The sequence below is a fragment of the Triticum dicoccoides genome, chromosome 6A (assembly GCF_002162155.2).
Source record: "Triticum dicoccoides isolate Atlit2015 ecotype Zavitan chromosome 6A, WEW_v2.0, whole genome shotgun sequence".
NCBI classification, from domain to species: domain Eukaryota; kingdom Viridiplantae; phylum Streptophyta; class Magnoliopsida; order Poales; family Poaceae; genus Triticum; species Triticum dicoccoides.
In genome coordinates, this window is record NC_041390.1 from 85,967,454 (window position 1) to 86,039,542 (window position 72,089).

Sequence of the window (72,089 nt, forward strand, 5' to 3'; positions counted from 1 at the left end):
CACCGTGTTCGCCACCTCCGCGTGAGGCATGTCCTTGGAGCACATCCGACTCGGGTCCCGGTGACCGCTCATCTAGCAGATCAGGTGAGGTCGGCCTTGGAGTGGGAGTACTCGGCGCGCCACGAAGGCGGCCAGCAAGTCGGCCCCGGTCAGGCCCTCCGACTGCGTCAGCACTCGGAGTCGCGTGACGGCAGCGGCACCAACGGGAGATAGCGTCCTGGCTCGGTGTGACTGAAGGAAATATGCCCTAGAGGCAATAATAAAGTTATTATTTATTTCCTTGTATCATGATAAATGTTTATTATTCATGCTAGAATTGTATTAACCGGAAACATAATACATGTGTGAATACATAGACAAACAGAGTGTCACTAGTATGCCTCTACTTGACTAGCTCGTTAATCAAAGATGGTTATGTTTCCTAACCATGAACAAGGAGTTGTTATTTGATTAACGAGATCACATCATTAGGTGAATGATCTGATTGACATGACCCATTCCATTAGCTTAGCACCCGATCATTTAGTATGTTGCTATTGCTTTCTTCATGACTTATACATGTTCCTATGACTATGAGATTATGCAACTCCCGTTTGCCGGAGGAACACTTTGTGTGCTACCAAACGTCACAACGTAAATGGGTGATTATAAAGGTGCTCTACAGGTGTCTCCAAAGGTACATGTTGGGTTGGCGTATTTCGAGATTAGGATTTGTCACTCCGATTGTCGGAGAGGTATCTCTGGGCCCTCTCGGTAATGCACATCACATAAGCCTTGCAAGCATTGCAACTAATGAGTTAGTTGCGAGATGATGTATTACGAAACGAGTAAAGAGACTTGCCGGTAACGAGATTGAACTAGGTATTGAGATACCGACGATCGAATCTCGGGCAAGTAACATACCGATGACAAAGGGAACAACGTATGTTGTTATGCGGTCTGACCGATAAAGATCTTCGTAGAATATGTAGGAGACAATATGAGCATCCAGGTTCCGCTATTGGTTATTGGTTGGAGACGTGTCTCGGTCATGTCTACATTGTTCTCGAACCCGTAGGGTCCGCACGCTTAAGGTTTCGATGACAGTTATATTATGAGTTTATGAGTTTTGATGTACCGAAGTTAGTTCGGAGTCCCGGATGTGATCACGGACATGACGAGGAGTCTCAAAATGGTCGAGACATAAAGATTGATATATTGGACGGCTATATTCGGACACCGGAAGTGTTCCGGGTGATTTCGGAGAAAACCAGAGAGCCGGAGGGTTACCGGAACCCCCCAGGAGAAGTAATGGGCCATATGGGCCTTAGTGGAGAGAGAGAGGGGCAGCTAGAGGTGGGCTGCGCGCCTCCTCCCCCCTGGTCCGAATTGGACTAGGAGAGGGGGGCGGCGCCCCCCCTTTCCCTCTCCCTCCCCACTTCTTTCCCCCTCCTAGTAGGAGTCCTACTCCTACTAGGAGGAGGACTCGGGGCCGGCCGGCCTCCTCCCCTTGCTCCTTTATATACGGGGGCAGGGGGGCACCCCTAGACACACAAGTTGATCCACGTGATGATATTCTTAGCCGTGTGCGGTGCCCCCTTCCACCATAGTCCTCGATAATATTGTAGCGGTGCTTAGGCGAAGCCCTGCGACGGTAGTACATCAAGATCGTCACCACGCCGTCGTGCTGACGGAACTCTTCCCCGACACTTTGCTGGATCGAAGTCCGGGGATCGTCATCGAGCTGAACATGTGCGAGAACTCGGAGGTGCCGTAGTTTTGGCGCTTGATCGGTCGGGCCGTGGAGACGTACGACTACATCAACCAAACGCTTCCGTTGTCGATCTACAAGGGTACGTAGATCACACTCTCCCCTCTCGTTGCTATGCATCACCATGATCTTGCGTGTGCATAGGAATTTTTTTGAAATTACTACGTTCCCTAACAGTGGCATCCGAGCCTAGGTTTTATATGTTGATGTTATATGCACGAGTAGAACACAAGTGAGTTGTGGGCGATATAAGTCATACTGCTTACCAGCATGTCATACTTTGGTTGGGTGGTATTGTTGGACGAAGCGGCCCGAACCGACATTACGCGTACGCTTACGCGAGACCGGTTCTCCCGACGTGCTTTGCACATAGGTGGCTTGCGGGTGACAGTTTCTCCAACTTTAGTAGAACCGAGTGTGGCTACGCCCGGTCCTTGCGAAGGTTAAAACAGCACCAACTTGACAAACTATCGTTGTGGTTTTGATGCGTAGGTAAGATTGGTTCTTGCTTAAGCCCGTAGCAGCCACGTAAAACTTGCAACAACAAAGTAGAGGACGTCTAACTTGTTTTTGCAGGGCATGTTGTGATGTGATATGGTCAAGACATGATGCTAAATTTTATTGTATGAGATGATCATGTTTTGTAACCGAGTTATTGGCAACTGGCATGAGCCATATGGTTGTCGCTTTATTGTATGCAATGCAATCGCGCTGTAATGCTTTACTTTATCACTAAGCGGTAGCGATAGTCGTGGAAGCATAAGATTGGCGTGATGACAACGATGCTACGATGGAGATCAAGGTGTCGCGCCGGTGACGATGGTGATCACGATGGTGCTTTGATGGAGATCACAAGCACAAGATGATGATGGCCATATCATATCACTTATATTGATTGCATGTGATGTTTATCTTTTATGCATCTTATCTTGCTTTGATTGACGGTAGCATTATAAGATGATCTATCACTAATTATCAAGAAGTGTTCTCCCTGGGTATGCACCGTTGCGAAAGTTCTTCGTGCTGAGACACCACGTGATGATCGGGTGTGATAGGATCTACGTTCAAATACAACGGGTGCAAAACAGTTGCACACGCGGAATACTCAGGTTATACTTGACGAGCCAAGCATATACAGATATGGCCTCGGAACACGGAGACCGAAAGGTCGAGCGTGAATCATATAGTAGATATGATCAATATAGTGATGTTCACCAATGAAACTACTCCATCTCACGTGATGATCGGACATGGTTTAGTTGATTTGGATCACGTAATCACTTAGAGGATTAGAGGGATGTCTATCTAAGTGGGAGTTCTTTAAGTAAATTAATTGAACCTAAATTTATCATGAAACTTAGTACCTGATAGTATCTTGCTTGTTTATGCTTGATTGTAGATAGATGGCTCATGTTGTTGTTCCGTTGAATTTTAGTGTGTTCCTTGAGAAAGCAAAGTTGAAAGATGATGGTAGCAATTACACGGACTGGATCCGTAACTTGAGAATTATCCTCATTGTTGTGCAGAAGAATTACGTCCTGGAAGCACCGTTGGGTGCCAGGCCTGCTGCTGGAACAACACCAGATGTTATGAACGTCTGGCAGAGCAAAGCTGATGACTACTCGATAGTTCAGTGTGCCATGCTTTACGGCTTAGAATCGGGACTTCAATGACGTTTTGAACGTCATGGAGCATATGAGATGTTCCAGGAGTTGAAGTTAATATTTCAAGCAAATGCCCGGATTGAGAGATATGAAGTCTCCAATAAGTTCTATAGCTGCAAGATGGAGGAGAATAGTTCTGTCAGTGAGCATATACTCAAAATGTCTGGGTATAATAATCACTTGATTCAATTGGGAGTTAATCTTCCAGATGATTGCGTCATTGACAGAATTCTCCAATCACTGCCACCAAGCTACAAGAGCTTCATGATGAACTATAATATGCAAGGGATGAATAAGACTATTCCCGACCTCTTCGCAATGCTAAAAGCTGCGGAGGTAGAAATCAAGAAGGAGCATCAAGTGTTGATGGTCAACAAGACCACTAGTTTCAAGAAAAAGGGCAACGGGAAGAAGAAGGGGAACTTCAAAAAGAACGGCAAGCAAGTTGCTACTCAAGAGAAGAAACCCAAACCTGGACCTAAGCCTGAAACTGAGTGCTTCTACTACAAGCAGACTAGTCACTGGAAGCGGAACTGCCCCAAGTATTTGGCGGATAAGAAGGATGGCAAGGTGAACAAAGGTATATGTGATATACATGTTATTGATGTGTACCTTACTAATGCTCGCAGTAGCACCTGGGTATTTGATATTGGTTCTGTTGCTAATATTTGCAACTCGAAATAGGGATTACGGATTAAGCGAAGATTGGCTAAGGATGAGGTGACGATGCACGTGGGAAACGGTTCCAAAGTCGATGTGATCACAGTCGGCACGCTACCTCTACATCTACCTTCGGGATTAATATTAGACCTAAATAATTGTTATTTGGTGCCAGCGTTAAGCATGAACATTATATCTGGATCTTGTTTGATGCGAGACGGTTATTCATTTAAATCTGAGAATAATGGTTGTTCTATTTATATGAGTAATATCTTTTATGGTCATGCACCCTTAAAGAGTGGTCTATTTTTATTAAATCTCGATAGTAGTGACACACATATTCATAGTGTTGAAGCCAAAAGATGCAGAGTTGATAATGATAGTGCAACTTATTTGTGGCACTGCCGTTTAGGTCATATCGGAGTAAAGCGCATGAAGAAACTCCATACTGATGGACTTTTGGAACCACTTGATTATGAATCACTTGGTACTTGCGAACCGTGCCTCATGGGCAAGATGACTAAGACACCGTTCTCCGGTACTATGGGGAGAGCAACAGATTTATTGGAAATCACACATACAGATGTATGTGGTCCGATGAATATTGAGGCTCGTGGCGGATATCGTTATTTTCTCACCTTCACAGATGACTTAAGCAGATATGGGTATATCTACTTAATGAAACATAAGTCTGAAACGTTTGAAAAGTTCAAAGAATTTCAGAGTGAAGTTGAAAATCATCGTAACAAGAAAATAAAGTTTCTACGATCTGATCGTGGAGGAGCATATTTGAGTTACGAGTTTGGTGTACATTTGAAAAATTGTGGAATAGTTTCGCAACTCACGCCACCCGGAACACCACAGCGTAATGGTGTGTCCGAACGTCGTAATCGTACTTTAATAGATATGGTGCGATCTATGATGTCTCTTACTGATTTACCGCTATCGTTTTGGGGATACGCTCTAGAGATGGCCGCATTCATGTTAAATAGGGCACCATCAAAATCCATTGAGACGACGCCTTATGAACTGTGGTTTGGCAAGAAACCAAAGTTGTCGTTTCTGAAAGTTTGGGGCTGCGATGCTTATGTGAAAAAGCTTCAACCTGATAAGCTCGAACCCAAATCGGAGAAATGTGTCTTCATAGGATATCCAAAGGAAACTATTGGATACACCTTCTATCACAGATCCGAAGGCAAGACTTTTGTTACTAAATTCGGAAACTTTCTGGAGAAGGAGTTTCTCTCGAAAGAAGTGAGTGGGAGGAAAGTAGAACTTGACGAGGTAACTGTACGTGCTCCCTTATTGGAAAGTAGTGCATCACAGAAAACTGTTTCAGTGACACCTACACCAGTTAGTGAGGAAGCTAATGATGATCATGAAACTTCAGAACAAGATACTACTGAACCTCGTAGATCAACCAGAGTGAGATCCGCGCCAGAGTGGTACGGTAATCCTGTTCTGGAAGTCATGCTACTAGATCATGATGAACCTACAAACTATGAAGAAGCGATGGTGAGCCCAGATTCCGCAAAATGGCTTGAAGCCATGAAATCTGAGATGGGATCCATGTATGAGAACAAAGTGTGGACTTTGGTTGACTTGCCCGATGATCGGCAAGCAATTGAGAATAAATGGATCTTCAAGAAGAAGACTGACACTGACAGTAATATTACTATCTACAAAGCTCGACTTGTCGCAAAAGGTTTTCGGCAAGTTCAAGGGATTGACTATGATGAGACCTTCTCACCGTAGCGATGCTTAAGTCTGTCCGAATCATGTTAGCAATTGCCGCATTTTATGATTATGAAATTTGGCAGATGGATGTCAAAACTGCATTCCTGAATGGATTTCTGGAAGAAGAGTTGTATATGATGCAACCAGAAGGTTTTGTCGATCCAAAGGGAGCTAACAAAGTGTGCAAGCTCCAGCGATCCATTTATGGACTGGTGCAAGCCTCTCGAAGTTGGAATAAATGCTTTGATAGTGTGATCAAAGCATTTGGTTTTATACAGACTTTTGGAGAAGCCTGTATTTACAAGAAAGTGAGTGGGAGCTCTATAGCATTTCTGATATTATATGTGGATGACATATTACTAATTGGAAATGATATAGAATTTCTGGATAGCATAAAGGGATACTTGAATAAGAGTTTTTCAATGAAAGACCTCGGTGAAGCTGCTTATATATTAGGCATTAAGATCTATAGAGATAGATCAAGACGCTTAATTGGACTTTCACAAACCACATACCTTGACAAAGTTTTGAAGAAGTTCAAAATGGATCAAGCAAAGAAAGGGTTCTTACCTGTGTTACAAGGTGTGAAGTTGAGTAAGACTCAATGCCCGAGCACTGCAGAATATAGAGAGAATATGAAAGATGTTCCCTATCCTTCAGCCATAGGCTCTATCATGTATGCAATGCTGTGTACCAGACCTGATGTGTGCCTTGCTATAAGTCTAGCAGGGAGGTACCAAAGTAATCCAGGAGTGGATCACTGGACAGCGGTCAAGAACATCCTGAAATACCTGAAAAGGACTAAGGATATGTTTCTCATATATGGAGGTGACAAAGAGCTCATCGTAAAAGGTTACTTTGATGCAAGCTTTGAAACTAATCCGGACGATTCTAAATCGCAAACCGGATACGTGTTTACATTAAACGGTGGAGCTGTTAGTTGGTGCAGTTCTAAACAAAGTGTTGTAGCGGGATCTACATGTGAAGCGGAGTACATAGCTGCTTCGGAAGCAGCAAATGAAGGAGTCTGGATGAAGGAGTTCATATCCGATCTAGGTGTCATACCTAGTGCATCGGGTCCAATGAAAATCTTTTGTGACAATACTGGTGCAATTGCCTTGGCAAAGGAATCCAGATTTCACAAGAGAACCAAGCACATCAAGAGACGCTTCAATTCCATCCGGGATCTAGTCCAGGCGGGAGACATAGAGATTTGCAAGATACATACGGATCTGAATGTTGCAGACCCGTTGACTAAGCCTCTTCCACGAGCAAAACATGATCAGCACCAAGGCTCCATGGGTGTTAGAATCATTACTGTGTAATCTAGATTATTGACTCTAGTGCAAGTGGGAGACTGAAGGAAATATGCCCTAGAGGCAATAATAAAGTTAGTATTTATTTCCTTATATCATGATAAATGTTTATTATTCATGCTAGAATTGTATTAACCGGAAATATAATACATGTGTGAATACATAGACAAACAGAGTGTCACTAGTATGCCTCTACTTGACTAGCTCGTTAATCAAAGATGGTTATGTTTCCTAACCATGAACAAGGAGTTGTTATTTGATTAACGAGATCACATCATTAGGTGAATGATCTGATTGACATGACCCATTCCATTAGCTTAGCACCCAATCGTTTAGTATGTTGCTATTGCTTTCTTCATGACTTATACATGTTCCTATGACTATGAGATTATGCAACTCCGTTTGCCGGAGGAACACTTTGTGTGCTACCAAACGTCACAACGTAAATGGGTGATTATAAAGGTGCTCTACAGGTGTCTCCAAAGGTACATGTTGGGTTGGCGTATTTTGAGATTAGGATTTGTCACTCCGATTGTCGGAGAGGTATCTCTGGGCCCTCTCGGTAATGCACATCACATAAGCCTTGCAAGCATTGCAACTAATGAGTTAGTTGCGAGATGATGTATTACGAAACGAGTAAAGAGACTTGCCGGTAACGAGATTGAACTAGGTATTGAGATACCGACGATCGAATCTCGGGCAAGTAACATACCGATGACAAAGGGAACAACGTATGTTGTTATGCGGTCTGACCGATAAAGATCTTCGTAGAATATGTAGGAGCCAATATGAGCATCCAGGTTCCGCTATTGGTTATTGACCGGAGACGTGTCTCGGTCATGTCTACATTGTTCTTGAACCCGTAGGGTCCGCACGCTTAAGGTTTCGATTACAGTTATATTATGAGTTTATGAGTTTTGATGTACCGAAGTTAGTTCGGAGTCCCGGATGTGATCACGGGCATGACGAGGAGTCTCGAAATGGTCGAGACATAAAGATTGATATATTGGACGGCTATATTCGGACACCGGAAATGTTCCGGGTGATTTCGGAGAAAACCTGAGAGCCGGAGGGTTACCGGAACCCCCCCGAGAGAAGTAATGGGCCATATGGGCCTTAGTGGAGAGAGAGAGGGGCAGCCAGAGGTGGGCTACGCACCTCCTCCCCCCTGGTCCGAATTGGACGAGGAGAGGGGGGCGGCGCCCCCCCTTTCCCTCTCCCTCCCCACTTCTTTCCCCCTCCTAGTAGGAGTCCTACTCCTACTAGGAGGAGGACTCCTCCTGGCGCGCCTATAGGGGCCGGCCGGCCTCCTCCCCTTGCTCCTTTATATACGGGGGCAGGGGGGCACCCCTAGACACACAAATTGATCCACGTGATCATATTCTTAGCCGTGTGCGGTGCCTCCTTCCACCATAGTCCTCGATAATATTGTAGCGGTGCTTAGGCGAAGCCCTGCGACGGTAGTACATCAAGATCGTCACCACGCCGTCGTGCTGACGGAACTCTTCCCCGACACTTTGCTGGATCGGAGTCCGGGGATCGTCATCGAGTTGAACGTGTGCTAGAACTCGGAGGTGCCGTAGTTTCGGCGCTTGATCGGTTGGGCCGTGGAGACGTACGACTACATCAACCAAACGCTTCCGCTGTCGATCTACAAGGGTACGTAGATCACACTCTCCCCTCTCGTTGCTATGCATCACCATGATCTTGCGTGTGCATAGGAATTTTTTTGAAATTACTACGTTCCCTAACAGTGACTAGCTGGGGAGCCTTCCAGCCGGCGCGCCGGCTTCGTAAGCCGGCAGGTTGACCCAGTCGCCTTCTGGGGCGACGTTCTTCATATAAAAATATGACCGCTGCCACATCTTCACCGACTTAATCAGTGCGATGGTGGGAAACGGATTGTCGGCCACTGATCTCCGCATCGCGATGAATGCACCGCACTGGGCCGGCACGCCGGCGACGTGTGTGCCGAGCTTGGATTGAAAGAACTCCCCCCAGAGCTCGATGGTGGGGAGAACGCCGAGGAAGCCTTTGCACAGGGTGGCGAAGGCAGCCAGCAGCACCACCGTGTTCGGAGTAAGATGGTGCGGCTGGAGCCCGTGGAACTCCAAGAAGGAGCGGACGAAGCCGCTCGCCGGCAGTCCCAGGCCGCGCATGAGGTGCGAGCGGAATATGACCCGCTCGCCCTCCTCCGGCACCGGCGATATCTCTCCCTCCGGCGCGAGGCGGACCCGCACTAAGTCCCTGCCAGGCAGCCGCCGTGTCTTGCGGAGGATCTCAATGTCGTCGTCGTCAACCTCGGAGCCATCCCACACTCCGAAGCGAACAGCAGGAGGCGCGGCGGCAGAGGAGGAGCTCATCGCTGCAGGCACAGCGTGGTTCGGAGCAGCAGCGGCAAGAAGAAGAAGAAGCAAGAAGGAGCGAAAGGAAGTGGGGAGAATGGGCGCGCGTGCTTTGCCGCCCCCCTCCCCCCGCTTACTTGTAGGCTCGTGGGCTGAGAAGTCGAGGGGGCAGACGTGGGTTTAACTGCGCCCGGGACCCCACGACCCCCACGATTTACCACGATTTACCACACGAAGTTACCACGTGCAATAACCGCGCAGGAACCCCAACCGTCCGCGCGGCCGCAACGGATCCGTTCGCATGCCGAGGCGCGGTAGTGGCGGGCCCCGCCTGTAGGCCTGTCCCGTCGCGCGCGTGGGCGATCAGACTAGCTCCGCCACGTGGCGCCTCGCGACGGGTCAACCACGGGCGGCAACCCGGAAGCTTATCAGGCACGCCGCCTGAACTCCGCCACAACGTTCAAACTTTTTTAGGGGCAAGTCGGCCGTGAGCAAGTCCGACTCCAACTAGTCGGCTTGACAGAAGACGGCTAGCGAAGCCCAGATCCGACCGCCGGAGAGAAGAAACTGTTGAGGCTCCATGACATGTTGCCCTCGGAGCCTCACCAGCTTCGGGGACTACTGTCGGAGTAATGGGCCACGGGTGGGCTAACCCAGGCCCAGAACCTTTCAAGACATTGAGGCAGACTGCGCCCCTCCAGACCCCAGGACGAAGAGCCGCCTTCTGAGAGTCGGCAGCGAGGCGGCCGGCTGCCCACTCGCGGCCGAGTCCCGGGGACGACTTCAGGACGAGCCGACTCTTGACTGGCGACTTCCACAGAAGTCGGCCTTAGGGAGTCGGCCCGCGACGCCAACAACCCCCATGCCCTCATAAAGAGGGACGAGATGGGGAGTGGCCACAGTAAGGTCCGCTCCCACCCCTTTTCCAAGGGCAGGCATGGCTACAGTACGCCGTACCCGCGGAGATCTCTGCACGGCGCGACACTGTTGCCATGTCGGCCCTGACATCAGCCCCAGGGGGCGGAGCCCTGTGCCCACGACGGCCTGCTGGTACGACCCAGGGATGATGGGCCCCACCAGTCGGCGGGCGTACGAAAGACGGCGAAAGCACCACCAGTCGGCCCGGATGGGAGTCGGCCACCAGAAGTCGGCCGGCCCCTCCCACGGGCCCCACGCGCCATTAATCAGACACGACAAGTAGTGGCCACAGTGATCGCCCGCCAGACGGCGGGGCTGTCGCCACGACCTCATGACCGAGCCTGCGTCATTAGAGGCACGACTACAGTAATCTGCAGCCGGCAAAGACCCGCCCGCGGCGGACGCGGCCTGTCGGCTCCACACCAAGCCAGTCGGCGGGGCCCACCAGTCAGCGGGCCCCAGGAGTCGGCGGAGAAGACGTCGGCCAGAGAGACTGACGGCTGGGCCCGCGCCCAGCCGGATTACCATTGTACCCCTGGGGGTACGCCTATGTAAATCCCCCAGGGCATCCATGCAAAGGGTTGGAATCCATTAGCACTAGACCAGATCATATAGGAAGGAGAGAGCTAGCCTTGCCTTCTCCTACCTCCAGGAAACAACTCAAGGAGCAACCGTGTAAACACTTTGCCATAGTGATCATGCGGAGACCCCGTAGAGCAGCAGTAGGGGTATTATCTCCCGGAGAGCCCTGAAGCTGGGTAAGATCCGCCGGCGTGCATGTCTTCGCCTTATCCCGTTTTCAGGCACCGGCTATGTTCTACTCGCCCCCACCATGATAAGCCATCCTTTGGCATATGTCGCACCCAACCCCCGACAAAGGGTTCAATGGCGACGACTGCAGCTCCCGAACGTTGGTCCTTAGAGGCACGTGCATGAAGACTTCCCGGCTATCATCGATAAGGTCAGGCCAGCTCCGGTATGGGAGCGGCGACAATGGCGCATCGGAGGCTCATTTTGGCAGAGGCAATGGTCGTTTGGTTGTCCATGGACCTCGATGCAATTTTTATTATATTTGGGGATGCTATGTACTTCCAGTGAATCTTTATAATAGATATGATATTTTCGCAAGAAAAAAAGAAATACAATATCCTTCCTCTAGATTGATAAAATAATGCACAACAAAAGATTTAGTCATGGATTACATGACTGATTTCCCTTAGTAATTATTAAGATGTTATATAGGAGGGCTGAGTTAGGTAACATGCCCGATTTCTGATGGCTATAAATCTGCATCCTTGATATCCGCATTTTAATTCATATGGCTATAAATAACATTTTATAATTTGCGGATGTTATTGTAAATACTGTACAAATAACATGCTTGATATCAACATCCCCACCTGATTGAAAATGTGCGCAAGTTACTTGTACAAGAGGGCTGAATAAGATGTTATAGTCGTCTATGATTCAAAACTCGGATTTGAAACTAAAATAAGATCAAAAAGAGCAAAATTATAGATAGCACTCTTCATAACACATTCGTATAGTTCATAATTAAAAGTAGATAGAACTTATTTAGAGCTAAACTAAAGCTAAAATTAGATAACGTAAGCTAAAACGAGCAATAGCCCTAGTCTTAGTCGTGGTTTATCACCGTCGGCATGTCGGATCCCACCGCTTGGGCGTCATGGGTGCCCTGCGACAGCACCGACGCGTCGCCGAAGTCGTCAATGATGCGGTTGGCCTTCGCTCACGCTCATCGATGATGACCAATAATATAGTCAGTTGGTGGTTATATAATATGAGAGACGTCTACAATCAACACTTGTGGCGAAAGAGTAGAAAATATCAACATGGGCTGTTGGATTAGAGATGGACGAGGCACAATCATTTGGAAATTATAAAACTTACATCTATGCCATCGATCTCCAATCCAACGGGTTGGATTATTTTTCGTCTTCTATTTTTCACCACAAGCTCTGTTTCTGTTTTGCAAAATAGTCGTCCGCCCGAGGCTCCTCTTCTTGGTCCCGAAGCCATCCACGCGGACCGCGGCTCCTTCGCTCGCCATGGCGTCCAGAGATCTCCGGCGGCTGCTCGACGGCGCAGCCCTCGTCGCCCGCGAGGCCGCCAAGCGCTCTTCCGGCCCCGACGTCCTAAGGTCCGCCCTCCTCGCCGCCACCGACCTCGCGGGCCTCACCAGGGGCACCCCTCGCCGCCCGCAGCCCGTTCCCCTTCCCCACGATTCCCACCCCGAGGGGGCAGACTCATCTCGCCCCTCGTCGTCCTCCGTCGTGTACTTCTCCCACGACGACGCGCCGCCGCTCGAACCCTCATTGGAGCAGCAACCCCCGCCGCGAGAATCCCTCGACCCCGCCCAGGTGCGGGAGATCACCGGCACCCATTCAACCGCCGCAGCCGCAGCTGTGGCTGAACCCGAAGCCGTGGCGGTAGCTAGACCCCGAGACGAGGCGGTTCGTCCTGAGCTCTCACCGTCATCCACGCCCACGCCCACGCCCTCGCCCTCGCCTGCGCCCTCACCCTCGCCTGCGCCTGCGCTGGTGGAGAAGAGGCGCCGGCCAAGGGAGCGGAATGTTCCCTCCACACCGTTCACCCGAGCCCTCGGGTCAGTATGTTACACTTTGCAACGACACTGACTGAAAGAAATGTTTGCTGTTGTTTACTTGAATATATGTATGTGTGAATAGAATGCAGACTAAATCTTCTTCTTTCTCGATGATGTGCCAATTTTTTTTAAGGTTTGCAGGTCTGGGTGCTGGGCTCGCATGGGGAGGTCTACAGGAATCAGCCCGGCGGGTAATTTATGGTACACCTGTTGGGGATGGCAAGCAGTCAGCACTCTCGCCGTTCTTGTCCGACCAGAACGCTGAGCGTGTTGCCCTTGCCCTGTGTCGGATGCGGGGAGCGGCGCTCAAGGTGGGGCAGCTGCTGAGCATACAGGACGAATCGCTTGTGCCCCTGCCGGTATTATTTAAAGCTGATGCTGCAATATTTTGGGTTAGGCCTATTGTTATGTGCTTGTGATGTGCCACTGAATTTGTGTGCTGATTTTTTGTAGGTGTTGGCAGCTCTTGATATCGTTCGTCAAGGTGCTGATGTTATGCCGAGGAAGCAGCTGAATTCTGTCCTTGATGCCGAGCTTGGTCAAGATTGGCCCTCTAGGCTGAGGAGTTTCGACTATGAACCTTTGGCTGCAGCGAGTATCGGACAGGTTGGTCTGCCTGAGGCAACTCTCTTAGACTTCAAATAATTGCATACATAATTGAAGTTTTGAGTTTTGACGGTCATCAACATTTCAACACCCTCTGAAGTTAATACACTGTTCGTTCCCTCTTTTTTATCAGGTCCATCGGGCGGTTTTGAAGGATGGTTCGGATGCTGTGATGAAAATACAATATCCTGGAGTTGCTGACAGTATAGAGAGTGATATTGAGAATGTTAGGCGACTCCTGACTTACACAAATCTCATTCCTAAAGGTCTTTTTCTTGATAGAGCTATAAAGGTAATTTGAAAATAAATTATAAAGAAACAGAGATCATTCACTATCTTTTATCTTTTCTTATTTTACATATGCATACTATTTAAACAGATATATTTGTATCTCCAAACCATGTCTCTCAAAATAGTATTTGTTCTCAAATGATTGTTGATCTGTGCTTTGGTCCTGAGGTTGCACGGATAATTAACCAGAGGATAAGGCCGGCGGTGTGGGGTAGCCATGGTCGATGTGGTAGGCAGCAGGAGATTGAGAAACTAGAGAATTGGATTGGGTCCAGAGAGCATATGGGAAGATAGATGTCACATGGTCGGTGATTTGTGGAAGGATTAAGGGAAGATGATTACTGTGGGCAGTAGGAGGATGTGGCCCTGGACCTCTACCGCTCTACAGCGCTATGCCAGCCATGATGGGGCTTCCGTGTAGCGAAGGCAGTGCTGGAGAAGGGAGAGGGATAGTTGAGATCTGTTTATTGCTTACCTGTAAAGAGCTAGAGGTAGTCATTATATAGCCCATGTACATGACTTGAGGCCTAAGTTCAGATCCTAACACACTTGGGAACAAACTCTAGAGAAGGATCCTACTCCCTCCATCCCATATTAACTGTCGCTCAAACGGATGTATCGAGCGTTTGAGCAACAGTAATATGGGACGGAGGGAGTACTAAATTAAAAGGATACAGATTAATTCTCTATTTATCTGCTGATGGCTGCACCAGGTGAAGCCCTCACCTGACAGAGGCTTATCTTATTGCCTGATCCAGAATGATACAATGGACATGCTTATGTAGCATCATGCAGGCCTCAATTAAACTAGGACTCTAACTTGCCAAGGACATGGATTGTACTTTCTCCTATGTCTGGGCCCCTCAAGCATTGGCTGCTCCTTGCTGAATCCAAGTTGATCTCTGCCTGTGCAGATAGTCAGATTCATTAAGCTGCCCCTGATCTTGTCTTGCTGGCCGGGCAGCTGCAACTCTTCCTTAACCTTATATTCCTGATCCCTTATGTGACTATCTTTGAACTACCTTGACATCACAACGATCGTACAGCAATATGTTACAATTGCTATGTGAAGTAGTGTACACAAGTGTATGCGAACACCATCTGGAGATGCTGTAGCCTATATGCGAAATGATCAACCCAGGCCATTCTTACTCAAATTTCAGCTATATCAAAACGAAATACGAAAACACTGAAGCCATGAAAAAAATTACTGCATTTATAGTCTTTCTCCGCACGTTTCATGATCTTATGAGTTCTGAACCGAAACAATGGTATTCTGAATTCCAAATAACTTTGGTTTCCAATATTGAGCTAAAATTGTTGCGAATTCATGGATGACAGAGCATAATTTCTTCCATTTTCATATTATAACAGGTTGCAAAGCTAGAGCTGGCAAGAGAATGTGATTATTTCTTAGAAGCAAGCAACCAGAAGCGTTACAAAGAGTTGCTCTCTGATAGTGAGGGCTATTACGTCCCTAAGGTGACTGATGAATTGTCGAGCAAAAAGGTGTTGACATCGGAGTTTGTTCCAGGTACTTTTGATTTTTCATTCTGCGTATTTTTGGTCTATGATGTTATAGTTTGTGATCTGTAATAATTTTTATAGTGATGACACTTTTCAATCCATGCCAATTTTGGTTTAATATGGTCACATAAATTGATAAAGGATTCCTATTCAATGAGAACTGTCGTTATATGCAAACGCTAAGCATTATATACTATTGCCAGACCAAGAATTTGAAGTAACCCCAAATACCGACATCTGAAAGCTTTTTTTAATATCATTTGATTCAGAGCATGAGCCACATCTATATGGCATTTCATACCGATAAATTGAAGTAACCATATGGCATTTTATATCTATATGGCGTTCCATATTTGTTCAATAGATAGTTCAATATTGGAAGACTCTTGACATCATTCCAGTAATAGGAATACTACCACTTCATTATTTGTCCTTGGGAAATTTGAGCAATTTATGCTTGAATAATTACTATGTCGGCTAAGTGTCCAGTCGGTTTAACATTCAAGTGAAAATTTTGCTCTTTCTTATTGCTCCTGAGCTAAAATTTTCTTGGAGAACTGAGCTGAGTATTGAATAACCAATGTGGTTGCAAGTTATTGTGGATATGGATCCATACATTTCTTAAATAGCGGCAAGCATATAAACTGGAGTCCTGACAAACCAGATATGCTATGTTCTTAGTGTCCAATACTGCTACTGAAAGATATAACCCCACACTCAGCATAAAATCGGACTGCTAATGGAGTCCTAGCGAAGTTCAACCGCATTCTAACCATGCTGCCAGTGCTGCTGTGATGCACGTCGCTCCTGCTATCTGGTTCAGTGTCAACAACACAAGTCCTCATATTCTGTGTAAACTTCTGATTGACTCAAAGTTAATCGTTATATCTTAGTGGGGACATGAGCACATCTTGTGTATTTTTTATGCTCCCTCTTCTCTGTGCAAACCACTTTCTTATGGCGGGGTCTTCTGACAACTACATCTGCATGTTGGTTTTGTACAGGAGTTCCTATCGATAAGGTGGCAGTACTAAGCCAGGAAACCCGCAATTATGTTGGATGTAAACTTCTCGAGCTTACGATAAAGGAGTTGTTTGTCTTCAGATTTATGCAGGCATGTGTTGCTTCTCATACCATTTGTTTAATCTCTAAATAATAAACATGGTAGACTTAGAGCTTGCTAGTTATATAGACTGCATTGGCATTAGAATTCTAGCAATATTCATTTCGTCATTTATGTTGCGGCTGATGAGAGTTCTAAATTTCATTCATCCAATCTACTTCCATGAGGTTAAACTGGATAGTGCAAACAAAAGGTTATAATCTCACGACTCTTTTTATGCAGACTGATCCAAATTGGAGTAATTTCCTTTATGATGATTCAGAAAAGCAATTTAATCTTATTGACTTTGGGGCAGCTCGTGAGTTCCCTAAAAAGTTTGTAGACAATTACCTATGTATGGTAAGCAATCAAAACTTATCCTCATATCCAATACAAAATCTGTGTGTTATTTACTGTATTCAAGATGGCCGTCTAAATTGTGGTTCTGCCAGGTAGTTGCCTGTGCAAATAGAGACAGAGCTGGCGTGTTAGAGATGTCCCGCAGACTGGGATTTCTAACAGGTGAGGAACCAGAGGTCATGCTGGATGCTCATGTCGAGGCCGCCTTCATCGTCGGGGTGCCATTCGCAACTCCTGGTGGTCATGATTTCCGTGCAAACAACATCACACACAGCGTTTCAAACCTTGGGGCTACCATGTTGAAGTACAGGCTGACTCCGCCTCCGGATGAAGTTTACAGCCTCCATAGAAAGCTGTCAGGCGCGTTCCTGGCCTGCATCAAGATTGGCGCAGTTGTCCCCTGCAGAGAGATGCTGTTCAAGGTTTACGAGCAGTACGATTTTAGTGATGATCACTCGGAAGTGTTGTCCAACACTGGATAAAACACGGGTAAGTGCGCCTTTACCCTCTTGTCCTGAAGTTGTCAAATAGTTACACAGGCTGGTTGCAGCTCATTTTTTGGAGAGCTTTGCAATCGGCTTCTCCCGAGCTAATAATGTGACAAATTATATTCTTCATGTCATGGAAATCGATGTGATTTTGTTTGGTTGGGTCCATTCAAGTTAGGCGTTTTCATTGTAATGTGAGCGTGTGCTCTTTGTATACTATACTGTAATATGAGCTTTTGTCGAAGAAACTGAAATAAAACATGATGAGTTGCTGCGTTCGTCTGCTTCCACTAAGAAGTAAAGAATGTATATAAAAACTGTGCTTGCTTTAGTTGTCACAAGACTATTTATTGACAGGCAATTTCATCCCAAGACTTGAGACAAATGGGATTAGATGGATTATCAATTTAGATACTTTGTGCACGAAATGTTTACCATACTTGTGAGTATAGATACAACATTTTATTGAGGAGGATGCAAGACATGTAAGTAAACTGGAATGGAGGGGAAATCATATTTAATTAAAGCTAATCTCCCTGCATGAGATATAGCCTAATTGCTTGTAACAAGTTAATAGAGAACGGACGTTTGGCTCTCGGCCTTCATGGAGGCCTTTTTTTGAAAAAAAAAAATCAAACTTTCCGGTTTTAAAAAATTCTGAAAAAAAATTGTGCAAGTAAAGAAGGATGCTATGTGTATGTGTGTAAAATTTCAGGATGAAAAACGTTGAAATGCGACCTGTACAAAAAAGACAAATTTAGTATCATGTGTTAAAAAGTCCCAGATTTATCTTTTTTGCATAGCCCTCATTTCAACGTATTTTGCCCTTAAAATTTATACCATGTGTGTTATGCCTTCATGTATATCTGTGTTTTTTCAGAATTTTTTAAACCATAGAAAATATGAATTTTGACAAAATTAGATTTTTTTTTTCAAAACCGAGCTCCATGGAGCTCAGCCTCCAAAGACAATATTCGCAAGTTAATACAACTTTAAATTTATCAGTGAAATATGTATGGGGTCGATCTCTTTTTCTAGGGAAAACTGAGAGGTGACCACCATGCAAGGTGGAGAATCTATGCCATACCAGGAAAAATCTTTATTTTTTCTAATCATAAATCTAAAGAACCATTTTGTTGGGGTGGTATTAAAAATTCTACACCTAGTTTTAGAGCAATAACTTCTAGCATAACAAGCCAGCTAAAAAGCATGGAGGCTCGGAGCACTTGCGCTTGTGATTGATTCTCAGTATCAGAGCATAAACACATAATTAGAGTCTAAAAGAGCATTCAAACACATAATTAGAGTCTAAAGGCAAATCCAACGGGCTTCTTCACCATATGTCCAGACCAAAGAGGCCATTGAACGGGCTCCTCCATTTAAGCCCGGACAGTCTGTATCCGCTACTCCAGGCTCAAATGGAGTAGGGGGAGTCCAAACTTTCTGCCACACCGGCCCAAAACCAGCGTCTTTAGTAACCGGGTTTGGGAGCTTCGTGTCTGTTTTTTCTTCTTCTTTCCTTTTCTATTTTTCTTTCCGGTTTACTGGTTTTGTTTCGGTTCCTTTTTCTGTTGTTTTTGTCTTTGCTGTTATTTCTCATCCATCCTTTTAGTTTCATAATTCATTGTTTTGAAAAATCCATGTGAATTTGTGAACCTTCTTTTAGAATTCATGTTTTTTTCCTTAAATTCATGCACTCTTTCAAATCCATGAAAATTTTCAAATTGATGGACCTATTCAAATTCAATTCGCGAACTTTGAAAATCCGCTAACATTTTTGAAAGCATGAACTTTTTAGAATCCATAAAATCCAGGGAGTCAGTTTTTTTTTTACTCTGAACCATTAGCAAGCGAGCGAGGGACCGAGCGAGGGCGCTAAAGGGTTGGCCCAAGTGCGGCTATTCGGTGCTTAACCGGGCCGGCCTGATTGTTCGTTAGCCCGTTGCTTGAACGTCTCCAGGATGTTTTCTGGACCTTCCCGTGCTTACATGGGATCATACAATTTTCTCAAAAAGAAAAAAAAAGATGGGATCATACAACCATATCTATGAACTGCCTTGTAAAAAATGGTTGAATTCAGGCATTCAACACTCATATGTGCAGCATAAGAGAAAATTGAGTTGACCAAGAGTGGACCCGAGGCGAGACAGACTACCTCAGCTCGGTAGTGCGAACGGACGCAATACAAGGCTTAGGTTTGGCTCTGGCTTGTTGCAGGATCAAGGCCATCTCCATTTACTCATGAGGCAGAAGATAGAAGGCATCATCAAGCAGCAGGAATTCAGAGCACCAACATAACTACTTCGTAGACAAGATAGTCCACAGAGCAAATCATCAAGAATTAACAAGCAGAGGCAAGACTAGACATATATCAACCCAGCAATCCAGGATGCACAACACCAGCACTGCTGGTCCAGCAGCAACAAGGCTCGCAGCTTCGAATTACCATGCTGTTCATAATCTGACCATTACAACCATCTAAAGTACCAAGGTCCAAGAAGGTTCAAAAGTAGATCCGAAATTCCAAAATACTGCATGCGCAAAAGGCACATTAAGATAAAAGGAGGACATCGGGCTCCCAAGATAGCCACAGCCAGTAGGACATAAGGATTTCAACCTTCAAGGTATCGCCATACATATTGCTTGAGTCATCATCAACCAGCATCGCCAAAACACCCCACAGCTATCTCACCGAGTCTCTAAGTGATCCTACAAGAACAAGATAAAGAAGTGGAAACATTCATCATTCATCAATATAGTGCATTGGAAATCTGAGTCAAGTCTAGCATCTGATCCTGCAATGTTTAAATACAAGTCGAATTTAAAAGCTAGGAATGGCAGGCTTTCGAGCATCCAAAAGGGTACCATCCAAATGCAGAAATGCTAGCAGCGTCGAATCACCACGAAAAGGTAAGGCGGCTATAAAATCATCTCAGGCGCATTCTTCAAAATTTGGAGATGCAGAGGCTATAGAAAGCTAGCAGGTCAATGGAATCAACATTTACAATTTCTAATGAAGGTGCACGCCCGTATCCCATTATGCAAATCATCCAACTTCTGAAATTTACAGCCTTCAGTCCACAACGTTAATTACCTATTATGCTTTGGGACCGATGCAGGCTCTGTTGGGCCACCTCCAGCATTCACATCGCTTCCTTCGGAGCTTGGGGTAGACAGAGCTAGATCATTGGGGCCCTAAAGAATTTAAAGCTTATGTAAGTATTGTGATCATCCCAAAACAAGTAGTCTGTTTCTACTCGGTATTAAAACACGCAAAGCCACCGATGTTGCCCCAATGGACAGTTGGACACACAGTGCGGTAAGCAGACAGCAGAATGGAACCCAACATAAAGAAGTATACGAGAATGCTCGTAACAATAGTAACGCTGAAAGAGTGGAAGGTTTTCCACTTTTTGAAAGAAAGCAGTTATAAGCCTAGAGAATACCATTTACATATATCTGTAACTACTTCATCCATGGCTGCCTTGACATGACTAATTTTAAATTTCTTCATAATTGCAAAACGGGAATGATGTACAGTATGAGTGGGTTAGCAGATTCCCACAACAATCCACTAAATAGTAAATAAAAATTGCATATAATCCAGGTTTCAAACGTAGAAAAAAACTATATACCAGCAACATTTTCACATGCATATATATGGGCTCACCTTATCATGTACTCCTACCAAAGAAGGAGGCCATGCCATGACGTAGGGATGGAGCTTGTGATCATACTCACAGATCTTTTTCAGCTCCGCTGTCTCGAGACAAAAGGATAGGAGCAGCTGAGGAACTTCAGTATACCCGTCATAGGCAGTGCGCAGGTACACGATTCCATCGGTAACATCCATAACGTGCACAACGACATAAGAATCGTCTTCAATCTCAGTGAGCCGACGGATCGTTTTGAGTTTGAACTCCTGGTCCAGCTTCCACCTCTCGACACCGTCGTATTCATCGGGTCTCCAGAAAAAAACCAGGAGCTCACAGCCACCCCACGGATCCGGGGACACGATGCAGGGCCTCCCATCCTTGGTATTACCAAGCACAAAATCACAATCACGGTTACTGCCTTCTTCCACCGCCAAGAGCGGCGGCAGTTCCATTCTAGAGAATTCCAGCGTCGCGGTGTCGAGCACGGTGATGTAGAGTCTCCCTGGGTGTGTCCAGTAGAGGGATCCGTTCACCATCTTGCCGGTGGCTCCCACTGCTCCTGGAATCAAAGGCTCAGGGAAAATCTGCCACCCAATCTCGGTGCTCCCCGGCGAGATGACGCCGACGGAGGCGTAAAGGTAGCCACAGTAGAAACAAACCACACGGGGCGGCGAGCCGGGGTGCTCTTCGGAGGAGGAGATTATGTGGAACTGAAAGGTCAAGGCGCTTTTGAAGATGCCCGGCGGCGAGGGGAAGAGATGCAGCGCCCGCGTGAGAGGGTTGTAGGCGGCGATCTGCCTGGCCCTCCGGTTGAAGAGGACGACGTAGCCGTCGCTGCATCGCTCGATCTCCCACACCGGAGAGGGATCCTCCTCCTCCTCCTCCTCCTTCTCATCTTCTTCGTCGCTGTCCTCCTCGTCTTCGTTGTTCTCAACTTCTTCGTCGCTGCCCCCCTCCGCCTCCGCCTCGTTGCTGTCCTCGTCTTGGTCGCCGCAGTCTTCATTGTCGCCGTCTGGGTTCGGGAGGCCGTTGAGGGCGAAATCGCCGCCGCGGACAGCGGCGGCGAAGTCCCGGTCGGAGCGGCGGTGGCGGGCGTCGAAGGAAGGGACGCCGGGCTCCCATTTTTCGATGAGGCGTTGGATGAAGAGGCCGACGAAGGGAGACGGGTGGAGATCCCGGAAGCGGCGGCGGAAGGCAGGGGACGAGCGGACGGCCCGGAGGAAGGCGTGGCAGGTGAGCGCGGCGCGGACGAGGCTCGGGAGCGCGGGGAGGCGGATGAACACCTCGCGGAGGAGATCGTCGTCGAGATCTTGTATGGTGGTGGGAACGGCCGAGGGGCATTTCGCCGGCGGCGGCGGCGGCGGCGGCGGCGGCGGCGGCGGCGCCGATGCCATCGCTGGAGACCTAGCGAGTAGTGGGGGTCTGGGGGAAGCCGAATGGGTTGTCTCGTGTCGACGGAAAGAACTCCCGAATGACTTTTATCCACCAGAGGATACGACCCAGGTCCGTCGGGGAGGCTGCGTGGGCTGACCATCTCGTCTCTCTAACTGCGACAAACCTGGACCAGCCCAGTTAGAGGTAGCTCGTTTATTTTTTCCTGTTTTCCTTTTACTTTATTTTATTCTAGTTTATTTTCATTTTCGTTTTTATGTTCACCTATTTGAAAAAATGATTATGTTATAACAAAGTAATCACTATTTTTAAATGTTAGTATAATTTTATAAGGTATTTAAACATGTCCAATGTGTACCTTAAAAATGTTCACGTGTAAAAAATTATAATTATACAATAATATGTGTCTATTCATAAAAAAATTAGTTATCTAGTATAAAACATAAATATTCACATTTTTGTGCACATATTTTCAAAAATTATTTAATGAAGATGTAAAATTTAAAAACTGTGTAAAAATATCCAAGATGTATTAAAATATATATATAACATGTATTTCATTTTTTAACATATATATATATATATATAAATTTCAATGTATATTTGAAAAAATGTTAATGCATAAAGAAATGTGTGTGTGTTTGTCAGAAAAAAAGTTCATATTTCCTTTTAAAAAACAACGAGTTGAAACCATTTCCTTTTTTAGGGTTCCTAGAGAGAGGAGATCGGGAGGCGACTTGCATCCCATTGAGCCGCCGGCACCGCCATGGGTTCCCCTGGTCTCCGCCGGCCGATGCGATGGCAGGGAGGTTGAGGAACCTCAGATCATGTCCCGGTCCGTGTCTCATAGGGTCTTCGTCGTCGGTGAAGTTGGAGCAGCGGTGGTGATAGGAATAATTATTTCTCAGCTTTCTCTATGTTGATCTCCTTCCTTGGAGTGGCATCAAGGAGCCGGAGCATAGTGTTGATCGTCGAACAGTTGGTCTGCGTGTTTAGCGTTTGTTCACGGCAACATAGTCCTACGGAGAGGGTGGTGTTGCAGCGTGTTTTTCTCCAGTTCCATCCCTGTCCAATGAGTCTCAGCCAGATACGGCTACATAAAAGAACTTGTGAGATTTGTGTCCCCCTCCTCCGTCTGGCTGGGGTTGGGATTGCTCACTACAGGAGGTACATAGTCTTTGCGCTTGAACAGACCTTCAAGCCAGGGCTTTGGCTGTTCGAAATTTTCCTTACATGCCTTTTGCACAACAATGTCAACTGAATATATGATGTACTATGTCATCCATGCTTCTTCCACAACGAAGTCAACTGTATGAAATGCATTCGAAGGACACATCATCGAGTTTTTTTTATGGGCATCAAACTTATTTGTAGCTTTACAATTACAGTCTAGTGTCATAGTATTACAGTATGTGTTTATAGCTATAAATAATGAAATTGTTTACATAAAGACCTCAAGTGTTCCTGACACATGTCAGACGCGTGTTCCGCACGACGATGGCGCACGCCTGCCTGTGCTTTTCGAGCAAAGGCGGCGCCGGTACTCCCCGAGAGCCCAGATGGGGAACAGGTTGCGGTAGTTGGGGTAATTGAAGAAAAGGGAGCAGTTGAAGCATCCGACGTGTTCCTATCATCGAAACGCAAGCATAGTCAGGTTAGCCAGTATGTATAATCTGATCTTAACACATGATATAATAGGACTTTTATGGAGTATACCAACACCGAATTGTACCAGTTAAGTTTATTCATGAAAAAGTAACGTTGCAAGCACAAATGAAAAGGGAACTTACTTGCTGTGGAAATTCTCCTGTATCCATCTGCATATTGATCAACTCCTTCGCAGCACGGTGAAGTGGTGCTGGATCTCGTTCCATCTGGTATTCAGTAAGGAAATCATGTAAGCTTGATAAAACAGTGTATTCCTCTCACAGTTGAATTAAACAATGTACAAAACATACCTGTCCGGCATATATTAAGGTCAACATTGCCCAAGCAGTATTCACTGCATGAGCACGGTCACCTTCAATGTTGACATATACCTGTTTAATTTTAGATCACAGTAAATATAGGTTGAAACAAAAAAAAACCAAAATTTATTAAATAGAATTACAACGGGAGAAGCACTTGTTTCTTATGAAATGGATTGAGAACGTCCTAAGAATAGAAGGTCCATATATCGCTAACTGATTTCGTTCGCATGCTAACGAAGCAGATTTTTACCATATTGCATTTTTTATATATTAGAATTTGCAAGGGGCAAGTAATGCTTCCAATAAACGAGAAACCGTAAGCAATAGTATCTAGATGTTTACCTTTGTTTCATTAGATACGTGACTTTCTCCCCATCCACCAGTACTGAGCTGCTTTGATAATATGAAGTGACATCCTTTCCTGATGGAAGAACTGCTCTCGTATGTTCTTCCAGCAGCAACTAATGCTTTAACCGAAAAGAAGGCCCCATAGGTGAAACACACACCCCAAGTGCCTAACCTGCGAAAGTAATAATTACGTTATGAATTGTTGAAGTAGAAGTGAAGTTTTCTATAAGGTAAGTCAGGAAATGCGGCCTTCTGACAAACCATGAACCGTCTTCTCCTTGTCTGCTCTCAATGAATGTTGCTGCATCTCTGATACATTTTTCTATCTCCTTAGTACGGTAACCATAATGTAGTTCTTTGAACAGCATAAGAGCTTGAAGCACCGAGGAAGTGCATTCTGGATATCTGCCATGTTTTATCATACACCATTAGTTTGTTTCTCAAGTTAAAAGAAAAAGGGGCTTGGAGAAGAATTTTCCAAACAACACAGTATCACTTACGGATGATCGACAATCATGTTTGGAAAACTCTCGCAAGGATTGAGGATCTGGATTACCAAAAGCAGAAAACCATGTAAGAGCATGGCTAAAAAAACTTGGAATATGAGTTCCGCTCGGGTAATTCTGGAAATATCAGACTATCAAAACATACAGGAGTCAATAAATAATTAAGATCTGAACATTCATAATGATAGGAGTATTTCTAAAGTATTTTAATCCTGAGATGCAAATCTCTCAACACTAAAAAAAAATAAAAATATAATCAACCAGTAATGAGTTAAAAATATGGTAAACTGAAGATATCATATTGTATATCTAAAAAGCAACAATCGAGTTCTCATAAATATTAATTGTTCACTCTCAATTTAATAAATCAGAAAAAATTAGCAGCCTGTAAAAACTCACCTCTATCCAAGTCGAAGTTCTTTTACATTCATATGTGGAAAAGGTCCCATCTTTATTCTACAACCAAAAATGATTCGCTGTTAACCAGGTGACCTTCACAGCTTAGAAAAATCCGAAAAAATAGCAAAAAATTAAACATCGGCAACATGCATAGTTTTATTTGACATCAATTACTAAATCTATTGACTGACTGCTGAAAGGAGCTGCAAAATTGTGCAAACAGTATGAATGTTGACTTCACCACATTCATAAACTAAAGTTGGCAAAACATTTCAGATGCATTTTTCCCAGTGTAAGTTTGGGGGGACAGATCCATATTCATGGAAATATGAACGAATGCTTGGAAATTGCACAATCATGTTACATGGCTTAATTTTTTTGAGAATTCTTACCACAAAAGATAAAAGGCAATCAACAGCATCATGCACCCTTTCTCTTTCTATTGGATCGCCAACGATGTTCCTAGAGATCTTTGAGAGCAGCATCACAGCCTGAAAATCAAATAATGTAAGACTTTCTTGTATAGACAAAATAAAAACAATACAGGATACCGTTGGTTGGTTGTAAGGGTTTCATTAATTTAAAGCCGGGCGCCAACCTCTTTTCTAAAAAACGAGGATTGACAACTGAACCAAGGGAACACTGTACAAGTGTATGCCTTTGCTGGATGTAAATTCATTTATTAAGATTAGGTTATATAATAGCACTTACTACTTGATTAATAACTAATTTCACATGTTGATATTAACAGGAGAAAAATGACCTTAAGTGCTTCTGCGGTAGTGTCAGATACAGTCCATCCATTGTCTGCACTTGAAAGAGTCCATGAACCCTTCGATCTGTGGCGATGTGAATAACTTTGGTCGCCAGGATGATTCCAAAGAACCTTCAGGTATGGACATGCACACTGTTTTAGATTACATTATGTAACTTTATCAATTGAAATAACTATGAGGAACAAAAAAGAACCTGCGATTTTTTCATGAATGCATTGGCTCTCTCGAGAGTTGGGCCATACTCACTCACAAGACCTATAGCGCAATATGCTTGAATAATAAATGATGTCTCCCAGCTCTGAACACCATCATATACCTATCCTTGACATAATAGAAAATTATACATACTTTCACTTTCTCTTCAGAAAAGAATAGCAATTTTCTGAAACAATGAAAGGCATGTTGTATTGTAAACAAAGGTCTACATGATTTAACCATGCACCAAATATCAAAGTTATTATGAAAAATTAACTCATAATTTAACCATGCACTTCCGAGCTGAAAACATTAGTTTGACAGCAGTAGTGCACCCACAAATCATCCAATCACGGCTAAAAGTGCTGAAAATATATTCTCTTCTTATACTAGACTTAAGTACCTGACGTAAACAAAAAACAGGGAAACAGACTTGAAAGTACCTACAAGTGCATGAAAACTGAAATGTCATCATACCTGCGCCTTCATGCCATCTTCCGAGATCCACAGGAAATCAGGTACCCTCGCAAGATGCCGCTTGAACGCTTCCGAATTTGGATCTTCGGCCCAGCAGCAGACCATGTTCAGAGCCTAAACATCACAAAGAAAAACATAATAAGTGAGTTTGATATCAAGCCCCTGAGTCTAGGGTCTAGGCAAATATTTTTTTTTTTGGTCATGATGCCCACATTTCATACTTCTCAATTCTTATTTATTCGAGGGTTCGTATGTACTGAGTGACTCTAGGTCTATTCAGATGCAGCTTCAAGAATAAAGCAGACGACGCATTACCTTGTTGACGGAGCATATGCAGAGGTACTGCGTGTTGTCGTCCTCGTAGTGGATGTGCTCCATGAGGTTCTTCAGAGCCCTGTCCCTGAGCTTGTTGATCGGCCAGCTGCTCAGCACCGGCTCCACGCACTTGTAGAGTGAGGTCCAGACGGCGTTCTGCAGCGTTGTGCGTGGGCACACAAGGTCCTCCTGAAATTAAGCAGAAAAAAGATGATTAAACACCATGTAATTGAGTAGTGAATTCGTGGTTTGGTGGTGCTTTGTGCTTTCTCCCCCTGTGTTGGTTTCCACGAGCAGCAGAAAAAATAATCAAATTAAAAGTGTGCTGCTAATTCCACGATTGAGCGAAGCAAACCTAGAAGGAACTATGCCCAACTTTTTCTCCGGCGAGCGGCAACCTGAAAGAATCAGCCTCCATTTTGCTTTTGCATGTTGGTGTCGGAGAGAGAGAGAGAGAGAGAAAGAAAGAAGGGTGGTGGTGCTGGCGAAGGCGCGCAGGAAGAGGCCGGTGATGTGCCGTCGGCTGCTCGGAGCCACTGCGTACTGCGGTCGTCTCCGCCTGCGCCGGCGCCGCCGCCGCTTTACTCAGTTGCGGCCAGAGCTCTTTTTTGTTTTTGTTTTTTGCGTCAAACAGGCACAGAATCGCACAGGAGCCACGAGCGAGCAACCAAACGGGCCGGCCTATTTAGGTTTTGGGAACCTTTCAGAATGTTCCGGGCCGGTTTTATTGGTTTGTTCTTTTTTCTATTTTCTGGTACTTCTTTTACTTATTTTATTTTTTTCCTTTAAAAAATATTTTTCCCAAAAAATCTTCAATTTCAAAAATCATTTCAAATTTAAAAGAAATTCATGTTTCAAATATTGTTCAGAATTTCAAAAGGCATTCCAGTTCCAAAACATCTTCGTAAATTCTAAAAAAGATAGCACTTTCTATATGTTTGGAATTTTTTAGAATATATTCGTATTTAAAAATAATAATTTTTTAAAAAATTTGTTTATAAAACATGTTCACATTTAAAATTTTGTTCCAAATTCAAAATGTTCTCTTAAAAAAAAATCCAAACTAAAATAAAGTTGTTTACTACAGTCCATACATGGGCCAACCCACCAAGACTACCCCTGTGCGGCAACCCTCCTATTTGCGAAATCACTAATTAAGAAGTACTCGTTGTAAAGATCACTCCAATTCCCCTAGTTGCGACAAGTGCTGCACATGCAGCGCGTCACTTGTCGCAACCTGGGAGTTTTCCTTTTTTTCGTAGATTCGTTTATTCAAAATGTTTTATCTCTCAAACCGTGCGTCCAAATCTCGAACCGCTTTCACCATTGGATTCCTCGCGTCGAGATCTTCAAAACTATATCCCATGTTGATAGGTTTTGACGAACTTTTTTTTCATGAAAAAACCGAACGAAAAAACCCGAACCGGGAGCATAGGTTTTTTCCCTTTCAGAAAGAGGCACGCCCGTGCCTCTCACGAAATCACAACCGTACCTCTCGCGGAAGCAAAACCATGACTCTCGCGGAAAAAAAGAGAAAAAAGCGTTTTTTTCGTTTCCGAGGAGGCACGACCGTGACTCTCGTGAAAGCACAACCGTGACTTTTGTGGAAGCAAAACCGTGACTCTCGTGAAATCACAACCGTGACTTTTCCGGAAGCAAAACCGTGACTCTCGCAAAAGGAAAAAAAAAAGAAAACGCGTTTTCCCCCTTTTCGAGAGGCACGGCCGTGACTCTCGCGAAAGCACAACCATACTTCTCACAGAGGCAAAATCGTGACTCTCGCGAAAGCACAACCATGCTTCTCGCAGAAGCAAAACCGTGACTCGCGAAAGAATAAAGAAAAAAAACGCGTTTTTTTTCCGTTTCCGAGAGGCACGGCCGTGCCTCCCGCGGAAGCAAAACCGTGACTCTCGCGAAAGAAAAAAAACAAAAAACACATTTTTTTTTATTTTCGAGAAGCACAACCGTGACTCTTGCGAAAGCAAAACCGTGCCTCTTGCGGAAGCAAGACCGTGACTCTCATGAAAGAAAAAAAAACACGTTTTTCGCACAAAATGTTTTTTTCAATTTTTTTATTGAAAAGCTAAGGAAGACCAGTGAAAAACCAAAACGTCGAAAAATAATAAGAAAAACGTTTAAAAAGCCGAAAACGCGTGCAAAAAATAAAAATTAAATTAAATTTGGAGGGAGCGCCCAGAGCGCGACACGTGACGAATGCCTGAGAGCGCGCCAAGTGGCGTTGATCGTTGCAAGGCTCCTGAAAGAGCGCTTGTTACCTAGTTGCTCTCTCCTATTTGCGTCAAATAGGTTGCGTCAAATAAGAGGTCCCCTAACAAAAAAGCTCAGACCATTTATAATAGGAGGCTAGGGTTATCAGTTGGCCCCAGTGTTTTGCAAAACCAGGCCTGGCTATTCCTACCTAAATGTTGTTCCTTTTTTCCCTTCAAAAAAGAGTTTTAACTATTTTACTTCATCCACGCCTCCTGAAAAGAAGGCGTGTAAACTTTCTCTGAAGCTAAAACAATGCAAAATTTAACCAAGTATGTAAAAAATAATATCAACCATCACAATACTTATGATTGTAGTTAAGGGTAGGTTCGATGTTTATTTCTAGGTTATTTTGGCGTGGACAATAGTAGCGACCCATATAATCATGTCCTAGCCTCTCCATCTACATGTTGGTCTTAATTACTTGGTTTGATTGTCGATGGCAAGGTAGTTAAAACAGTGCCTTGTGGTTGATTATCTAGAATACCGGTTTCGCAAGATGATGTTGTCACGAGGCTTTGTTCGTCGGATTCCTTTCATCTTAGCTTTCGTACATGGCCAGTCAGAGTGGTGAACGATATATGCCATATATCATCGACCTTATGTTCTCATTTTCACGGTGGAATTTTATGGTGGTTATCAACAAACCTTGATCTTGATCTTGATGTGGAGACAATTGTTCTTCCACTTTGATCCAGTTTTATGTTTCATTCTCTCAAAAAAGCAAGCAAGCAAAGGTTATGATCGTCTAGGAACTGAACGAACCTTGGCGCATGCATTGCGTGACATGCCCCAGTCGATCTGGTCGTACGGCACGTCGTAGATCTCCTCCCTTATCGCCAGGATCGTAGGCGTAATGGGCCCAACGAATTTCCTCCCGTAGAGATAAGCCATAGGCAGGTAGACCATACGGCACAGGCACCAGAATTTCCCTACGCAACATGTGATGACTTTAATCAGTGATTTCCTCCTGAGGCACACAAACTATAGACAGCACACACGTTATATACGTGTGTGCAAAGAGAGCCTTGGCTTAGTGGTTGAACATGTGGTTGTGCAGCCTAACGACCTGAATTTAATTTCTAAAATTGACAGGTGATGCATAGGGATTTTCCCTCATTTATTATGGATCAAGTTTGATATGTGATGGAACCACTCATCCCAAAATATCGTCATACTCATTTAAAATTTTTTCTGAGGACCATGTTTGTTTTGGTACTCATACTAAAATGGCCGTATGCATCCTTAGTCGGTGCAGAGGTCGGGGAAGTGAAATTCTGACTCGTGGCAGGTGGCTGCGGCGGCCTTATACCCGTCCTGGTAGGAGTGCGCCGGACTGGCATCGTTCAGATGCAAAGGCCGGGGTCATCCTCCTTTTTTAAAAGAAAATATATGTATGTGTCCATACACCTAAAAAAAGTATGTATGTGTGTGTCCTCTACAACTACAAGTACGTGCTGGAAAAAAATACTTCGACTATATAGTATGCATCAAATGATGGAAAACTGCGTGAAAAACCTAGCATCAAAAGATGGAACCGGGCGACGCGATACCTGGATGAAACGGGAGAAATTGCGGTGCAAGCCATAGTTCGGGGAAGATCGGGTTGTTCCCGGACCAGTCATACATCCCAAGTATCTGCAACAGTTAATTCAAACTCAAGTAGATTGCTTGACACATTAATCTGACCAAGTATATTATTGCTCCAAGATTATGTATGTGTTGGGGTAATATCCATGAATGAATATACAAACGTACCGAGAGCCATATCTTCCCCCACTGTGGCACAAGAGTAGCGCTGCCGTGGGACGATATCCAGCCACGCCCCTTAGCCAACGCCGTGTTGCCATCTAGCTCCTCTTCGAGGAGCCTTAGAGTGATGTAGTTTGAGCATGTACCAAACATGCTGCTCGACCCTAAAATTAGGCTGCCCCATCCCCCATCTTCGTTCTACAAAAAACAAAAGGACAAAGGGAGAAAATATATGAAAGACGGGTGTGTGAGAAAAAAAAGTCGCATAATTGAAGAATAAATCTCCCAGCCTCTACAGCCAAAATTGCAATATGAAAGTGCATGATGCCATGCCTGATGATTGTAGATGTAGCGGCATATCTCTCGTCGATGTTCCGCGGTCACCACAGTGTTGAGTGATCTGGTGACATAGAGAGCAAATATCTGCAAGTGCACACGGCAACAAAAATCAGCGAGAATCTTCAGTAGAAAGTATAAATACGATATATTTTCCCCTATTTCTTAGATATCTAAGAAGTAACTATTTTCAAGTTACCGTCAACAACCATGTAATTTAAACACATGATTCATACAAATTTTATTTTGACCGGAAGGCTATCAATGTTGATTAAGAAATAAGAGTTCCTAAATTAACTGGTCTATTTCTTTTGAGAAATAAGAATTCCTAAGTTAACCGGCCTTCTTTTTAGGAACAAGTTAACTGGTCTATAGTCACTCCGAAGTATGTACACAGTTTTATTTTGGCCAGAGTATAAAATACTCATAATAATTATTTTACATACCAAACCAGGCATGACGAACATTATCCCGCTGAAGTCCCCGGGCCAACAGCCGTCATCCGATTGCAGCGAAGAGAACTGATCGAGGGCTCGCCTCAGCGACACCAGCACGGTGTCCTCAGTGACCTCGTCTTTCTCCTCGAGCTTCTCCATTGGCGGTAGACGACGGTCCCTCCCTTGATGTTTGTTCTCTTTTGAACACTGCAAATATTAGGTTAAATTTAGTTTGTTGAGTTGTGGGTGTCACGTATACTTGCAACACAAATTAAAGCTAAAGTAACATGCCAGTCTTGAAAAATGGAGTGTCAGAAGGCTTGTTGGCTGGCCCAATGAGGCAATAACTCCCAACTTTCTAGATAGGTACAAGGTTGGTAGATCGGCACATTCAAGTCATGAATGGAAATCGTACCTTGGAATCGTGGGTCCAAATAATGAAATAATTGGGTCCCAAACCTGTACACTACTAGAGTAACTGCCACTGCTTCTGGGCGTACAGAAATGTTATGCTAGGACGACCATGCAAGAACTTCACAGAAAAGAGCATAGCCATTGTAGACGAATTATATAATACTTCCTCCGTAAAGAAATATCAAAACGTTTAGAACGTTTAAATCAATAAAGTAGTATTCTAAACACTTTTATATTTGTTTATAGAGGGAGTACTCCCTTTGTAAACAGCATGGCCATCATACTTCATTCAGGATTCAGCATAACCATCGTTCTCCAAAGAAGTGATCGGCTACTCGCTGTACACTTAACGAATACAGTAGTATGCATGCATACCTGCAAGCGCATGAGGAGGTCGGCGGACTCTCTGCGCCGGAACCGGCCGTCGGTGAACTCCTGACGCACCCTCTCCACCTCGGCGCGCTCCTCCGGCGTGCCGGCGCTGGCGTCGAACTCCCACACCGCGCGGCCGAGGAAGCCGTTGGTGGACCGCAGCCACGGCCCGCCGCCCTCCCCGACCTTCAGCCTCCACATGCCGGCGGCCGCTCCCGACAACTACGCACTCACTCAGCTTGTCTCTCGCTGGTCGGTCGGAACGGAAAGCCTGGCTCTGTGGTAGTATCAGCTGAGCTGGGCGTGCTTAAAAAGAGGAGGAGATTGGCGGCAACCGCTGCCACATGCATGGCTCGTTGGCAATGTTTAATAATTGGCAGACGCACAAATGCACCATGCACTAGAGATCGATGGTACGTGTAACAACCAACGGCCGTGTTTAACATGCGGTTGATAAACATAGTCTTATTTTAAACCTTACATGTAATTTAAAAATGACAATAGCAATGTGTCTACAATGAATTACCTCTTAGCCTTATCTAAAATAACTAGTTATTCCTAAAAACATGATCAGGCGTATTGTGCTAAAAGATCATCTTTTAAATAAAAGAAGATAAGTCTTTGCTTATGAATTCTCTCTCCCCCACCTCATAATTCATCATATATGGCACTTCTAATATAGCACTATTGTACATGACCTAAGGTGTGTGGCGAAATCGTTTCTTCAGTATTTCTTTTCCAGGATCTCAAGAATCCCTGGCTCATGGTCGACTGCTTAGATCTTTTTTTTGAGGGGTCGGCCGCTTAGATCAGCAGGTATAACAACACCCGCATGTCGGCTTTGTTAAGGCGGATCCATCCCAAAATGGAACCAAATTGAGTACTTCTCTGCATCGACCGAATTCCTCCCGCCGTCGCGCAGCCACCCACCCTCTTCTTGCTAACTGTCCTTGCCCGCCTTCACTGATGTCGTCCTAACGATCGTGTCCGCCTCCATTGGCACGGATGATGCCTCGGCGGAATCAGTCGGGCTCCCCGGATTGGCTTTGGATCCTTGCAAGGCGGAGAACCTTGCCTGGAAGGAGCGCCGTCAGAGGAAGCACGAGCATGAGGCTGCGGAGAAGATAGCGGCAGCGAAGGCAGCTGCAGACGCGATGTTGGTGGCGGCGAAGGCGCTACTGAGGACAGGGACACGATGCTCCTCAATCTGTTGGTCGTGGCCATGGAGACAATGAATTTTTTCGCCGTTGCCTGACTCAGCCACGCCCTCCCAGTGGAAGGGCATCCTGGTTTTGAGCTTTTCTCAAGCTGTCCCCAACGAGGACATGGTGACAGACTTGCTGGAGCTCGAAGTGCATCGGGCATCCTCGGGCAATGCCAGTGTCGGTCATGCCCACTTCATGTTCAACGGAGTGCCCGACCAAGACTTGGTATAAATTTTGACCCTTCCACATTTGCATCCATAGTTCCTTTTGTTGCATGTATCATCCGATCGTATTAGTAGGACCATAGCTAAATTGCGATGCATATTGTAGGAACAAATATTGCATGCCATGATAAATCACGGTGAAGAGTCTTTGCAATTCACCATGGAGGATACCAATTCCTCGGTGTTTGAAGTTGGGCAAACATCACAATCTGAAAAGAAGAAACAAGTTTACAAGCCGAGGGGTCCGGCATTCACACAATTTGATGATGTTTGGTTGTGTGAAAGTTGGTGCATGATACGTCTCCATCGTATCTACTTTTCCAAACTCTTTTGCCTTCATTTTGGACTCTAATTTGCATGATTTGAATGGAACTAATCCGGACTGACGCTGTTTTTAGCAAAATTGTCTTGGTGTTATTTTTGTGCAGAAATAAAAGTTTTCGGAATGACCTGCAAATTTATGGAGAGTATTTTTGGAATAAATAAAAAATACTGGCGAAAGAATCAACCAGAGGGGGGGGGGGCCTGCCTTGTGGGTCCCCTAGACCTCCACCGACCTCAACTCCAACTCTATATATTCACATTCGGGGAGAAAAATCAAGGAGAAGGATTCATCGCGTTTTATGATACAGAGCCGTCGCTGCCTCCTGTTCTTCATCGAAAGGGCTGATCCGGAGTCCGTTCGGGGCTCCGGAGAGGGGGATCCGTCACCATCATCATCACCAACATTCCTCCATCACCAATTTCATGATGTTCACCGCCGTGCGTGAGTAATTCCATCATAGGCTTGCTGGACCGTGATGGATTGGATGAGATTTATCATGTAATCGAGTTAGTTTTATTAGGGTTTGATCCCTAGTATCCACTATGTTCTGAGATTGATGTTGCTATGACTTTGCTATGCTTAATGCTTGTCATTAGGGCCTGAGTGCCATGATTTCAGATCCGAGCCTATTATGTTTTCATGAATATATTTGTGTTCTTGATCCGATCTTGCAAGTTGTAGACACCTATTACGAGTTATGATCCGCATACCCCAAGGTGACAATAATTGGATTTCTTTTCGGTGATTACCGTAGTTTGAGGAGTTCATGTATTCATTAAGTGCTAATGCTTTGTTTCGGTTCTCTATTAAAAGGAGGCCTTAATATCCCTTAGTTTCCACTAGGACCCCGCTGCCACGGGAGGGTAGGGCAAAAGATGTCATGCAAGTTCTTTTTCATAAGCACATATGACTATATACGGGATACATGCCTACATTATATTGATCAATTGGAGCTAGTTTCGTGTCACCCTAGGTTATAACCGTTCGATGATAAATGACATCCGACATAATTATCCATCACTGATGCATTGCCTACGAGTTCGTTTCATATTGATCTTTGCTAAGTTTGGTATAGAATTTTAAGCAAAGGGAGGGAGAAAATCTAAAAGACGCTTGGTATAGAATTTGCAATGCTCAAAATAGATCTACCAGGAAGCAATCTACTTCTGTTCTTCTTCACAATTTTTATGTTGGCACTACTCCTTGGCACAGATATATCCTTGATACCATTACCAGAGGGAACTTCTTGGGTAGCCATACTTTTGGTTCTTATAATGCTATGATAGATTTGTTTGTCTCACCACCTCTTTTGGTTAATGGAACTATGTTAACTTTGGAGCATGTAATGCAAAAACTTGAAATTATTGAAAATAAAGTTGCTAACGTTGAGTTAATTGAAAATTTTGATAAAAAGATCCACAACCAAATTACTCAATATGGATCTAAAGTAGGAGTAACTTTGAAAAATATTAAAGAGAAGGAACCTATAGTTAATGAAAGAATAAATCATGATTCCACTAGAATCGATAAACTTGAGGGCATCATTACCAACTTGGGGACCGCTTTTTCTTCCGTAAAGAATACTCCAAGTCCTCCAACTAAAATTGCCAAGATTATGTATGTTCCTAAAAATAAAGGTGAATCCTCTAGCAAAGAAACTGCGGATCTCAAATCTATAAGTGTTCATCCTAATCTTTTTGCTATCATTAAGGAACCATTTGTTGCTAATGATTTTTTCGATCTTGTGCCTAAAAGTTTGATAATCAATAAAAAGAAAGAAATTCGTAAGGACGGTAGATGCCTCATTGAAGAATTACCTACCAAAGATGGCAATACCTAGATCTATCCTTGCTTTTTATGCCTAGCTAGGGGCGTTAAACGATAGCGCTTGTTGGGAGGCAACCCAATTTTATTTTTATTCATTGCTTTTTTCTCCTGTTTAGTAATAAATAATTTATCTAGCCTCTGTGTTTGTTGTGTTTTTTGTGTTTAATTAGTGTTTCTGCCAAGTAGAACCGTTGGGAAGACTTGGGGAAAGTCTTGTTATCTTGCTGTAAAAAAACAGAAACTTTAGCGCTCACGAGAATTGCTGCCATTTTTATTTGGAAAGTGATATTTAGTTAATTATTTTTGCAGATGATTAATAGATAAATTCCTCACGTCCAGCAATTTATTTTAGAATTTTTGGGGTTCCAGATCTTGCGGTAGGTACATATTACTACAGACTGTTCTGTTTTTGACAGATTCTGTTTTTCGTGTGTTGTTTGCTTATTTTGATGAATCTATGGCTAGTAAAATAGTTTATAAACCATAGAGAAGTTGGAATACAGTAGGTTTAACACCAATATAAATAAAGAATGAGTTCATTACAGTACCTTGAAGTGGTCTTTTGTTTTCTTTCGCTAACGGAGCTCACGAGATTTTCTACTTTAAGTTTTGTGTTGTGAAGTTTTCAAGTTTTGGGTAAAGATTTGATGGATTATGGAACAAGGAGTGGAAAGAGCCTAAGCTTGGGGATGCCCATGGCACCCCCAAGATAATCTAAGGACACCTAAAAGCCAAAGCTTGGGGATGCCCCGGAAGGCATCCCCTCTTTCGTCTACTCATATCGGTAACTTTACTTGGAGCTATATTTTTATTCACCACATGATATGTGTTTTGCTTGGAGCGTCTTGTATGTTTTGAGTCTTTGCTTTTTAGTTTACCACAATCATCCTTGCTGTACACACCTTTTGAGAGAGCCATACATGATTTGGAATTTGTTAGAATACTCTATGTGCTTCACTTATATCTTTTGAGTTATATAGTTTTGCTCTAGTACTTCACTTATATCTTTTAGAGCACGGTGGTGGATTTGTTTTGTAGAAACTATTGATCTCTCATGATTCACTTAGATTATTTTGAGAGTATTAAATAGCATGGTAATTTGCTTAAATAATCCTAATATGCTAGGTATTCAAGATTAGTAAAAAAATTCTTATGAGTATTTTGAATACTAAGAGAAGTTTGATGCTTGATGATTGTTTTGACATATGGAGGTAATAATATAAAAGTCGTGCTAGTTGAGTAGTTGTGAATTTGAGAAATGCTTGTGTTGAAGTTTGCAAGTCCCGTAGCATGCTCGTATGGTAAACGTTATGTAACAAATTTGAAACATGAGGTGTTCTTTGATTGTCCTCCTTATGAGTGGCGGTCAGGGACGAGCGATGGTCTTTTCCTACCAATCTATCCCCCTAGGAGTATGCGTGTAGTGCTTAGTTTTTGATGACTTGTAGATTTTTGCAATAAGTATGTGAGTTCTTTTTGACTAATGTTGAGTCCATGGATTATACGCACTCTCACCCTTCCATCATTGCTAGCCTCTTCGGTGCCGTGCATTGCCCTTTGTCACATTGAGAGTTGGTGCAAACTTCGCCGGTGCATCCAAACCCCGTGATATGATATGCTCTTTCACACATAAACCTCCTTATATCTTCCTCAAAACAGCCACCATACCTACCTATTATGGCATTTCCATAGCCATTCCGAGATATATTGCCATGCAACTTTCCACCATTCCGTTTATCATGACACATTCATCATTGTCATATTGCTTAGCATGATCATGTAGTTGACATAGTATTTGTGGCAAAGCCACCATTCATAATTCTTTCATACATGTCACTCTTGGTTCATTGCATATCCCGGTACACCGCCGGAGGCATTCATATAGAGTCATCTTTTGTTCTAGCATCGAGTTGTAATCATTGAGTTGTAAATAAATAGAAGTGTGATGATCATCATTTTCTAGAGCATTGTCCCAAGTGAGGAATTAAAAAAAAAGAAAAAGAGAGAAGGGACAATGCTACTATCATTTGCCACACTTGTGCTTCAAAGTAGCACCATAATCTTCATGATAGAGAGTCTTTTGTTTTGACACTTTCATATATTAGTGGGGATTTTTCATTATAGACCTTGGCTTGTATATTCCAACAATGGGCCTCCTCAAGTGCCCTAGGTCTTCGTGAGCAAGCAAGTTGGATGCACACCCACTTAGTTTCTTTTGTTGAGCTTTCATATATTTATAGCTCTAGTGCATCCGTTGCATGGCAATCCCTACTCCCTGCATTAACATCAATCTATGGGTATCTCCATAGCCCATTGATTAGCCTCATTGATGTGAGACTTTCTCCTTTTTGTCTTCTCCACATAACCCCCATCATCATATTCTATTCCACCCATAGTGTTATGTCCATGGCTCGCGCTCATATATTGCGTGAAAGTTTATAGGTTTGAGATTACTAACATATGAAACAATTGCTTGGCTTGTCATTGATAACCCACAAGTATAGGGGATCGCAACAGCTTTCGAGGGTAGAGTATTAAACCCAAATTTATTGATTCGAGACAAGGGGAGCCAAAGAATATTCTCAAGTATTAGCAGCTGAGTTGTCAATTCAACCACACCTGGAACTTAGTATCTGCAGCAAAGTGTTTAGTAGCAAAGTAATATGATAGTGGTGGTAGCAGCAACAAAAGTAAAGACAGCAAAAGTAATGTTTTTGGTATTTTGTAGTGATTGTAACAGTAGTAGCGGGAAAGTAAATAAGCGAGAACCAGTATATGGAAAACTCGTAGGCACTGGATCAGTGATGGATAATTATGCCGGATGTGGTTCATCATGTAACAGTCATAACATAGGATGACACAGAACTAGCTCCAATTCATCAATGTAATGTAGGCATGTATTTCGTATATAGTCATATGTGCTTATGGAAAAGAACTTGCATGACATCTTTTGTCCTACCCCCCGTGGCAGTGGGGTCCTATTGGAAACTAAGGGATATTAAGGCCTCCTTTTAATAGAGAACCGGAACAAAGCATTAGCACATAGTGAATACATGAACTCCTCAAACTATGGTCATCACCGGGAGTGGTCCTGATTATTGTCACTTCGGGGTTGCCGGATCATAACACATAGTAGGTGACTATAGACTTGCAAGATAGGTGTCGGTGTCAAAACCGGCGGATCTCGGGTAGGGGGTCCCGAACTGTGCATCTAGGCGGATGGTAACAGAAGACAAGGGACACAATGTTTTTACCCAGGTTCGGGCCCTCTCGATGGAGGTAAAACCCTACTCCTGCTTGATTAATATTGATGATATGGGTAGTACAAGAGTAGATCTACCACGAGATCAAAGAGGCTAAACCCTAGAAGCTAGCCTATGGTATGATTGTTGTTCGTCCTATGGACTAAAACCCTCTGGTTTATATAGACACCGGAGAGGGCTAGGGTTACATAGAGTTGGTTACAATGGGAGGAGATCTACATATCCGTATTGCCAAGCTTGCCTTCCACGCCAAGGAAAGTCCCATCCGGACACGGGACGAAGTCTTCAATCTTGTATCTTCATAGTCCGGAAGTCCGGCCAAAGGTTGTAGTCCGGATATCCGGACACCCCCTAATCCAGGACTCCCTCAATAGGATCAAGAACTCACATATATTCATGAAAACATAATAGGTTCAGATCTTAAATCATGGCACTCGGGCCCTAGTGACAAGCATTAAGCATAGCAAAGTCATAGCAACATCAATCTCAGAACATAGTGGATACTAGGGATCAAACCCTAACAAAACTAACTCGATTACATGATAAATCTCATCCAACCCATCGCCGTCCAGCAAGCCTACGATGGAATTACTCATGCACGGCGGTGAGCATCATGAAATTGGTGATGGAGGATGGTTGATGATGACGACGGCGACGAATCCCCCTCTCTGGAGCCCTGAACAGACTCCAGATCAGCCCTCCTGAGAGGTTTTAGGGCTTGGCGGTGGCTCCGTATCGTAAAACGCGATGATTTCTTCTCTCTGATTTTTTCTCTCTGAAAGCAAATATATAGAGTTGGAGTTGGCGTCGGAGGAATCCAGGGGGCCCATGAGGTAGGGGGGTGCGCCCTAGGGGGGGCGCACCCCCACCCTCGTGAGAAGGGTGTGGGCCCCCTAGTATTCATCTTTGGCAAGGATTTTTTATTATTTTTTCTAAGATGTTCCGTGGAGTTTCAGGTCATTCCGAGAATATTTGTTTTCTGCACATAAAACAACACCATGGCAATTCTGCTGAAAACAGCGTCAGTCCGGGCTAGTTCTATTCAAATCATACAAGTTAGAGTCCAAAACAAGGGCAAAAGTGTTTGGAAAAGTAGATACGATGGAGACGTATCAACTCCCCCAAGCTTAAACCCTTGCTTGCCCTCAAGCAATTCAGTTGACAAACTGAAAGAAAGAAAACCTTTTACAAACTCTGTTTGCTCTTGTTGTTGTAACTATGTCAAGCCAGCATTCAAGTTTTCAGCATAGATCATAACTAACCACATTTGCAATAATTCTTAGGTCTCACGATTACTCATATCAATAGCATAATCAACTAGCAAGTCATAATAATAAATCTCGGATGACGACACTTTCTCAAAACAACCACAATATGATATAACAAGATGGTATCTCGCTAGCCCTTAATGAGACCGCAAAACATAAATGCAGAGCACCTTTAAAGATCAAGGACTGACTAGACATTATAATTTATGGTAAAAGAGATCCAATCATAGTCATATCCAATATAAATTAACAGTGATGAATGTAAATGACGGCTGTGCTCTCCAGCTAGTGCTTTTTAATAAGAGGGTGATGACTCAACATAAAAGTAAATGGATAGGCCCTTCACAGAGGGAAGCAGGGATTTGTAGAGGTGTCAGAGCTCGGTTTTGAAATAGAGATAAATTGTATTTTGAGCGGTATACTTTCATTGTCAACGTAACAACTAAGAGATGGCGATATCTTCCATGCTAAACACATTATAGGCAGTTCCCAAACAGAATGGTAAAGTTTATACTCCCCCTCCACCAACAAGCATCAATCCATGGCTTGCTCGAAACAACGAGTGCCTCCAACATACATCAGGTCCCAGGGGGAGTTTTGTTTGCAATTAATTTTGATTTAGTTTGCATAAAGCATGGGACTGGGCACCCCGGTGACCAGCCATTTATCTCGTGAGTGAGGAGCGGAGTCCACTCCTCTTGAGAATAACCCGCCTAACACGGAAGATAAGGACAGCCTTGGTTGATACATGAGCTATTCGAGCATACAAAACAGAATGATTATTTGAAGGTTTAGAGTTTGGCACATACAAATTTACTTGGAACGGCAGGTAGATACCGCATTTAGGAAGGTATGGTGGACTCATCTGGAATAACTTTGGGGTTTAAGGGATTGGATGCACAAGCAGTATTCCCGCTTAGTACAAGTGAAGGCTGGCAAAAGACTGGGAAGCGACCAACTAGAGAGCAACAATAGCCATGTACATGCATTAAAATTAATAAACATTGGATGCAAGCATGAGTAGGATATAATCCACCATGAAAATAAATATCGTGAAGGCTATGTTGATTTTGTTTCAATTACATGCGTGAACATGTGCCAAGTCAAGTCACTTAAATCATTCAAAGGAGGATACCACCCCATCATACCACATCATAATCATCTCAATAGCATGTTGGCATACAAGGTAAACCATTATAACTCATAGCTAATCAAGCATGGCACAAGCAACTATGATTTCTAATTGTCATTGCAAACATGTTTATTCATAATAAGCTGAATAAAGAACGAGGGACTCATCATATTTACAAAAACAGAAGAGGTCGAGTTCATACCAGCTTTTCTCATCTCAGTTAGTCCATCATATATCATCATAGTTGCCTTTCACTTGCACGACCGAACGGTGTGAATAATAATAAGAGTGTACGTGTCTTGGACTAAGCTGGAATCTGCGAGCATTCAATAAACAGGAGAAGACAAGGCAATATGGGCTCTTGGTTAAATCAACAATAATGCATATAAGAGCCACTTCAACAATTTAATTATGGTCTTCTCCTACCGACCCCCAAAGAAAAGAAAAGAAATAAAACTATTTATACGGGAAAGCTCCCAACAAGCAAAAGAAGAACGGGAAATATTTTTGGGTTTTCTTTTTAATTATTACTACTACAGCAGAAAAATAAACTACTACTATTTTTTTGTTTTTTTAAGGTTTAACAAACACACAAGAAGAAAGCAGGAAAAATAAAATAAACTAGCATGGATATTACAGTGAAAAAGTATGAGCACCGACATCTAGCAATGAGTGTGTGTGAACATAAATATAATGTCGGTGAGAAATATGTACTCCCCCAAGCTTAGGCTTTTGGCCTAAGTTGGTCTATGGCCACGGCTGGCCTGGCGGGTATCCATAATAATAGTTGTTGGGGTCGTACTGTGATGAGGAAGAATAGTTGGGATCATACTGATGTGCAGCGGTTATCGCCTGCTGAGCTGCAGCATGGAGTCGAGCTGCCTCCGCTCTCCTCTCGTAGTCTTCTGCCTCCTCTCTGGTAATAACATATCTTCCTTTTGTCTGTGAATCAAAGAAGGCAGGAGTAGGGAGAGTAATACAGAAAACACGTCATTTATCGGAAATTAAACGATATAAGAGAGGTGATTCAGGCCTCTCGACAAACTGGTGTGAATCCATAGAGTCATAATCTAAATATGCAGGAGGCAACTCCATATCACCCTCACGAATGTCTATCTCAAGAAAACGAGCTAAGCGGGTTGCATAAATTCCTCCAAAGAAATCTCCATTATGTCTATTATGATGCAACCTACGAGCTACAATGGCTCCCATATGATAAGATTGGTCTCCTAACACAGCACTCCTAAGAATGCTAAGATCAAGGACACACATGTGACATGCTTCATCCTTAGCATTTATGCATCTACCGATGAAAAGAGCAAAATAATGTATAGCAGGAAAGTGAATGCTCCCTATGGTAGCCTGCGTTATATCTCTAGATTCCCCCACAGTTATACTAGCAAGAAAGTTTCTAAATTCAGATTTAGGGGGATCCCTAACACTACCCCATGATGGAAGTTCGCAAGCAGAAGTGAAATCCTCTAAGTCCATGGTATAAGATTTGTCATAAAGATCAAACATGACTGAAGGAGAATTACGCGAAGATGAATACTCAAACCTCCTCACAAATGAACTTGTGAGATCATGATAATGGGGGCATTTGTTATCCTCAAAATCTTCAAGACCGGCATTGCGCAAATATGCTTTGAATTCTTCTTTAATTCCCGCACGGTCCATAAAATTTTCCGACGGCCATTCGCAAGGCCGTACTGGAGCGTCTCTTGGTGGATCCTCGTGAGCATCGCGCATAGCAATCCTGGGTCCTTGCTTCTTAGAGGAACCACCTTGGAACATCTTCCTAAACATATTGTTTTTCTCTAAAAATTCTGAAATTTTTAGTAACTTCAAAATAAAAGTAAACCAACTTCAATAATATTGATAGCAACTACTCCTACAAGTGCCTAGAGCCTATATCAAGCATTAGAACTACTTGGAACCATATAAATTTGACATGCAAGCTCAAGAACATGGTCACCTATCCAGCACAAATTTGCAAAGAATAAAGCACTAGAGCAAAAACTAATCGGACCAATGGCGGAGTCACATACCAAGGAACAATCTCCCCAAGCAATTTTGTGAGAGGTGCTTTGAGCAAGGAGATCGAAAATCACAGCAAAAGTGGCTGGAACTCGTGCTTGAGTTGGTTTTTCAGGTTTGTGTGAGATAGAGGAAGAAGATGGGTGCTGGGATAAGTGGAGGAGGGCCACCGTGGGCCCACGAGGCAGGGGGCGCGCCCTATAGGGGGAGGGCGCGCCCACCACCCTCGTGGCCAGGTGGCAACTCCTCCCGCGGTAATTTTTGCACAGTAAATCCTCAAATATTCCCGAAAAAATCATATTAAATTGGCATGGCATTCTGAGGACTTTTATTTTTGGGATATTTTTATATTGCACGGATAAGTCAGGAAACAGACAGTAAAATACTATTTTTACTTTATTTAATATAAACAACAGAAAGTAAAAGTGTGGTACAGAAGGTTGTGCTTCTAGTTTCATCCATCTCATGCTCATCAAAAAGAATCCACTAACAAGGTTGATCAAGTCTTGTTAACAAACTCATTCCGATAATCATGAAACCGGAGAAATTTCTAATAACACTAAGTTACCTCAACGGGGATATGCACATCCCCAATAATAAGTATATCATATTTCTTTTTGACAGTAGGAAGAGGAAATTCAAAACCTCCAATTATAATCGATGGAATTTTCCCAATGGAGTTGATACTATGAACTTGAGGTTGTTTCCTCGGAAAGTGTACCGTATGCTCATTACCATTAACATGAAAAGTGACATTACCTTTGTTGCAATCAATAACAGCCCCTGCAGTATTAAGAAAAGGTCTTCCAAGAATAATAGACATACTATCATCCTCGGGAATATCATGTATAACAAAGTCCATTAAAATAGTAACGTTTGCAACCACAACAGGCACATCCTCACAAATACCGACAGGTATAGCAGTTGATTTATCAACCATTTGCAAAGATATTTCAGTAGGTGTCAACTTATTCAAGTCAAGTCTACGATATAAAGAGAGAGGCATAACACTAACATCGGCTCCAAGATCACATAAAGCAGTTTTAATATAATTTCTTTTAATCGAGCAAGGTATAGTAGGTACTCCGGGGTCTCCAAGTTTCTTTGGTATTCCACCCTTAAAAGTATAATTAGCAAGCATGGTGGAAATTTCAGCTTCCGGTGTCTTTCTTTTATTAGTAATGATATCCTTCATATATTTAGCATAAGGATTCGTTTTGAGCACATCAGTTAATCTCATACGCAAAAAGATAGGCCTAATCATTTCAGCAAAGCGCTCAAAATCCTCATCATCCTTTTTCTTGGATGGTTTCGGAGGAAAAGGCATGGGTTTCTGAACCCAAGGTTCCCTTTCTTTACCATGTTTCCTAGCAACAAAGTCTCTTTTATCATAACGTTGATTCTTTGATTGTGGGTTATCAAGATCAACAGCAGGTTCAATTTCTACATCATTGTCATTACTAGGTTGAGCATCATCATGAACATCATCATTAATATTTTTACTAGGTTCATGTTCATTACCAGATTGTGTTTTAGCATCAGACATAGAAATATCATTTGGATTATCAGGTGGTTCAGCAATAGGTTCACTAGAAGTTTTCACAGTTCTATCATTTTTCTTCTTCTTCTTTTTAGAAGAACTAGGAACATCAATATTATTTTTTGAGAATCTTGCTCGATTCTCTTAGGGTGGCCTTCAGGATACAAAGGTTCCTGAGTCATTCTACCAGTTCTAGTAGCCACTCTAACAACATAATCATTTTTCTTACTATTCATTTCATCAAGCACTTCTTTTTGAGCCTTAAGTACTTGTTCTACTTGAGTGGTAACCATAGAAGCATGTTTGCTAACAAGTTTAAGTTCACCCTTAATATCAGCCATATAATCACCCAAGTGTCTAATCATATAAGCATTTTCTTTTAATTGTCTACCAAAATAAGCATTGAGGTCATCTTGCTTAAACATAAAGTTATCAAACTCATCCAAGCACTGACTAGCAATTTTAGTAGGAGGGACTTCAGCTTTATCATATCTATAGAGAGAATTTACCTTTACTACCTGTGTCGGGATATCGGGATCAGGAGGTTCTTCAATAAATAAAGAATTGAGATCATATGTTTCTTCAACATGCGGTATATTAAGACCATGTGTTTCTTCAATAGGAGGTAAATTCTTAACGTCTTCAGCTTTAATACCTTTTTCTTTCATAGATTTCTTTGCCTCTTGCATATCTTCGGGACTGAGAAATAGAACACCTCTCTTCTTCAGAGTTGGTTTAAAAATAGGCCCAGTAATTGGAGCAGGAGTTGGCTCAGGAGCTGGCTCAGGAGGTGGCTCAGGAGGTGCCCAATTATTTTCATTTGTCAACATATTATTCAATAGAATTTTAGCTTCATTCGGTGTTCTTTCCCTGAAAAGAGAACCAGCACAACTATCCAGGTAATCTCTGGAAGCATCGGTTAGTCCATTATAAAAGATATCAAGTATTTCAGGTTTCTTAAGAGGATGATCAGGCAAAACATTAAGTAACTTGAGAAGCCTCCCCCAAGCTTGTGGGAGACTCTCTTCTTTAATTTGCACGAAGTTGTATATTTCCCTCAAAGCAGCTTGTTTCTTATGAGCAGGGAAATATTTAGAAGAGAAGTAATAAATCATATCCTGGGGACTACGCACACAACCAGGATCAAGAGAATTAAACCATATCTTAGCATCACCCTTTAATGAGAATGGAAATATTTTGAGTATATAAAAGTAATGCGATCTCTCATCATTAGTGAACAGGGCAGCTATATCATTTAACTTAGTAAGATGTGCTACAACAGTTTTAGATTCATAGCCATAAAACGGATCAGATTCAACCAAAGTAATTATATCAGGATCAACAGAGAATTCATAATCCTTATCAGGAACACATATAGGTGAAGTAGCAAAAGCAGGGTCGGGTTTCGTTTTATCTCTAAGTGATTCTTTGTTCCATTTAATTAATAACCTCTTAAGCTCATATCTATCTTTGCAAGCTAAAATAGCGGCAGAAGATTCCATATCAAAAAGATAACCCTCAGGAATAACAAGCATGTTTTCATCATCACTATCATCATCATATTCAGATTCAATAATTCCTTTTTCTCTAGCCCTAGCAATTTGTTCATCAAGAAATTCACCAAGGGGTACAGTAGTATCAGGCATAGAAGCAGTTTCATCATAAGTATCATGCATAGCAGAAGTGGCATCATCAATAGCATGCGACATATCAGAACGAATAACAAAAGCAGGTGTAGGTGTCGCTAACTTACTCATAATAGAAGGTGAATCAAGTGCAGAGCTAGATGGCAGTTCCTTACCTCCCCTCGTAGTTGAGGGATAGATCTTGGTTTTTGGATCTCTCAAGTTCTTCATAGTGTCCAGCAGATATAAATCCCAAGTGACTCAAAGAATAGAGCTATGCTCCCCGGCAACGGCGCTAGAAATTTGTTTTGATAACCCACAAGTATAGGGGATCGCAACAGCTTTCGAGGGTAGAGTATTCAACCCAAATTTATTGATTCGACACAAGGGGAGCCAAAGAATATTCTCAAGTATTAGCAGCTGAGTTGTCAATTCAACCACACCTGGAACTTAGTATCTGCAACAAAGTGTTTAGTAGCAAAGTAATATGATAGTGGTGGTAGCGGCAACAAAAGTAAAGACAGCAAAAGTAATGTTTTTGGTATTTTGTAGTGATTGTAACAGTAGCAGCGGGAAAGTAAATAAGCGTGAACCAGTATATGGAAAACTCGTAGGCACCAGATCAGTGATGGATAATTATACCGGATGTGGTTCATCATGTAATAGTCATAACGTAGGGTGACACAGAACTAGATCCAATTCATCAATGTAATGTAGGCATGTATTCCGTATATAGTCATACGTGCTTATGGAAAAGAACTTGCATGACATCTTTTGTCCTACCCTCCCGTGGCAGCGGGGTCCTATTGGAAACTAAGGGATATTAAGGCCTCCTTTTAATAGAGAACCGGAATAAAGCATTAGCACATAGTGAATACATGAACTCCTCAAACTATGGTCATCACCAGGAGTGGTCCCGATTATTGTCACTTCGTGGTTGCCGGATCATAACACATAGTAGGTGACTATGGACTTGCAAGATAGGATCAAGAACTCACATATATTCATGAAAACATAATAGGTTCAGATCTGAAATCATGGCACTCGGGCCCTAGTGACAAGCATTAAGCATAGCAAAGTCATAACAACATCAATCTCAGAACATAGTGGATACTAGGGATCAAACCCTAACAAAACTAACTCGATTACATGATAAATCTCATCCAACCCATCACCGTCCAGCAAGCCTACGATGGAATTACTCACGCACGGCGGTGAGCATCATGAAATTGGTGATGGAGGATGGTTGATGATGACGACGGCGACGAATCCCCCTCTCCGGAGCCCCGAACGGACTCCAGATCAGCCCTCCCGAGAGGTTTTAGGGCTTGGCGGCGGCTCCGTATCGTAAAACGCGATGATTTCTTCTTTCTGATTTTTTTTCTCTCTGAAAGCAAATATATAGAGTTGGAGTTGGCGTCGGAGGGCATCCAGGGGGCCCACGAGGTAGGGGGCGCGCCCTAGGGGGGGGGCGCCCCCACCCTCGTGAGAAGGGTGTTACCCCCCTGGTCTTCATCTTTGGCAAGGATTTATTATTATTTTTTCTAAGATGTTCCGTGGAGTTTCAGGTCATTCCGAGAATATTTGTTTTCTGCACATAAAACAACACCATGGCAATTCTGCTGAAAACAGCGTCAGTCCGGGTTAGTTCTATTCAAATCATATAAGTAGATACGACGGAGACGTATCAGTCATCGGGGTTGTGCATGATGAGAGCATTCTTGTGTGACGAAAATGGAGCATGACTAAACTATATGATTTTGTAGGGATGAACTTTCGTTGGCCACGTTATTTTGAGAACACATAATTGCTTAGTTAGTATGCTTGAAGTATTATTATTTTTATGTCAATATGAACTTTTACCTTGAATCTTTCAGATCTGAATATTCATACCACAATTAAGAAGAATTACATTAAAATTATGCCAAGTAGCACTCCGCATCAAAATTATCTTTTTTTATCATTTACCTACTCGAGGACGAGCAGGAATTAAGCTTGGGGATGCTTGATACGTCTCCAACGTATCTATAATTTTTTATTGCTCCATGCTATATTATCTACTGTTTTGGACATTATTGGGCTTTATTATCCACTTTTATATTATTTTTGGGACTAACCTATTAACCGGAGGCCCAGCCCAGAATTGCTGTTTTTTGCCTATTTCAGAGTTTGGCAGAAAAGGAATATCAAATGGAGTCCAAACGGAACGAAACCTTCAGGAACGTGATTTTTGGAACAAACATGATCTAGGAGACTTGGACCCTACGTCAAGAAATAAAGGAGGAAGCCACAAGGTAGGGGGGCGCGCCTACCCCCCCAGGCACGCCCTCCACCCTCATGGGCCCCCTGTTGCTCCACCGACGTACTCCTTCCTCCTATATATACCTACGTGCCCCCAAACGATCAGATACGGAGCCAAAAACCTAATTCCACCACCGCAACCCTCTGTATCCATGAGATCCCATCTTGGGGCCTGTTCCGGAGCTCCGCCAGAGGGGGCATCCATCATGGAGGGCTTCTACATGAACACCATAGCCTCTCCGATGAAGTGTGCGTAGTTTACCTCAAACCTTCGGGTCCATAGTTATTAGCTAGATGGCTTCTTCTCTCTTTTTGGATCTCAATACAATGTTCTCCCCCTCTCTTGTGGAGATCTATTCGATGTAATCTTCTTTTTGCGGTGTGTTTGTTGAGACCGATGAATTGTAGGTTTATGATCAAGATTATCTATGAACAATATTTGAATCTTCTCTGAATTCTTTTATGCATGATTGGTTATCTTTGCAAGTCTCTTCGAATTATCAGTTTGGTTTGGCCTACTAGATTGATCTTTCTTGCAATGGGAGAAGTGCTTAGCTTTGGGTTCAATCTTGCGGTGTCCTTTCCCAGTGACAGTAGGGGCAGCAAGGCACGTATTGTATTGTTTTCATCAAGGATAACGAGATGGGGGTTTTATCATATTGCATGAATTTATCCCTCTACATCATGTCATCTTGCTTAAGGCGTTACTCTGTTTTCATGAACTTAATACTCTAGATGCATGCTGGATAGCGGTCGATGAGTGGAGTAATAGTAGTAGATGCAGGCAGGAGTCGGTCTACTTGTCTCGGACGTGATGCCTATATACATGATCATACCTAGATATTCTCATAACTATGCTCAATTCTGTCAATTGCTCAACAGTAATTCGTTCACCCACCGTAAAATACTTATGCTCTTGAGAGAAGCCACTAGTGAAACCTATGGCCCCCGAGTCTATCTTCATCATATTAATCTTCATTTGCTTTTTACTTTGCTTTTATTTTACTTTGCATATTTAGCATAAAAACACCAAAAATATTATCTTATCATATCTATCAGATTTCACTCTCGTAAGTGACCGTGAAGGGATTGACAACCCCTTATCGCGTTGGTTGCGAGGAGTTATTTGTTTTATGCAGGTATGAGGGACTCGCGCATAGCCTCCTACTGGATTGATACCTTGGTTCTCAAAAACTGAGGGAAATACTTACGCTACTTTGCTGCATCATCCTTTCCTCTTCAAGGAAATCCAACGCAGTGCTCAAGAGGTAGCAACTATCACCACCCACAATGCTTTGTGTTCTACTCGTGCGTATCATCTACGCATTGACCTGGCTCATGACGCCACTGTTGGGAAATGTTGCATGGAAAACAAAAAAATTCTATGCACACGCAATGATCTAACCATGGAGATGCATAGCAACATGTGGGAGAGTGTGTCTCTGTTGCGGAACGTATTAATTTCAAAAAAATTCCTACGCACACATAGGATCATGGTGATGCATAGCAATGAGAGGGAAGAGTGTTGTCCACGTACCCTCATAGACCGAAAGCGGAAGCGTTAGCACAACGCGGTTGATGTAGTCGTACGTCTTCACGATCCGACCGATCAAGTACCGAACATACGGGACCTCCGAGTTCAGCACACGTTCAACTCGATGACGTCCCTCGAACTCCGATCCAGCCGAGCTTTGAGGGAGAGTTCTGTCAGCACGACGGCGTGGTGACGATGATGATGTTCTACCGACACAGGGCTTTGCCTAAGCACCGCTATGATATTATCGAGGTGGACTATAGTGGAGGGGGGCACCGCACATGGCTAAGAGATCCAAGAGATCAATTGTTGTGTCTAGAGGTGCCCCCTACCCCCATATATAAAGGAGCAAGGGGGGAGAGGCGGCCGGCCAGGAGGAGGCGCGCCAGGGAGGAGTCCTACTCCCACCGCGAGTAGGACTCCCTCCTTTCCTAGTTGGAGTAGGAGAAGGGGGAAGGAGGAAGGAAAGGGGGGCGCCGCCCCCCTCCTTGTCCAATTCGGACTAGAGGGAGAGCGGGTGCGCGGCCTTCCCTGGCCGCCCCTCCTCTTCTCCACTAAGGCCCATCTTGGCCCATTAAACCCCTGGGGGTCCGATAACCCTCGGTACTCCGGTAAAATCCCGATTTCACCCGGAACACTTTCGATATCCAAATATAGGCTACCAATATATCAATCTTTATGTCTCGACCATTTCGAGACTCCTCGTCATGTCCGTGATCACATCCGGGACTCCGAACTTCCTTCGGTACATCAAAACACATAAACTCATAATATAACCGTCATCGAGCTTTAAGCGTGCGGACCCTACGGGTTCGAGAACTATGTAGACATGACTGAGACACGTCTCCGGTCAATAACCAATAGCGGAACCTAGATGCTCATATTGGCTCCTACATATTCTACGAAGATCTTTATCGGTCAAACCGCATAACAACATACGTTGTTTTGTCATCGGTATGTTACAATGCTTGCAAGGCTTATAGTGATGTGCATTACCGAGTGGCCCAGAGATACCTCTCCGACAATCGGAGTGACAAATCCTAATCTCGAAATACGCCAATCCAACAAGTACCTTTGGAGACACCTGTAGAGCACCTTTATAATCACCCAGTTACGTTGTGACGTTTGGTAGCACACAAAGTGTTCCTCCGGTAAACGGGAGTTGCATAATCTCATAGTCATAGATGTATAAGTCATGAAGAAAGCAATAGCAACATACTAAACGATCAAGTTCTAAGCTAACAGAATGGGTCAAGTCAATCACATCATTCTCCTAATGATGTGATTCCGTTAATCAAATGAAAACTCATGTCTATGGCTAGGAAACATAACCATCTTTGATTAACGAGCTGCAAGTAGAGGCATACTAGTGACACTCTGTTTGTCTATGTATTCACACATGTATCATGTTTCCGGTTAATACAATTCTATCATTAAGAATAAACATTTATCATGATATAAGGAAATAAATAATAACTTTATTATTTCCTCTAGGGCATATTTCCTTCAGTCTCCCACTTGCACTAGAGTCAATAATCTAGTTCACATCGCCATGTGATTTAACACCAATAGTTCACATCACCATGTGATTAACAGCCATAGTTCACAACATCATGTGACCAACACCCAAAGGGTTTACTAGAGTCAATAATCTAGTTCACATCACTATGTGATTAACACCCAAAGAGTACTAAGGTGTGATCATGTTTTGCTTGTGAGAGAAGTTTAGTCTATGGGTCTGCCACATTCAGATCCGTATGTATTTTGCAAATTTCTATGTCAACAATGCTCTGCACGGAGCTACTCTAGCTAATTGCTCCCACTTTCAAAATGTATCCAGATTGAGACTTAGAGTCATCTGGATCAGTGTCAAAATTTGCATCGATGTAACCCTTTACGACGAACTTTTTGTCACCTCCATAATCGAGAAACATATCCTTATTCCACTAAGGATAATTTTGACTGCTGTCAAGTGATCTACTCCTAGATCACTATTTTACTCCCTTGCTAAACATAGTGTAGGGTATACAATAGATCTGGTACACAACATGGCATACTTTGTAGAAACTGTGCCTGAGGCATAGGGAATGACTTTCATTCTCTTTCTATCTTCTGCCGTGGTCGGGCTTTGAGTCTTACTCAATTTCACACCTTGTAACACAGGTAAGAACTCTTTCTTTGACTTTCCCATTTTGAACTACTTCAAAATCTGGTCAAGGTATGTATTCATTGAAAAAACTTATCCGGCGTCTTGATCTATCTCTATAGATCTTGATGCTCAATATGTGAGTAGCTTCACCGAGGTCTTTATTTGAAAAACTCCTTTCAAATACTCCTTTATGCTTTCCAGAAAATTCTATATTATTCCCGATCAACAATATGTCATTCACATATACTCCCTCCATTTCTTTTTACTCCGCATATAAGATTTGGTCAAAGTCAAACTACACAAAGTTTGACCAAATTTATATAAAAAAATATGAACATCTACAATATTAAAACAATATAGTATGAAAATACATTTCATGGTGCATCTGATAATGTTGATTTCATATTGTCAATGTTTATATTTTTAATATAAAGTTAGTCAAACTTTACAAAGCTTGACTTTGACCAAACCTTATATGCAGACTAAAAAGAAATGGAGGGAGTATTGATAAGAAATGTTGTAGTGCTCCCACTCACTTTCTTGTAAATACAGGCTTCACCACAAGTCTGTAAAATTATATGCTTTGATCAACTCATCAAAGCGTATATTCTAACTCTGAGATGCTTGCACCAGTCCATAGGTGGATCGCTGGAGCTTGCACATTTTGTTAGCACCTTTAGGATCGACAAAACCTTCTGGTTGCATCATATACAACTCTTCTTTAAGAAATCCATTAAGGAATGTAGTTTTGACATTCATTTGCCAGATTTCATAAAATGTGGCAATTTTCTAACATGATTCAGACAGACTTAAGCATCGCTATGAGTGAGAAAATCTCATCGTGGTCAACACCTTGAACTTTGTCAAAACCTTTTTTGACAAGTCTAGCTTTGTAGATAGTAACACTACTATCAGCGTCCATCTTCCTTTTGAAGATCCATTTATTTTCTATGGCTTGCTGATCATCGGGCAAGTCAACCAAAGTCCACACTTTGTTCCCATACATGGATCTCATCTTCGATTACATTGCCTTAAGCCATTTTGCGGAATCTGGGCTCATCATCGCTTCCTCATAGTTCGTAGGTTCGTCATGATCAAGTAACAGGACCTCCAGAACAGGATTACCGTACCACTCTGGTGCGGATCTCACTCTGGTTTACCTACGAGGTTCGGTAGTAACTTGATCTGAAGTTACATGATCATCATCATTAGATTCCTCACTAATTGGTGTAGGAGTCACATGAACAAATTTCTGTGATGAATTACTTTCCAATAAGGGATCAGGTACAATTACCTCATCAAGTTCTACTTTCCTCCCACTCACTTCTTTCGAGAGAAACTCCTTCTCTAGAAAGGATCCATTCTCAGCAACCAATGTCTTGCCTTCAAATCTGTGATAGAAGGTGTACCCAACTGTCTCCTTTGGGTATCCTATGAAGACACATTTCTCCGATTTGGGTTTGAACTTATTAGGGTGAAACCTTTTTCATATAAGCATTGCAACCCCAAACTTTAAGAAACGACAGCTTAGGTTTCATGCTAAACCATAGTTCATACAGTGTCGTCTCAACGGATTTAGATGGTGCCCCTTTTTAACGTGAATGCAGCTGTCCCTAATGTATAACCCCAAAATGATAGTGATAGATCAGTAAGAGACATCATAGATCGCACCATATCTAATAAAGTACGGTTACGATGTTCGGACACACCATTACGAAGTGGTGTTCCAAGTGGTGTGAGTTGCGAAACTATTCCGCATTGTTTCAAATGAAGACCAAACTCGTAACTCAAATATTCTCCTCCACGATCAGATCATAGAAACTTTATTTTCTTGTTACGATGATTTTCGACTTCACTCTGAAATTCTTTGAACTTTTCAAATGTTTCAGACTTATGTTTCATTAAGTAGATATACCCATATCTGCTCAAATCATCTGTGAAAGTGAGAAAATAACGATACCCGCCGCGAGCCTCAACACTTCATCGGATTACATACATCAGCATGTATTATTTCCAATAAGTCAGTTTCTCGCTCCATTGTTCCGGAGAACGGTGTTAGGGAACGTAGCAGAATTTTAAAATTTTCTACGCATCACCAAGATCAATCTATGGAGTCATCTAGCAACGAGGGAGAGAGGAGTGCATCTACATACCCTTGTAGATCGCGCGCGGAAGCGTTCAAGAGAACGGGGTTGATGGAGTCGTACTCGACGTGATCCAAATCACCGATGACCTAGTGCCGAACGGACGGCACCTCCGCGTTCAACACACGTACGGTTGGGAAGACGTCTCCTCCTTCTTGATCCAGCAAGGGGAAAGGAGAGGTTGATGAAGATCCAGCAGCACGACGGCGTGGTGGTGGATGTAGCAGGATCCCGGCAGGGCTTCGCCAAGCGCAAGCGGGGAGGAGAGGTGTTACGGAGGGAGAGGGAGGCGCTAAGAGCAAGGGGTGCCGCTGCCCTCCCTCCCCCCTCTTTATATAGGGGCCTTGGGGGGCGCCGGCCCTAGGAGATGGATCTCCAAGGGGGCGGTGGCCAAGGGGTGGCTTCCCCCCCCCCAAGCCAAGTGGGGGGCGCCCCCACCCCTAGGGTTTCCCAACCCTAGGTGCAGGGGAGGCCCAAGGAGGGGCGCACCAGCCCACTAGGGGCTGGTTCCCCTTCCAACTCAGCCCATGGGGCCCTCCGGGATAGGTGGCCCCACCCGGTGGACCCTTCTGGTGGTCCCGATACAATACCGGCGACCCCCGAAACCTTCCCGATGGCCGAAACTGGACTTCCTATATATAAATCTTTACCTCTGGACCATTCTGGAACTCCTCATGACGTCCGGGATCTCATCCGGGACTCCGAACAACTTTTGGGTTACTGCATACTAATATCTCTACAACCCTAGCGTCACCGAACCTTAAGTGTGTAGACCCTACGGGTTCGGGAGACATGCAGACATGACCGAGGTGCCTCTCCGGTTAATAACCAACAACGGGATCTGGATACCCATGTTGGCTCCCACATGCTCCACGATGATCTCATCGGATGAACCACGATGTCGAGGATTCAATCAATCCATATACAATTCCCTTTGTCAATCGGTACGTTACTTGCCCGAGACTCGATCGTCGGTATCCCAATACCTCGTTCAATCTCGTTACCGGCAAGTCACTTTACTCGTGCCGTAATGCATGATCCCGTGATCAACCACTTGGTCACATTGAGCTCATTATGATGATGCATTACCGAGTGGGCCCAGAGATACCTCTCCGTCATACGGAGTGACAAATCCCAGTCTCGATTCATGCCAACCCAACAGACACTTTCGGAGATACCTGTAGTGTACCTTTATAGTCACCCAGTTATGTTGTGACGTTTGGCACACCCAAGGCACTCCTACGGTATCCGGGAGTTGCACAATCTCATGGTCTAAGGAAATGATACTTGACATTCGGAAAAGCTACAGCAAACGAACTACACGATCTTTGAGCTATGCTTAGGATTGGGTCTTGTCCATCACATCATTCTCCTAATGACGTGATCCCGTTATCAATGACATTCAATGTCCATAGTCAGGAAACCATGACTATCTTTTGATCAACGAGCTAGTCAACTAGAGGCTCACTAGGGACGTGTTGTGGTCTATGTATTCACACATGTATTTACGATTTCCGGATAACACAATTATAGCATGAACAATAGACAATTATCATGAACAAAGAAATATAATAATAACCATTTTATTATTGCCTCTAGGGCGTATTTCCAACAGTCTCCAAATTGCACTAGACTCAATAGTCTAGTTACATTGTGATGAATCGAACACCCATGCAGTTTTGGTGTTGATCATGTTTTGCTCTAGGGAGAGGTTTAGTCAACGAATCTGCCACATTCAGGTCCGTATGTACTTTACAAATCTCTATGTCTCCATTTTGAACACTTTCACGAATGGAGTTGAAGCGACGCTTGATATGCCTGGTCTTCCTGTGAAACCTGGGCTCCTTGGCAAGGGCAATAGCTCCAGTGTTGTCACAGAAGAGAGTCATCGGGCCCGACGCATTGGGTATGACTCCTAGGTCGGTTATGAACTCCTTCACCCGGACTGCTTCTTGTGCTGCCTCCGAGGCTGCCATGTACTCCGCTTCACATGTAGATCCCGCCACAACGCTTTGCTTGCAACTGCACCAGCTTACTGCCCCACCATTCAAAATATACACGTATCCGGTTTGTGACTTAGAGTCATCCAGATCTGTGTCGAAGCTAGCATCGACTTAACCCTTTATGACGAGCTCTTCGTCACCTCCGAAATGAGAAACATATCCTTAGTCCTTTTCAGGTACTTCAGGATATTCTTGACCGCTGTCCAGTGTTCCATGCCGGGATTACTTTGGTACCTTCCTACAAAACTTACGGCAAGGTTTACATCAGGTCTGGTACACAGCATAGCATACATGATAGACCCTATGGCTGAGGCATAGGGGACGACACTCATCTTTTCTCTATCTTCTACCGTGGTCAGGCATTGAGCCGTGCTCAATCTCGTACCTTGCAATACAGGCAAGAACCCCTTCTTTGACTGATCCATTTTGAACTTCTTCAATATCTTATCAAGGTACGTACTCTGTGAAAGACCAATGAGGCGTCTCGATCTATCTCTATAGATCTTGATGCCTAATATATAAGCAGCTTCTCCAAGGTCCTTCATTTAAAAACACTTGTTCAAGTAGGCCTTTATGCTTTCCAAGAATTCTATATCATTTCCCATCAATAGTATGTCATCCACATACAATATGAGAAATGCTACAGAGCTCCCACTCACTTTCTTGTAAATGTAGGCTTCTCCATAAGTCTGCGTAAACCCAAACGCTTTGATCATCTCATCAAAATGAATGTTCCAACTCCGAGATGCTTGCACCAGCCCATAGATTGAGCGTTGGAGCTTGCACACCTTGTCAGCATTCTTAGGATCGACAAAACCTTCCGGCTACATCATATACAATTCTTCCTTAAGGAAACCATTAAGGAATGCCGTTTTGACGTCCATTTGCCATATCTCATAGTCATACAATGCGACAATTGCTAACATGATTCGGACGGACTTCAGCTTTGCTACGGGTGAGAAAGTCTCATCGTAGTCAACCCCTTGAACTTGTCGATAACCCTTAGCGACAAGCCGAGCTTTATAGATGGTTACGTTACCATCCGCGTATGTCTTCTTCTTAAAGATCCATTTATTTTCTATGGCTCGCCGATCATCGGGCAACTCAGTCAAAGTACATACTTCGTTTTCATACATGGATCCTATCTTGGATTTCATGGCTTCCAACCATTTGTCGGAATCCAGGCCCGCCATCGCTTCTTCATAGTTCGAAGGTTCACCGTTGTCTAACAACATGATTTCCAAGACAGGGTTGCCGTACCACTCTGGTGCGGAATGTGTCCTTGTGGACCTACGAAGTTCAATAGCAACTTGATCTGAAGTTTCATGATCATCATCATTAACTTCCTCTCTAGTCGGTGCAGGCACCTCAGGAACATTTTCTTGAGCTGCGCTACTTACCGGTTCAAGAGGTAATACTTCATCAAGTTCTACTTTCCTCCCACTAATTTCTTTCGAGAGAAACTCTTTCTCTAGAAAGGACCCATTCTTGGCAACAAAGATCTTGCCTTCGGATCTTAGGTAGAAGGTATACCCAATAGCTTCTTTAGGGTATCCTATGAAGATGCATTTTTCCAATTTGGGTTCGAGCTTTTCAGGTTGAAGTTTCTTGACATAAGCATCGCATCCCCAAACTTTTAGAAACAACAGCTTAGGTTTCTTCCCAAACCATAATTCATACGGTGTCATCTCAACGGATTTCGACGGAGCCCTATTTAAAGTGAATGCGGCAGTCTCTAAAGCATAGCCCCAAAATGACAACGATAAATCGGTAAGAGACATCATAGATCGCACCATATCCAATAGAGTGTGATTACGACGTTCGGACACACCATTACGCTGAGGTGTTCCAGGCGGCGTGAGTTGTGAAACTATTCCACATTTTCTTAAGTGTGTGCCAAATTCGTGACTCAAGTATTCTCCCCCACGATCTGATCGCAAGAACTTGATTTTCCTGTCACGTTAATTCTCAACCTCACTCTGGAACTCCTTGAACTTTTCAAAGGTCTTAGACTTGTGTTTCATTAAGTAGACATACCCATATCTACTCAAGTCATCAGTGAGGGTGAGAACATAACGATAGCTACCACGAGCCTCAACACTCATTGGACCGCACACATCAGTATGTATGATTTCCAATAAGTTGGTTGCTCGCTCCATTGTTCCTGAGAACGGAGTCTTGGTCATTTTACCCATGAGGCATGGTTTGCACGTGTCAAATGATTCGTAATCAAGAGACTCCAAAAGCCCATCTGCATGGAGCTTCTTCATGCGTTTGACACCTATGTGACCAAGGCGGCAGTGCCACAAGTATGTGGGACTATCATTATCAACCTTACATCTTTTGGTATTCACACTATGAATATGTGTAGCATTACGCTCGAGATTCATTAAGAATAAACCATTCACCATCGGAGCATGACCATAAAACATATCTCTCATATAAATAGAACAACCATTATTCTCGGATTTAAATGAGTAGCCATCTCGAATTAAACGAGATCCTGATACAATGTTCATGCTCAAAGCTGGCACTAAATAACAATTATTGAGGTTTAAAACTAATCTCGTAGGTAAATGTAGAGCTAGCGTGCCGACGGCGATCACATCGACCTTGGAACCATTCCCGACGCGCATCGTCACCTCGTCCTTCGCCAGTCTCCGCTTATTCCGCAGCTCCTGCTTTGAGTTACAAATGTGAGCAACCGCACCAGTATCAAATACCCAGGAGCTACTACGAGTACTGGTAAGGTACACATCAATTACATGTATATCACATATACCTTTGGTGTTGCCGGCCTTCTTGTCCGCTAAGTATTTGGGGCAGTTCCGCTTCCAGTGACCACTTCCCTTGCAATAAAAACACTCAGTCTCGGGCTTGGGTCCATTCTTTGGCTTCTTCCCGGCAGCTTGCTTACCGGGCGCGGCAACTCCCTTGCCGTCCTTCTTGAAGTTCTTCTTACCCTTGCCTTTCTTGAACTTAGTGGTTTTATTCGCCATCAACACTTGATGATCCTTTTTGATTTCCACCTCTGCTGATTTCAGCATTGAATATACCTCAGGAATGGTCTTTTCCATCCCCTGCATATTGAAGTTCATCACAAAGCTCTTGTAGCTCAGTGGAAGCGACTGAAGGATTCTGTCAATGACTGCGTCATCCGGGAGATTAACTCCCAGCTGAGTCAAGCGGTTATGCAACCCAGACATTTTGAGTATGTGCTCACCGATAGAACTATTTTCCTCCATCTTACAACTGAAGAACTTGTCGGAGACTTCATATCTCTCGACCCGGGCATGAGCTTGGAAAACCATTTTCAACTCTTCGAACATCTCATATGCTCCGTGTCTCTCAAAATGCTTTTGTAGCCCCGGTTCTAAGCTGTAAAGCATGCCGCACTGAACGAGGGAGTAATCATCAGCACGTGACTGCCAAGCATTCATAACGTCTTGGTTCTCTGGGACAGGTGCGTTACCTAGCGGTGCTTCTAGGACATAATCTTTCTTGGTAGCTATGAGGATGATCCTCAGGTTTCAGACCCAGTCTGTATAGTTGCTGCCATCATCTTTCAGCTTGGTTTTCTCTAGGAACGCGTTGAAGTTGAGGACAACATGGGCCATTTGATCTACAAGACATATTGTAAAGATTTTAGACTAAGTTCATGATAATTAAGTTCATCTAATCAAATTACTCAATGAACTCCCACTCAGATAGACATCCCTCCAGTCATCTAAGTGAAACATGATCCGAGTTAACTAGCCCGTGTCCGATCATCACGTGAGACGGACTAGCCAACATCAGTGAACATCTACATGTTGATCGTATCTTCTATATGACTCATGCTCGACCTTTCGGTCTTCCGTGTTCCGAGGCCATGTCTGTACATGCTAGGCTCGTCAAGTCAACCTAAGTGTATTGCATGTGTAAATCTGGCTTACACCCGTTGCATTCGAACGTTAGAATCTATCACACCCGATCATCATGTGGTGCTTTGAAACAACAAACCTTCGCAACGGTGCATAGTTAGGGGGAACACTTTCTTGAAATTATTACGAGGGATCATCTTATTTAAGCTACCGTCGTTCTAAGCAAATAAGATGTAAAACATGATAAACATCACATGCAATCAAATAGTGACATGATATGGCCAATATCATTTGCTCCTTTTGATCTCCATCTTCGGGGCTCCATGATCATCGTTGTCACCGGCATGACACCATGATCTCCATCATCATGATCTCCATCATCGTGTCTTCTTGAAGTTGTCTCGTCATCTATTACTTCTACTACTATGGCTAACGGTTTAGCAATAAAGTAAAGTAATTACATGACGTTATATGTTGACACACAAGTCACAAATAAATTAAGACAACTCCTATGGCTCCTGCCGGTTGTCATACTCATCGACATGCAAGTCGTGATTCCTATTACAAGAACATGATCATCTCATACATCACATATATCATTCATCACATCCTTTGGCCATATCACATCACGAAACACTTGCTGCAAAAACAAGTTAGACGTCCTCTAATTGTTGTTGCAAGTTTTTACGTGGCTGCTATAGGATTCTAGCAAGAACGTTTCTTACCTACGCCAAAACCACAACGTGAATTCCCAATTTCTATTTACCCTTCATAAGGACCCTATTCATCGAATCCAATCTGACTAAAGTGGGAGAGACAGACACCCGCCAGCCACCTTATGCAACTAGTGCATGTCAGTCGGTGGAACCAGTCTCACGTAAGCGTATGTGTAAGGTCGGTCCGGGCCGCTTCATCCCACAATGCCACCGAATCAAGATAAGACTAGTAACGGCAAGATAATTGACAATTTTGACGCCCACAACTACTTTGTGTTCTACTCGTGCATAGAAACTACGCATAGACCTAGCTCATGATGCCACTGTTGGGGAACGTAGCAGAATTTTAAAATTTTCTACGCATCACCAAGATCAATCTATGGAGTCATCTAGCAACGAGGGAGAGAGGAGTGCATCTACATACCCTTTTAGATCGCCCGCGGAAGCGTTCAAGAGAACGGGGTTGATGGAGTCGTACTCGACGTGATCCAAATCACCGATGACCTAGTGCCGAACGGACGGCACCTCCGTGTTCAACACACGTACGGTTGGAAAGATGTCTCCTCCTTCTTGATCCAGCAAGGGGAAAGGAGAGGTTGATGAAGATCTAGCAGCACGACGGCGTGGTGGTGGATGTAGCAGGATCCCGGCAGGGCTTCGCCAAGCGCAAGCGGGGAGGAGAGGTGTTACGGAGGGAGAGGGAGGCTCCAAGAGCAAGGGGTGCCGCTGCCCTCCCTCCCCCCTCTTTATATAGGGGCCTTGGGGGGCGCCGGCCCTAGGAGATGGATCTCCAAGGGGGCGGCGGCCAAGGGGTGGCTTCCCCCCCAAGCCAAGTGGGGGGCGCCCCCACCCCTAGGGTTTCCCAACCCTAGGCGCAGGGAAGGCCCAAGGGGGGGCGCACCAGCCCACTAGGGGCTGGTTCCCCTTCCAACTCAGCCCATGGGGCCCTCCGGGATAGGTGGCCCCACCCGGTGGACCCTTCCGGTGGTCCCGGTACAATATCGGCGACCCCCGAAACCTTCCGGATGGCCGAAACTGGACTTCCTATATATAAATCTTTACCTCCGGACCATTCTGGAACTCCTCGTGACGTCCGGGATCTCATCCGGGACTCCTAACAACTTTCGGGTTACTGCATACTAATATCTCTACAACCCTAGCGTCACCGAACCTTAAGTGTGTAGACCCTACGGGTTCGGGAGACATGCAGACATGACCAAGATGCCTCTCTGGTCAATAACCAACAAAGGGATCTGGATACCCATGTTGGCTCCCACATGCTCCACGATGATCTCATCGAATGAACCACGATGTCGAGGATTCAATCAATCCGTATACAATTCCCTTTGTCAATCGGTACGTTACTTGCCCGAGACTCGATCGTCGGTATCCCAATACCTCGTTCAATCTCGTTACCGGCAAGTCACTTTACTCGTGCCGTAATGCATGATCCCGTGATCAACCACTTGGTCACATTGAGCTCATTATGATGATGCATTACCGAGTGGGCCCAGAGATACCTCTCCGTCATACGGAGTGACAAATCACAGTCTCGATTCGTGCCAACCCAACAGACACTTTTGGAGATACCTGTAGTGTACTTTTATAGTCACCCAATTACGTTGTGACGTTTGGCACACCCAAGGCACTCCTACGGTATCCGGGAGTTGCACAATCTCATGGTCTAAGGAAATGATACTTGACATTCAGAAAAGCTACAGCAAATGAACTACACGATCTTTGAGCTATGCTTAGGATTGGGTCTTGTCCATCACATCATTCTCCTAATGATGTGATCCCGTTATCAATGACATCCAATGTCCATAGTCAGGAAACCATGACTATCTTTTGATCAACGAGCTAGTCAACTAGAGGCTCACTAGGGACGTGTTGTGGTCTATGTATTCACACATGTATTACGATTTCCGTATAACACAATTATAGCATGAACAATAGACAATTATCATGAACAAAGAAATATAATAATAACCATTTTATTATTGCCTCTAGGGAATATTTCCAACAAACGGAGTTTTAGTCATCTTGCCCATAAGGCATGGTTCGCAAGCATCAATTGATTCATAATCAAGTGATTCCAAAAGCCCATCAGCATGAATTTTCTTCATGCACTTTACACCGATATGACCTAAACGGCAGTGCCACAAATAAGTTGCACTATCATTATCAACTTTGGATCTTTTGGTGTCAATATTAAGAATATGTGTATCACTACGATCGAGATCCAACAAACTATTTTCATTGGGTGTATGACTATCGAAGGTTTTATTCATGTAAACAGAACAACTATTATTCTCTGATTTTAAATGAATAACCGTATTGCAATAAACATGATTGATGTCTACTACACAACCTTCTTCTTGTAGACGTTGTTGGGCCTCCAAGTGCAGAGGTTTGTAGGACAGTAGCAAATTTCCCTCAAGTGGATGACCTAAGGTTTATCAATCCGTAGGAGGCGTAGGATGAAGATGGTCTCTCTCAAGCAACCCTGCAACCAAATAACAAAGAGTCTCTTGTGTCCCCAACACACCCAATACAATGGTAAATTGTATAGGTGCACTAGTTCGGCGAAGAGATGGTGATACAAGTGCAATATGGATAGTAGATAAAGGTTTTTGTAATCTGAAAATATAAAAACAGCAAGGTAACTAATGATAAAAGTGAGCGTAAATGGTATTGCAATGCGTTGAAACAAGGCCTAGGGTTCATACTTTCACTAGTGCAAGTCCTCTCAACAATAATAACATAATTGGATCACATAACTATCCCTCAACATGCAACAAAGAGTCACTCCAAAGTCAGTGATAGCGGAAAACAAATGAAGAGATAATGGTAGGGTACGAAACCACCTCAAAGTTATTCTTTCCAATCAATCCGTTGGGCTATTCCTATAAGTGTCACAAACAGCCCTAGAGTTCGTACTAGAATAACACCTTAAGACACAAATCAACCAAAACCCTAATGTCACCTAGATAGTCCAATGTCACCTCAAGTATCCGTGGGTATGATTATACGATATGCATCACACAATCTTAGATTCATCTATTCAACCAACACATAGAACCTCAAAGAGTGCCCCAAAGTTTCTATCGGAGAATCACGACGAAAACGTGTGCCAACCCCTATGCATAGGTTCATGGGCGGAACCCGCAAGTTGATCACCAAAACATACATCAAGTGAATCAAGTGGTATCCCATTGTCACCACAGATACGCACGACAAGACATACATCAAGTGTTCTCAAATCTTTAAAGACTCAATCCTATAAGATAACTTCAAAGGGGAAACTCAATTCATTACAAGAGAGTAGAGGGGGAGAAACATCATAGGATCCAACTATAATAGCAAAGCTCGCGATACATCAAGATCATATCACTTCAAGAACATGAGAGAGAGAGAGAGAGAGAGATCAAACGCATCGCTACGGGTACATACCCTCAGCCCCGAGGGAGAACTACTCCCTCCTCGTCATGGAGAGCACCGGGATGATGAAGATGGCCACCGGAGAGGGATTGCCCCCTCCAGCAGGGTGCCGGAACGGGTCTAGATTGGTTTCGGTGGCTACGAAGGCTTCTGGCGGCGGAACTCCCGATCTATTGTGCTCCCGGATGTTTTTAGGGTATATGGAGATATATAGATGGAAGAAGTACGTCAGGGGAGCCACGAGGGGCCCACGAGGGTGGAGGGTGCGCCCCCTACCTCGTGGCCTCCTCGAAGCTTCCCTTACGTGGACTCCAAGTCTCCCGGGTTGCTTTCCTTCCAAAAATAAGTTCCGTGAAGTTTCAGGTCAATTGGACTCCGTTTGATTTTCCTTTTCTGCGATACTCTAAAATAAGGAAAAAACAGAAACTGGCACTGGGCTCTGGGTTAATAGGTTAGTCCCAAAAATCATATAAAATAGCATATAAATGCATATAAAACATCCAAGGTTGATAATATAGTAGCATGGAACAATCAAAAATTATATATACATTGGAGACGTATCAGTGATCAAATCATATTCATGCTCAACGCAAACGCCAAATAACATTTATTTAGGTTTAACACTAATCCCGAAAGTATATGGAGTGTGCGATGATGATCATATCAATCTTGGAACTACTTCCAACACACATCGTCACTTCACCCTCAACTAGTCTCTGTTTATTCTGTAACTCCTGTTTCAAGTTACTAATTTTTAGCAACCGAACAAGTATCAAATACCCAGGGGCTACTATAAACACTAGTAAGTTACACATCAATAACCTGTATATCAAATATACCCTTGTTCAATTTGCCATCCTTCTTATCCACCAAATATTCAGGGCATTTCTGCTTCCAGTGACCATTTCCTTTGCAGTAGAAGCACTCAGTTTCAGGTTTTAGTCTAGCTTTGGGCTTCTTCACGGAAGTGACAACTTGCTTGCCATTCGACATGAAGTTACCTTTCTTTCCCTTTGCCCTTTTCTTGAAACTAGTGGTCTTGTTAATCATCAACACTTGATGCTCTTTCTTAATTTCTACCTTCATCGATTTCAGCATCATGAAAAGCTCGGGAATCGTTTTCGTCATCCCTTGCATACTATAGTTCATCACGAAGTTCTACTACCTTGGTGGTGGTGACTAGAGAATTCTGTCAATCACTATCTTATCTGGAAGATTAACTCCCACTTGATTCAAGCGATTGTAGTACCCAGACAATCTGAGCACATGCTCACTGCTTGAGCTATTCTCCTCCATCTTTTAGCTATAGAACTTGTTGGAGACTTCATATCTCCCAACTCGGGTATTTGCTTGAAATATTAACTTCAACTCCTGGAACATCTCATATGGTCCATGACGTTTCAAAACGCCTTTGAAGTCCCGATTATAAGCCGTTAAGCATGGTGCACTAAACTATCAAGTAGTCATCATATTGAGCTAGCCAAACATTCATAACGTCTGCATCTGCTCCTGCAATAGGTCTGTCACCTAGCGGTGCATCAAGGACATAATTCTTCTGTGCAGCAATGAGGATAAACCTCAGATCACGGACCCAGTCCACATCATTGCTACTATCATATTTCAACTTAGTTTTCTCTAGGAACACATATAAAACATAGGGAAGCAATAACGCGAGCTATTGATCTACAACATTATTTGCAAAATACTATCAGGACTAAGTTCATGATAAATTAAAGTTCAGTTAATCATATTACTTAAGAACTCCCACTTAGATAGACATCCCTCTAATCATCTAAGTGATCACGTGATCCAAATCAACTAAACCATGTCTGATCATCACGTGAGTTGGAGTAGTTTTCAATGGTGAACATCACTACGTTGATCATATCTACTATATGATTCACGCTCGACCTTTCGGTCTCAGTGTTCCGAGGTTATATCTGCATATGCTAGGCTCGTCAAATTTAACCTGAGTATTCCAGCATGTGCAACTGTTTTGCACCCGTTGTATTTGAACGTAGAGCCTATCACACCCGATCATCACGTGGTGTCTCAGCACGAAGAACTTTCGCAACGGTGCATACTCACGGAGAACACTTATACCTTGATAATTTAGTAGGAGATCATCTTATAATGCTACCGTCGATCTAAGCAAAAATAAGATGTATAAAAGATAAACATCACATGCAATCAAAATATATGACATGATATTGTTGGGGAACGTAGTAATTTCAAAAAAAAATCCTACGCACACCCAAGATCATGGTGATGCATAGCAACCAGAGGGGAGAGTGTTGTCCATGTACCCTCGTAGACCGAAAGCGGAAGAGTTAGCACAACGCGGTTGATGTAGTCATACGTCTTCACGATCCGACCGATCAAGTACCGAACGAACGGCACCTCCGAGTTCAACACACGTTCAGCCCGATGACGTCCCTCTAACTCCAATCCAGCCGAGTGTTGAGGGAGAGTTTTATCAGCACGACAGCGTGGTGACGTTGTTGACGTTCTACCGATGCAGGGCTTCGCCTAAGCACCGCTACGATATGATCGAGGTGGATTATGGTGGAGGGGGGCACCGCACACGGCTAAGAGATCAAGAGATCAATTGTTGTGTCTTTGGGGTGCCCCGTGCCCCCGTATATAAAGGAGTGGAGGAGGGGGAGGGCCGGCCCTCTCTATGGCGCGCCCTAGGGGAGTCCTACTCCCACTGGGAGTAGGATTCCCCCTTTCCTAGTAGAACTAGGAGCCCTTCCAAGTATTAGGAGTAGGAGGGAAAAAAAGGGAAGGGAAAAGGAGAAGGAAGGAAGGGGCGCCCCCCTCCCTAGTCCAATTCAGACTAGCCCATGGGGAGGGGTGCGGCCTGATAACCCACAAGTATAGGGGATCGCAACAGCTTTCGAGGGTAGAGTATTCAACCCTAATTTATTGATTCGACACAAGGGGAGCCAAAGAATATTCTCAAGTATTAGCAGCTGAGTTGTCAATTCAACCACACCTGGAAACTTAGTATCTGCAGCAAAGTGTTTAGTAGCAAAGTAATATGATAGTGGTGGTAGCGGCAACAGAAGTAAAGACAACAAAAGTAATGTTTTTGGTATTTTGTAGTGATTGTAACAGTAGCAGCGGGAAAGTAAATAAGCGTAAACTAGTATATGGAAAACTCGTAGGCACCGGATCAGTGATGGATAATTATGTCGGATGCGGTTTATCATGTAACAGTCATAACATAGGGTGACACAGAACTAGCTCCAATTCATCAATGTAATGTAGGCATGTATTCTGTATATAGTCATACGTGCTTATGGAAAAGAACTTGCATGACATCTTTTGTCCTACCCTCCCGTGGCAGCGGGGTCCTATTGGAAACTAAGGGATATTAAGGCCTCCTTTTAATAGAGAACCGGAACAAAGCAGTAGCACATAGTGAATACATGAACTCCTCAAACTATGGTCATCACCGGGAGTGGTCCCGATTATTGTCACTTCGGGGTTGCCGGATCATAACACATAGTAGGTGACTATAGACTTGCAAGATAGGATCAAGAACTCACATATATTCATGAAAACATAATAGGTTCAGATCTGAAATCATGGCACTCGGGCCCTAGTGACAAGCATTAAGCATAGCAAAGTCATAGCAACATCAATCTCAGAACATAATGGATACTAGGGATCAAACCCTAACAAAACTAACTCGATTACATGATAAATCTCATCCAACCCATCACCGTCCAGCAAGCCTACGATGCAATTACTCACGCACGGCGGTGAGCATCATGAAATTGGTGATGGAGGATGGTTGATGATGACGACAGCGACGAATCCCCCTCTCCGGAGCCCCGAACGGACTCCAGATCAGCCCTCCCGAGAGGTTTTAGGGCTTGGCGGCGGCTCCGTATCGTAAAACGCGATGATTTCTTCTCTCTGATTTTTTTCTCTCTGAAAGCAAATATATAGAGTTGGAGTTGGCGTCGGAGGGCATCCAGGGGGCCCACGAGGTAGGGGGCGCGCCCTAGGGGGGGCGCCCCCCACCCTCGTGAGAAGGGTGTGGCCCCCTGGTCTTCATCTTTGGCGAGGATTTATTATTATTTTTTCTAAGATGTTCTGTGGAGTTTCAGGTCATTCCAAGAATATTTGTTTTCTGCACATAAAACAACACCATGGCAATTCTGCTGAAAACAGCGTCAGTCCGGGTTAGTTCTATTCAAATCATACAAGATAGAGTCCAAAACGAGGGCAAAAGTGTTTGGAAAAGTAGATACGACGGAAACGTATCAACTCCCCCAAGCTTAAACCCTTGCTTGTCCTCAAGCAATTCAGTTGACAAACTGAAAAAAAGAAAGAAAAACTTTTACAAACTCTGTTTGCTCTTGTTGTTGTAACTATGGCAAGCCGGCATTCAAGTTTTTAGCATAAATCATAACTAACCATATTTGCAATAATTCTCAGGTCTCATCATTACTCATATCAATAGCATAATCAACTAGCAAGTCATAATAATAAATCTCGGATGATAACACTTTCTCAAAACAATCATAATATGATATAACTAGATGGTATCTCGCTAGCCCTTTCTGAGACCGCAAAACATAAATGCAGAGCACCTTTAAAGATCAAGGACTGACTAGACATTGTAATTCATGGTAAAAGAGATCCAATCATAGTCATACCCAACATAAATTAATAGTGATGAATGCAAATGACGGTTGTGCTATCCAGCTAGTGCTTTTTAATAAGAGGGTGATGACTCAACATAAAAGTAAATGGATAGGCCCTTCACAGAGGGAAGCAGGGATTTGTAGAGGTGCCAGAGCTCAGTTTTGAAATAGAGATAAATTGTATTTTGAGCTATATACTTTCATTGTCAATGTAACAACTAAGAGATGGCGATATCTTCCATGCTAAACACATTATAGGCGGTTCCCAAACTGAATGGTAAGGTTTATACTCCCCCTCCACCAACAAGCATCAATCCATGGCTTGCTCAAAACAACGAGTGCCTCCAACATACATCAGGTCCCAGGGGGAGTTTTGTTTGCAATTAATTTTGATTTAGTTTGCATAAAGCATGGGACTGGGCATCCCGGTGACCAGCCATTTTCTCGTGATTGAGGAGCGGAGTCCACTCCTCTTGAGAATAACCCGCCTAACAAGAAAGATAAGGACAACATTTGTTGATACATGAGCTATTCGAGCATACAAAACAGAATGTTTATTTGAAGGTTTAGAGTTTGGCACATACAAATTTACTTGGAACGGCAGGTAGATACGGCATATAGGAAGGTATGGTGGACTCATCTAGAATAACTTTGGGGTTTAAGGGATTGGATGCACAAGCAGTATTCCCGCTTAGTACAAGTGAAGGCTAGCAAAAGACTGGGAAGCGACCAACTAGAGAGCGACAATAGCCATGTACATGCACTAAAATTAATAAACATTGGATGCAAGCATGAGTAGGATATAATCCACCATGAACATAAATATCGTGAAGGCTATGTTGATTTTGTTTCAACTACATGCGTGAACATGTGCCAAGTCAAGTCACTTAAATCATTCAAAGGAGGATACCACCCCATCATACCACATCATAATCATCTCAATAGCATGTTGGCATACAAGGTAAATCATTATAACTCATAGCTAATCAAGCATGGCACAAGCAACTATGATCTCTAATTGTCATTGCAAACATGTTTATTCATAATAAGCTGAATCAAGAACGACGGGCTCATCATATTTACAAAAACAAAAGAGGTCGAGTTCATACTAGCTTTTCTCATCTCAGTCAGTCCATCATATATCATCATAATTGCCTTTAACTTGCACGACCAAACGGTGTGAATAATAATAAGAGTGCACGTGCATTGGACTAAGCTGGAATCTGCGAGCATTCAATAAACAGGAGAAGACAAGGCAATATGGGCTCTTTGGTCAATTCAACAATAATGCATATAAGAGCCACTTCAACAATTTAATTATGGTCTTCTCCTACCGACCCACAAAGAAAAGAAAAGAAATAAAACTATTTACACGGGAAAGCTCCCAACAAGCAGAAGAAGAACGGGAAATATTTTTGGGTTTTCTTTTTAATTATTACTACTACAGCAGAAAAATATGCTACTACTAATTTTTTTTGGTTTTTCTTAAGGTTTAACAAACACACAAGAAGAAAGCAGGAGAAAGAAAATAAACTAGCATGGATGATACAATGAAAAAGTATGAGCACCGACATCTAGCAATGAGTGTGTGTGAATATAAATGTAATGTCGGTGAGAAATACGTACTCCCCCAAGCTTAGGCTTTTAGCCTAAGTTGGTCTATGGACATTGCTGGCCTGGCGGATATCCATAATAATAGTTGTTGGGGTCGTACTATGATGAAGAGGAATAGTTGGGATCATGTTGTGATGAAGAAGAAGATCTGACTGCCACTGGCTGACAGTCATCTCTGGATCCCAAGAATAAACAGATTGTCACGGAGGCTCAT

General features: G+C 43.5%; 3 protein-coding genes across 5 annotated transcripts; 1 reads left to right on the plus strand and 2 right to left on the minus strand.

The window, feature by feature from the left end:
* Positions 1 to 12,380: 12,380 nt before the first annotated feature.
* Positions 12,381 to 17,668, plus strand: LOC119315171 (protein ABC transporter 1, mitochondrial-like). 2 transcript variants are annotated; one of them, XM_037589836.1, is made up of 8 exons: positions 12,381 to 13,016; positions 13,150 to 13,375; positions 13,470 to 13,622; positions 13,756 to 13,914; positions 15,288 to 15,447; positions 16,445 to 16,554; positions 16,786 to 16,902; positions 16,995 to 17,668. In XM_037589836.1, the coding sequence occupies exons 1-8, from the start codon at positions 12,460 to 12,462 to the stop codon at positions 17,382 to 17,384; spliced, it is 1,872 nt and encodes a 623-aa protein (XP_037445733.1). In that variant the 5' UTR covers positions 12,381 to 12,459; the 3' UTR covers positions 17,385 to 17,668. The 2 variants fall into 2 exon arrangements, with proteins under 2 accessions (XP_037445733.1, XP_037445734.1); XM_037589837.1 differs by having other exon boundaries at positions 12,840 to 13,016; positions 13,158 to 13,375.
* Positions 17,669 to 19,724: 2,056 nt separating this feature from the next.
* Positions 19,725 to 22,461, minus strand: LOC119315172. Its single transcript, XM_037589838.1, has 3 exons — positions 21,061 to 22,461; positions 20,485 to 20,585; positions 19,725 to 20,099 (listed from the first exon to the last, which is right to left on the minus strand). Exons 1-3 carry the CDS (start codon positions 22,438 to 22,440, stop codon positions 20,090 to 20,092), a joined length of 1,491 nt encoding a protein of 496 aa, XP_037445735.1. The 5' UTR covers positions 22,441 to 22,461; the 3' UTR covers positions 19,725 to 20,089.
* Positions 22,462 to 23,747: 1,286 nt separating this feature from the next.
* On the minus strand, positions 23,748 to 33,289 carry LOC119315173 (achilleol B synthase-like). Of its 2 annotated transcripts, XM_037589839.1 has the most exons (18): positions 33,007 to 33,289; positions 32,227 to 32,424; positions 31,778 to 31,867; positions 31,451 to 31,642; positions 31,246 to 31,330; positions 30,458 to 30,624; positions 27,425 to 27,613; positions 27,110 to 27,223; positions 26,631 to 26,753; positions 26,425 to 26,547; positions 26,054 to 26,152; positions 25,662 to 25,718; positions 25,257 to 25,303; positions 25,018 to 25,161; positions 24,751 to 24,928; positions 24,397 to 24,477; positions 24,229 to 24,312; positions 23,748 to 24,065 (listed from the first exon to the last, which is right to left on the minus strand). In XM_037589839.1, exons 1-18 carry the CDS (start codon positions 33,202 to 33,204, stop codon positions 23,913 to 23,915), a joined length of 2,322 nt encoding a protein of 773 aa, XP_037445736.1. In that variant the 5' UTR covers positions 33,205 to 33,289; the 3' UTR covers positions 23,748 to 23,912. The 2 variants fall into 2 exon arrangements, with proteins under 2 accessions (XP_037445736.1, XP_037445738.1); XM_037589841.1 differs by lacking the exon at positions 26,631 to 26,753.
* Positions 33,290 to 72,089: the final 38,800 nt, after the last annotated feature.

Coding starts and splice junctions, on each gene's coding strand:
- LOC119315171 (XM_037589836.1), top strand. CDS start 12,460: ATGGCGTCCAGAGATCTCCGGCGGCTGCTCGACGGCGCAGCCCTCGTC. Junction 13,376..13,469: donor AATCGCTTGTGCCCCTGCCG/GTATTATTTAAA, acceptor GATTTTTTGTAG/GTGTTGGCAGCTCTTGATAT. Junction 13,623..13,755: donor CTGCAGCGAGTATCGGACAG/GTTGGTCTGCCT, acceptor CTTTTTTATCAG/GTCCATCGGGCGGTTTTGAA.
- LOC119315172 (XM_037589838.1), bottom strand. CDS start 22,440: ATGGCATCGGCGCCGCCGCCGCCGCCGCCGCCGCCGCCGCCGCCGCCG. Junction 20,586..21,060: donor TGGTAGGAGTACATGATAAG/GTGAGCCCATAT, acceptor TAAATTCTTTAG/GGCCCCAATGATCTAGCTCT.
- LOC119315173 (XM_037589839.1), bottom strand. CDS start 33,204: ATGTGGAGGCTGAAGGTCGGGGAGGGCGGCGGGCCGTGGCTGCGGTCC. Junction 32,425..33,006: donor ACCTCCTCATGCGCTTGCAG/GTATGCATGCAT, acceptor TAATATTTGCAG/TGTTCAAAAGAGAACAAACA. Junction 26,548..26,630: donor CATTCATGAAAAAATCGCAG/GTTCTTTTTTGT, acceptor CCATACCTGAAG/GTTCTTTGGAATCATCCTGG.